The sequence below is a fragment of the Macaca mulatta genome, chromosome 15 (assembly GCF_049350105.2).
Source record: "Macaca mulatta isolate MMU2019108-1 chromosome 15, T2T-MMU8v2.0, whole genome shotgun sequence".
In the NCBI taxonomy this organism is placed as follows: domain Eukaryota; kingdom Metazoa; phylum Chordata; class Mammalia; order Primates; family Cercopithecidae; genus Macaca; species Macaca mulatta.
The window spans coordinates 69564564-69636652 of record NC_133420.1 but is presented as its reverse complement, the minus strand read 5'-3'; the positions used below and the strand labels follow the sequence as shown (position 1 = coordinate 69636652).

The 72089-nt window shown below is 35.2% G+C and overlaps 1 long non-coding RNA gene across 2 annotated transcripts; it reads right to left on the bottom strand.

Moving 5' to 3' along the window:
- Positions 1-16219: 16219 nt before the first annotated feature.
- On the bottom strand, positions 16220-59681 carry LOC144334858 (uncharacterized). Of its 2 annotated transcripts, XR_013405113.1 has the most exons (3): positions 59545-59681; positions 21153-23167; positions 16220-19400 (listed from the first exon to the last, which is right to left on the bottom strand). It is a non-coding gene; the product is annotated as an uncharacterized LOC144334858 (long non-coding RNA). The 2 variants fall into 2 exon arrangements; XR_013405112.1 differs by lacking the exon at positions 59545-59681 and having other exon boundaries at positions 21153-29128.
- Positions 59682-72089: the final 12408 nt, after the last annotated feature.

Sequence of the window (72089 nt, the reverse complement as noted above, 5' to 3'; positions counted from 1 at the left end):
TGTTGTGTTACTTATTCCAAAGTTTTCTTGGTGGCTAATTTTATAGGATTGTTAGAGGTGTTACAGGATTGTTGGTGGAGTGTGTCACTGTACTCTCAAATGCAGGCCTTTTATGCATAAGAACCTAAAACTTTTCCTCCACTACTTTGTATAGTAATATTACATATTTTCCCATAAAAACTTATATGCAGTTATCTTCACAATTAAGATGCAAATATAAATTTCTCTTTGTAAATTGCGATAATAGCAAAGAACCGCTTGTGTCTATACATCTTAATTGCCACAGATAATTGGGTTATTGTTTATTAACAATAAAAACATGTACCATCTAGGTGGGCATGGTGGTTTATACCTGTAATCCCAGCATTTTGGGAGTCCGAAGCAGGATCATTTGAGGCCAGGAATGCGAGACCAGCCTGGCCAACATAGAAAACCCCCATCTCTACTAAAAATAGAAAATAATTAGCTGGACATGGTGGCATGCACCTATAGTCTTAGCTACTTTGGAGGCTGAGTCATGAGAATCATTTGAACCCAGGAGGCAGAGGTTGCAGTGAGGGGAGATTTCACCACTGCACTCCAGCCTGGGTGACAGAGTGAGAATCTGTCTCAAAAAAGCAAAAATAAAAACAAAAATGAACCATCTTATTAAGCTTACTTTTTTCCTAACTATTCAAAAATTTAGCCTAGGATTTATGGCACCTAGGATAATGTTTTTGAAATTTAACTTTATAGGACAGGCACAGTGGCTCATGACTGTAATCCCAGATGTTTAGGAGGCCATGGTGGGAGGATCATTTGAGCTTAGAAGCTCAAGACGAGCCTGGACAACATAGTAAGACCTTGTCTCCACTAAAAATTTTTTAAAAATTAGCTGGATGTTGTGGCACATACCTGCAGTCCCAGCAACATGGGAGGCTGAGAGAGGAGGATTACTTGCGACTGAGAGATCAAGGCTGCAATGAGTTAGTATGGTGCCAGTACACTCCACCCAGGGCAACAGATTGACAGCCTGTCTCAAAACAACAACAAAATTTAACTTTGTGTTAAGGGAATCCATGTTATTTTATTCTTCGAGTACTTTTGCTTTTTCTTAGGACTGAAAATATGCTGGCGAATTTCAGTACCTTACCGTATATTGCTTGGATTTGATAAAGGCAACAAAATGCTGTAATAGCTAGAAATAACTGACATAGCCTCAGCAGTTTTGTATACAGAATCAAGTTGCATTTGGGTTGTATTTTTATTTCCCACATAAACAAGATTTAGTTTAACATACTAAGAAAGAAATGTTAGTGAAAACACCATTCAAGTAATATTAAATAACAAAATACTAATTTTTGATAAATTAGAAATTATTAAATACTTTTGGCTCACTTCACTGTCTTTAGCTGAAGTGCTTCTAGTGTTTTATTTTGTATCTGCAACACTTTGTTTTAGAGTTAGAAAATCCTGCTCTCCCATTTTTACCTGTGTACAGTACATTGGCTTTACAGTATCTACTTATTCTCTTAAAGTCTCAGTCTTTTCATCAATAAAATGATTTCACATATCAATCCAACAAAAATCAGACAATATGTGTAACAGGATCAGTAAAGGTAGAAACTGACCGGCTAATGTATTGCTTTCATTTAGGTGTAGGTATGTAATTAGAATTTCTAAGCAATGAAATATGAGTGTACAGGATGTACACCCCTTCCAGGCTCAGACTATTAAATACCATTTGTAGCACAAACCTTTTCCCCCCTTGTTCTGGTACAGGGAAACATTTGTAACCATGTGTTAAAAAATGACATCTCTTCCGTCATGCTTGGTCCCTGAATGTCAAAGCTAAAATTTGGGACTTTACTAAGAGGAAAAAAACTATTTTTAAACCACGAAGCTTTCAAGTGTATATTTTGTTACTGGCATCACCTTAATCACATGGTTTGAATGTGTCCCCAGAAAACATGTATTGGAAACTGAATCCCCAATGCAACAACGTTGATAGATGGACCTTTTACAAGATGAGTAGGTCATGAGGGCTCTGCCTTCATGAATGGATTAATGTCTTTATCATGGGAGCAGGTTATTGTGAGAGTGGATTTGTTATAAAAGTGAGTTTGGCCCATTTTTGCTGTATCTCTCTTGCTGTTGTGCTCTTGACCTTCTGCGTTTCACCATAGCATGATACAGCAAGAAGACTTTCACTGGGAACACCATAAGAAACAAATTTATCTTATTTATAAATTATCCAGTCTATGGTATTCTATTATAGCAGCACAGAATAAACTACAGAAGAAAATTGGTACTGAGAAGTGAGGTTGTTGCTGTAACAAATAACAAAAATCAGAAGTAGCTTTGAAACTCGGTAACAGGTAGAGGCTAGAATATTTTGGAGGAGAAGACTAGAAAAAGCCTAGATTGCTATAAAACTGAGCATTAAAGGCAAGTCTGGCGAAGGCTCAGAAGAGAAGACATGTAGGGAAAGCCTGGACTTCTTAAAGATTTCATAAGTGGTCATGATCGGAATATGGATAGAAATATGAACAGTTAAGGCTATTCTGATGGGACCTCAAATAGAATGGAGAAACAAGGTGTTGAAAAGCCCAAAGCCTTTATGGAAAAAGGAATTCAAGAGTGATAAACTAGAACACTGGTGAATGGAATTTCTAAGTAAAATATTAAAACTTGTGAGGCTACTTTTAACAGTATACAGTAAGGTTACAGAGGTAAAAATTACCTAAAGAAGGAATTTGTTGTTAAAAGAGGAGCAGAATGGAAAGTTTTCGAAATTTTTGAGGTTGGCCATGTAAAGAATAAAATAATGTTTTCAGGAGAGCAAACCAGGGGTGTGGTCAAGAGATCATTTGCTAAAGAGATTAGCAGGAATAGAAGAGATCATTAAGACAATGGAAGAGTGACCTCAAAGGCACTTCAGGGAGCTTTGAGGCTGCCACTCCCATCACAGACCCAGAGCTCATGGAGGGCAGAATGGTGTCAAGCTGGGAAGCTCTCCACCTGTTCAGTGCCCAGAACTACCTCAACTTTCTGTTCCCTGCATTCCAGCTCAACACTCGTTGGCCACACCAGCAGTGGTTCAAGTGATACCAGGTGTGGCTACACCTGTTGTTCAAGAAGGTATCAGCTGCAAACCTTTATGACACCCCCAGTGTTAATTTTGCATATGCCCAGAATGTAAGAATGGTAGGACATGGTTTCCCTCACCTACATTTCAAATGTTTATGATATCATAGACAGCTGGAGGCTCAGGCAGAGACTTGTCACAAGGGTGGAGTCACTGAAGAGAGGCTTTAATAGGACAAAGCCAAGCAAAAATGTGGAGTTGGAGCTGCTACAGAGAATCCCCACTAGTGAAATGCCTTATGGACCCATGGATGTGGGGCCAACTCCCAGGACCCCAAAAGTGTAGAGCAACTAGCTTTGCAGTTTCAGCCTGGGAGAGCTGCAGGCATGAGATTCCAACCAATGAGAGCTCCTAGAGGTGAACTGAGTCCAATAAAGCCATAGAGGTAGAGCTTTCTGAGGGCTTAGAGGTTCAAACTCTGGCCCATTGTGCCCAGGATTAGGGAAACGGAGTCAAAGGAGATTATTCTCCAGCTTCAAGAGTTAATAGTTTTTCCAATTGGGTTTTGGACTTACTGGAACCAGTTACTCCTTTTTGCCTATTTCTCTCTTTTAGGATGGAAAATTCCATTCTATGCCCATGTCACTATTGTGTTTGGAAGCATGTATCTTGTTATTTTTATAGGCTCACAGTTGAGGAATTTGTCTTGGAATATTGCCTTGGGTCTCCATCCATATCCGATTCAGAAGAGACTCTGGATTTTGGACTTTTGAGTTGATATTAAGTTTAAAACTTTTGGGACTACTGGGATGGAATGAATGTATTTTGCCATGAGAAGAACATGAATTTTAAGGCTGGCCCAAAATGCTATAGTTTGAATGGGTCTTCCAGAAAGCATGTGCTGATAACTTAATCTTCAATACAACAGTGTGGATAGATGGAGCTTTAAGTGATTAATATACTCTAGGTATGTGAACATCTAATACCAAATTACAGACTAGGCATTCTCTGTAGTAGGAAGTTATTCACTGTGTGTATTAAAAAAAATCCAAATTGACCAAAACACAATCCAACAGAAATGATTACCTACTGATTTGTTACTCATACCAGTGGCTCAGAGCCCAAGAGCATTGCATTCATATGACATTTCTGCTGATTATAAGATCAAAATCTTGCTATTAACATTATAACTTCAAAAGACCTTTGGGCATCAAAGACATTGGAGTGTAAGCAGGTATGTCAAACAAAAATGAAATTTAGAATGTTCACTTAGCTGAGATTTTTTTAGTATCTCACATTTTCAGAAATTTATTGGTTCAGCTCCAAAAGTTAATTATAAGAAATGTTAGAAAAAAATAGTTACCAAAGCAAGTATAAAATTGTAACAGGTGGATATGTCTGAATTTTTATGTAAGTATTTTGCTTCCAGTTAGGAGGGAAGATGATGATACACCAACATGTACTCAGCTGTCAGCGGCTCAGGCAGAGTGGGAAGATTCGGGTATTTAAATTTGATATAAAATCTCATAGGAAAAAAAAAGATCAAAATGGGTGGATCAAGAGAGTAGACTGCATTGGGATACTTCCTGTCATTCACAAATTTCTTAAAATAAGTGTTTCTTCATCTTTAATATTTTAATTATAGAGACAACTTCTAAACATCTCAATATTCAAGCAATAACTACTCTTAAATCAGAATATATAGGGGGTGATATGAGTAACTTTTAAAATCCCCATATAATTCAAACTTCCAAAGTTGAGAACACAACTTAAAATGGCAGGGCACACCACAGATGAAAAGTCAAAAGTCAAAAGAAAAAGCAGAAAAAAATCCTTCCAGGAAGATGGAGTAGATGTACTTTTTCCTATTCTACTAAGTAGAGCTGAGGGTCTTGACTTTTTATATAAATTTTATATATATTATATAAACATATTTTATATAATTTTATGTATTATGTATTATACACACACGCACGCAAATAAGATTTCTCTGAAAGGTCAGTAGAAGAAAGAAAACTGCTAGGTACCCCAGAATCCAAAGAATGACATGATAATGAGCTTCCTGGGCTTCATGTAACCTAGAACTTGGGCCTGTATTTGCCGACAACCTGAAAACACCAACAGAGAAATACAAATCCATAAGTAGAGCTGGAGACTAACTTCTCTCTTAACAATTGATTGACCAACCAGACACAGAATCGACATGACAAAATAATCCAATAACATCTGCAGCCCATTAGATTTAATTGGCATTCATACAACATTCCATACAAAAACATCAAAATGCACATTGTTTTCAAATGTCCACAAAACATACTAAAATAGAGTGTATTCTGGACAATAAAACAAATCTAAGCAGATTTAAAATTTAAATTATACAGAATGCTGTTTCCAACCACAATAGAATCAAACTAGAAATCAATAATAAAAGAAAAATCTCCAAATATTTGAAAACGAAACAAGAAACTTCTAAATAATTTATGAATTATAGAGGTGGTCTTAAGGGAAATGAACACAGTGAAATAAATGAAATTTAAAATGCAATATGTCAAAATTTATGTGACACAGGTAAAATACCGTGAAGGAAATTTACAGCAATAAGTAGACATATACATTACAAAAGAAGAAAAGTCTTAAATCAATCTGAGGTCCTACTTATGAAACTTAGAAAAAGAAGAGCAAAATAAACTCAAAGGAAACAGAAGGAAATGAAACATTATACATAGCCAAAATTTATGACATTGGAGAAAAAGCAATAGAGAAGAATCAAAAGAACTGGTTCTTTGGAAAGATCTCAGCAGCTGACAAAGTTGTAGCAAAACCAACATCAATGGGGGTCTTAGGCCCTACAATCAATCATCATAGGCCAGAACATTTCTCCAAGACCAGTTTTTACACAGAAAGGTGGAGGAGTAAGTTTGAGCAATCCTTTTAGGTTTTATGGCTGGCTCTGGTGAAAAGAGGTTCTAGTTTCTATGACTCACCTTGGGAAAGACAGATTCTAGTTTCTATGGCTAGCTTTGAGGAAAAATGAGACCAACAGTCAAAAGTAAGGGACAGCTTTTATTCTGAGGCTGCTTTTGTGGACTTCATTTTGGGGTACTATTTACCAAGTCTCAACACCAAAAAAAAATATATATATATATATCTATAGATGTATCTATCACAAATCAGCAAGATTAGGAATGCAACAAAGAACATGTCTACAGTTCGTAGACATCTAATGGATAATAGGAATCATACAAACATCTCTATGCACAAAAACTAATAACTTACAGAAAATAGACCAATACCTCATAACCCTAGCTACCACACTCATGCAAGTATGAAATACTTTGAATTGTATTTAAAATTCATAATTAAAGAAATATTCAGGCCCATATGGTTTCATTGGAGAATTCTACCAAATATTTTAAACAGAATTAACATCAGTTCTACACACTCTCTTCCAGAAAAATTGACGTAAAAAAAATGATTCCCAATTTTATGAAGTTAATATTCCCGATACCAAAACCAGACAAACATTTGCAAAAAAGAAAACTGTAGAACAATACAAACATTCGTTGTTTGTATTCAGATGCAAACATTCTTAACATTATAGAATTTAGCAATAAATTATATACCTTGAGAATATTTAAAAGTCAAACAATTCAGTACATTAGCATGCTAAAGAATAAAATCACATTATATCAGACGCCGAAAATAAAGCATTTGACAAAATTTAACACCCATTCATAATAAAACTCAGAAAACTAGAATATGAAGGAAATTACCTTAAGTGGATAGAAAGCGTCTATCAAAAACCTACTGCTAACATTATACTTAATGATGAAAGATCAAATACTTTCCCTCCAGTTTGAGAACTAAAGGTTGTCCTTTCTCACCAAACTTATTAAACATACTGTTAAAAATTTATATCCAGTGAAATCAGGCAAAAAAAGAGTAAAGAAGATATAATGTGTTCATGGTTTGTGGTACTCAACTAGTGAGGATACCCATTGTCTCCAAATTGATAAACAGGCTTAACATAGTCCCCAATTCCCAGCATAATTTTTTTTTTAAATAAAAGACACTATTTCAAAATATGTGTAGAAAGGGACAAGAAATAAAGTATTTTTGAAAGGAAGAATAAAGTATAAGGATTGCCTAAACAATTACAAGACGTATACATAGCTCACTCATCAAAAGTGTGCGATATTGGTAGAGGTAAGATTCAGAAGTCAATATTACAGAATAAAGACACCAAATTAAATCCACAAATATATGTTCAACCTTTGTTTCAACATAGTGTTGGAGCAGTTTGACATCTATAGACTAAACATTAAGACTTACCTCTTACCTTATAAAAAATCATAAAACTATAATAAAACTTTTAAAAAAGTGAATAGACGAAAATCTTTTAAAGAGTTCTTAGTTTTGACACCAAAGGCACAATTTATAAAAGGAAAATTTGGTAAATTGCAATACATCAAGAAAAATTTATTAAATGCTCTAGAAGACTCTGCTAAGAGGGGAAAAGGACAAGCTACAAATAAGGAGAAAATATTTGCAAACCAAATTTCTGACAAAGGACTAAATATATTAAAAATTGTTAAAATTTAGTAAAAAGCAGACAGTTACATTCAAAAGTGGGTAAAAAATATTTAGACTTTTACAGAACAAGCAAATGGTATATGAGCACATGGAAACATATTCAGTATTTTTAGCCATTAGCTAAATTAAAACAGTGAACTGTTTCACTGTATACCTATTGATATGGCTAAAATTTAAGTTAGTGAAAACATAATATGCTTGTGAAGATACATGATAAGTAGGAATGAAAAATGGTACAGATATATTGAACAATTCGAAAGTTTCTTTAAAAAAACCCTTAACATGCAACTCCCATATGACCCACTGACCCAACAATTGCACTCAGAGGCGTTTATCTCAGAGAAATGAGGATACATGTTCAGATAAGAATCTGTTCACAAATGTTTATGCTTATTTCCTAATAGCTCAGAACTGGAAACAATCCGAGTATCATTTAATAGGTGAAAGGTTAAACTGTTCTACATCTATATCCTATAATACTACTGAGCAATAATAAAAACTACTGATATACACAAAAGTCCTAGATAAGTCTTCCAAGAATCGTAGTGTCACAAAAATAAATACAAAATAGGAAGATATATACTGTATGATTAATGCATATCATTCTTGAAAGGATGAAATTATAAAACTGGAGAAGGGACTAGCGGTTGCTTCCGTTCAGTTTAAGAAGAGGGTGAAGGCAGGAAGGTAGTGGTTGTGTCTCAAAGTGCTGGAAAGATCTTTCTGGTGATGAAAATGTTATATATCTTAACTGTATCAATATCAATATCCTGGTTCTGATATTATACTGTTCTGTTAGATGTTAATGGGGAAACTGAGTCAAGGGTACTTGAGATTTTAAAATACTGTTCCTTACAACTACATGTGACTCTACAAATTATCTCAAACTAAAAACTTTTATGGGGAAAAGCTTAAACATTGAAACCTTATTAGAACAGAAATTTTGAGCAATTCCAGGAAGACAGCAATTGAGGTCAGCATGATGGAGGAAGATACACAGCATAAACACATCCCAAAACATGTGAGTGAGAAAAAAACTTCTGTTGTAAGGAGGTTCCAGTAATATGGGAGCTCAGATTCAACAAACTTGCAGAGAAAGGCTGAAGTTTAAAACAGCTGGTTTATTACCTCTTTCCACATAATCTCAGATAAAATTTTAGACACAAATGGTTATTCCTCAATCTACTCCTCCACTTACATGTCGGCAAACAAAAAAAAATAGTGAATTTTGTGGAAGTGTTTAAAAAAGGGTGAAATATTACGTTTTTTCAATATATAATTGATAGGTAGAAAAGTGAATGAATGAAATAACTTTCGAAATGTTTATAATTTTATACTATTTTTGCAACAATTATATTTACCTCCAACTATATTATAGCTTTTGTTCCACTTCTTTTAATTAAAATTTCCAGGTGTTTGTTACATTAAAAACCTAGTTTTTAACATATATTTTGAATTTTGCTATATTAGTAAACTTATGCAAAGTTTTAGTTGATTCCTTTTGATTTTATAGGGAGATTACTAAGTGCTGTGGGTGTACTTGTGTTTTTTAAATCATTTTCCACAGTACTTATGTTTTACTTGAGAAGAACAGTTGTTTGTTTTATTTACCAACTTTTACCATATTTCCTTATCTGCTTATGTCTTCATTAATTGCTTCTATTTTCTTTCCACTAATGTTAATTTTTATATTTTCCTCAGATGAATGCTTACTTCATATCTTTTCAATATTTTTAATTGAAACTACATACACTGAAATCTGTATGAATGTCTGTGATTACATTTAAGCTGAAACCATATTGTGACATTTCCTTTTTTTCCCCCACTATCCTGGTATAGAGATTATAACATTTGGTTATTCTTGTATTAAGGCTTCCTTTGTCATTGATCATAAGGTTACTTTTGAAAGAGTGATATTCATGAATGTCAGACTTTATATGAATGGATGCATGTTTGTAATCACATTTGTTGGTAATATCAAATATTACATGGATGCACATTAATTTAATCTCAAATTCTGAGAGACAATTGTCTTAGCAAATATTATAAATTTCTCAAACTGTTATAATTTTAAAAACTTTTTGCTTCACACACTGATGCTGAAGATTTAGGATAAGTCATGTGTTTTATAAGTTATAATTTTTGTTAATATAAAACTTTATTTGCATCATTTGTTGTTTTGAATTCTACATTGCCTTATAGTATTCCTTACTTGCCATTTTTTTCCCAGTTGCTTACTATAACCTTTACCATTGCTGGATTAACTTCTAATCTGAGTTACTTTTCTAATTTACTTTTATAATGACAATTCTATATTTTGTTCACACATGTAATTTCATGTGTCTGATGGTATGCCATTTTTCTTACTGTTTTGTTCAGTTCTGTTTTTTTGTCTGTTTTCTCTAGTTACTAGTAAAATCCAAATCACGTATTTTCAATGAATATCAGTAACAAATTATAACAATACATCTCTCAAACTTCCATATTTGTACTTATCATGGTTTACTTATGTCATTCTTGTAAATTGTGTCCTGAATGTTAATTTTTTCCTGCTATTTTTAAGTTATTACTACTTTTGAATTTCAGGGGCATATGGATATTATATTTGCAGACTGGTGAGTGGCTCTTTTTCAAGAGAGCACAGATAAGTCATTTGATACCAAAGTGATTAATGAGAATTAGATTATCCTGGAAGATACATAAAATGCAGACTAAGAAGGCCAGATGTGGCTTCCTGGCTTTCAGAAGGATTAAATGATTTCTGAATATGAGACAATATTTGCTAGGGGAGACAGAGCTTGAAGGGAATTCTCAGCATATGAAGCAGCTTGTTCAAAGGCCTGGAACCACTGGAGATTATAGCATACCTAATGTGAAGCATTGTAATTTGTCATAATTGGAACAAGGAGGGCATAGCAGAGAGTGGTAGAAAATGTTACTGGCACTTTTCCAACTGACTTATCTTAATTTTTACAATAAACTTTGGAAGTAGTTACTATTATCACCACCATTTTATGTTACAGGAAGCCGAGACATAGAAGACTTTAGTAAATTATCCCAAGTTATATTAGAGTGTGTTTTAGTACAGAATCAAATGTTGTGGAAAGTCTATTTAAGATGGTAATATTATAAATTTAGGAAACTGGGAATCAAAATATAGTTCTTAGTGTATGATTTTATAATTTTGCTATGAAGGATTATTCCCAGCTCTAAATATACAGCACTATTTTCAATGGTTAGTTTTTATCTTTTCACAGGTATTTCATCTGTCTTAATCTGTATTCCAAACATGAGTTTGGGCTTCTCACAATCAAACAGAACTCTATAGATCAAAAGCTCCATAAAACCCTGCTTTGTCAAACTACACATTGCTAGAGAAGATGGATCAAGTGACGTTTCAGTGACCTTGTTTTCCAGGCAAGGCAAAAATGACAAAAGGTAAGTAAAATAAAAGCAAGGAATTTATTCCGAGATGACACTTTCCCGATTCTAATACAGGATATGTTTCTGACTTCTATTGAAAAACACCTACCACATGGACTCTAGGTGATATCTATATGAGTTTAAAGCTGAGACAACTTTTACATTCCTCTTTAAATTCATTTTTAATCCACTCTATTGCTTCTGAGTGTGGAGAGATCATAGTTAACTCTTGGATAATAATGTTTGATGTTGGCCAATATCAAACAATGTTGGCCAAAGGTGTACTCTATCTCTAGTTCTAATAGTGGACTAAGATTATTTATAAATCGGAACACTTCACAGGTAATTCACATTTTTGCTTCGAATGGTTCTAAAACTCTGAAGGAAATAATTTGCTTCTGTAACTCAAGCCACATAGACATGTTCAAGCAATCTAAGAGGTAGAATAGCCCTGATATAAGTCAGATGATGGTTTACCATGTAATCCTCAAAATAATTCTGTGAAATAATTATCCTCCGTTCACTAGTGAGTATAAGTGATGAGTGACAAAATTACACAGAAGCTCCAATAATCAAGATTATACCTTTTTCACTTGAACTTGAGATACTATCCATGCCCTATGAAGGAGTTCCTCTAAAAAGATAATTTCCTGTATAATATTTAAGTAAAATATTATTCTCAAATGGAAAGGCAGTGGATAGGATAAGGATTCCATTCCACTTTCTCATTTAACAACTAAGCATTAAGCATTTGCTATGGGCCAGATGTAGAAAGAAAGATGAGGAAATATTTTTATCTGTTCAATTTCCTGTTTTATGAATGTACCAGCAATTTGAGAAAATTGGAGAGCTATAAACGGGTATAATAGTGTGATGAATGTTACCGGATAGTCTAGGTATTATAGTGGCGTGTAGCTTTTCCCCATTGACTTGTTTTCATGTAACCTGGAAATACTTCTAAAAATGTGATGTTTTAATACACTAAATGTGGATAAGATTAGTTCATAAGTGCTAAGTGTTGTATTTTGAAGTTCAAATTGCATTACATCATGACACACATCTGATTGAACATTTATAATTGATTCTGAATTACATCATATTATGATCATGATATTCTAACTGCTCCATTACAGTTTTGTTTACCAACTTGTAACTAAAAAGTAACTTGCCTAATATTTTGGTATCATATGAATGTCTTCTTTTGACCACAGACCACATACTTTCAACAACAGTTGGTAACCTTTGTCTGGATCAATTTATTCAGTGTTACAGAATAGTAATTTTTAAATGTGGATCATCAAGTTGGACCATTTTTTCCTACTAAAAAAATGGATATATGTTAAAGCTTTCACAATTTTAAGAAGCAGCTATTCGATTGGTTTCCCAAATGCTTACAAGATTTTTCCCCTAACATTGTTTTTAAAATGTATTATTTACTTATAATTTTTAGTCCCTATGTGTCAATTATTATAAAAACGATTCCGCCGGGTGCAGTGGCTCACACTGTAATCCCAGGACTTTGGGACGTTGAGGCAGGCAGATCATGAGGTCAGGAGATCAAGACCATCCTGGCTAACACGGCAAAACCCCATCTCTACTAAAAATACAAAAAATTAGCCGGGTGTGGTGGTGGGCGCCTGTAGTCCCAGCTACTCGAGAAGCTGTGGCAGGAGAATGGAGTGAACTCAGGAGACGGAGCTTGCAGTGAGCCGCGACTGCACCACTGCACTCCAGCCTGGACGACAGAGCAAGGCTCCCTCTCAACAAAAAAACAAAACAAAACGATTCCTTTGCTCATTTTCACAATGATATGAATTCAGGCAGTCTCATATTTTTTGATTTTTCTTAAAGCTTTTGCTATTGTTTTAATGTTTGTGTCTTCTCCAAATTCATGTTGAAATGTCAGTTGTTAATGCAATAATATCAAAAGGTAGGGCCTTTAGGAGTGATTAGACCACAGGAAATAGGCCTATTTGGTAACAGCCTTAGGCCACCAGGCTCCCCCCTCACAAGGGGATTCCCACTTGTGAATGAGATTAAGGATCTTATGAAATAAGCTTTTTTTTTTTCAACCCATTTTCCTTCCATCATCTGAGGACACAGAGTTCATTCCTTCCAGAGGAGGAAGCAACAGGCATCACCCTGGAAGGAAAAAGGATAACCCTTGCCAGAAACTAAATGCTGGCACCATGCTTTTGAACTTTAGACTTCAGAACTGTTAGAAAATAAAATTGTGTTCTTTACAAATTACAGAGTCTGGGATATTTTGTTGGAGCAATACAAACTAAGACAGCGTTCCTCTTTGTTTTCCTGCCTTACCTCAGGATTACTTTCAACTTTTTATGGCCAGGACTTGGAAGAATCTTAGATTTAGTAATTGTTTTACACACTTAACTGTAGTACTAGTGGTTTATAGTTACTGAGAATATGTTTATTGAATAGACTAAATATATCTATTTTCAGTGTAATTTAGTATTTACTTCATTTGATTTTATAGTTGCATTTTTTGTATTGAATAAACTTATTCCTAATGTAATTAACATGATTGCTTAATTTGCTTTATTTTACCTTATATAAAAAGTTCCAAATAAAAATGCTGATATTACAACAAAAATACTACTGATGTATTAATTTTTTTGTATTAAATTCTTAGAATGGATCCAGATCAATGAAATTCCATAAGTGTGGTAAAGATGGCCTGATCTGGGTGTAGGGGTTAAAGGAATACATTTTCTGTTTTTTTTTTTTAAAAAAAAAAGCAATAATTACATTTACTAACTCATGGTCTAACATTTTATTCTCACTATGTGCTCAGTTTTCATATTGACAGCAATAAGTTACCCTTCCAAATCTTTTCTTAGTCTAGTTTTGAAATAAAACTTAATTTCTACACAATGATTGTAATTACACAAACATGCTTCATATTAGCACATTAACATTATGTATCATTAATAGTGTTTTATAATTGAAAGTTATTTTAGAGAACTGTTATACAATTGGGCTGAAAACATGCAGACTCAGCTACACATGTTCCTTGTAAGAGTTTTATGGTTTGGCTGTGTCCCCACACAAATCTTGAACTGTAGTTTCTATTATCCCCACATGTTGTAGGAGGGACCAGGTAGAGATAACTGAATCATGGGGGTGGTTCCCCCATCTTGTTCTCATGATAGTGACTTAGTTTCTCACAAGAGCTGATTGTTTCATAAAGGATTTCCGCTTTCACTGGACACTCATTCTTTGCTGCCAGCATGTGAAGGATGTGTTTACTTCCCCCTTCTGCCATGATTGTAAGTTTCCCGAGACCGCCCCAGCCATGCTGAACTGTGAGTTAATTCTCTTTCCTTTATAAATTACCCAGTCTCAGGTGTCTTTATTAGCAGTGTTAGAACAAACCAATACAAAAAAGTTTGTAATGAACATGGTGGTGGGCACCTGTAATCCCAGCGACTTCAGAGGCTAAGGCGAACCTGGGAGGCGAAGGTTGCAGTGAGCCAAGATCACACCACTGCACTCCATCCTGGGCTACAGAGACTTTGTCTCAAAAAAATAATTAAAATTCCAGCTTTCTTTTGATTCAGTTTTTGTCTCTAATTTCTGTGATACCACATCTCTTTGCCTGTAAAGATAATTCAAATAAATGAATTGTGATGGCACATCTAAAGATACAGAACCTAAATTATATTATTTCTGCTGTTATATGAACATCTCATAGAATATTGGTAGAAAAGTAAAAACTACCCATACAAGCTGGAATGCTGCTCTATTGTCAAGTTGTGTGCACAGAAAAAAAAATTTTGAAAGACTAATCTCAAACATTGAAGTACTGAGCTATCTGGGGGGGAAAAAAAGGATAAGAATATGCTCAGATTTTTCTATTTGTTTTATGTAATTTTGCTATACTGAGTTATTTTTTTCTGGGATAAAGTTTTATAACATTTGCAAGCAGTCTTATGTAAATTACCCTTTGATACAGAAACACCAAGACTTAAAACAACTCCTTGAAAAATAAGATTCTAGTGTAGATTATTAATTGTGCAATGGAAACAATGAACACAGAAGGAAGTGGTATTTCCATAGAAAAAATAAGAATCAAGTTTCAGAGAAGAATACCAAAGAAACAATGAAGCTTAAGTGTTCAGAACTGGATATTCACTCCAAAACAAGTTGACAAATCAATACTGTTTTCTATCATGTAGCCATCTTTGGTTTTTTTTCTTGGTGTGTGTTTCCAAAGAATAATTTCAAAATTTTGCTTAAATTTATTTTTGATATTTCGATGGAATATGGACTGGAGTAAAAGAGAATGAATCCAAAAGAGCAAAGACATGAACAAAGATATTGCCACATTAAAAATTTCATAATACCAGAAATTGCTAAACTGTCAAACTCATTTTTATAACATAAGTCATTTGTGTGTTTGTTGCCTTCTGAGAAAGGAGCAATCCAATTTTTTATATATATATGTGTGTATATATATATAGTCTTTGTTCAAATAAGAAAACATGGACACAGGGAGGGGAATATCACACACCGGGGCCTGTTGAGGGATGAGGGGCTAGGAAAGGAATAGCATTAGGAGAAATACCTAACGTAGATGGGTTGATGGGTGCAGCAAAACACCGTGGCATGTGTACACCTATATGACAAACCTGCATGTTCTGCACATGAACCCCAGAACTTAAACAATTTTATTCAGTTATCTAGAATGAAAAACTAGTTATGATTTTCATATTCATGTTTTATTCAATAATTTATGGAAGTTAAGGCTTGGAAACAGGAACTATGTTAAAAAAAATCAGAAAATAGATGTTTTATGTATCCAGACAAATGCATTCATGTTTTAAAAGTACTAATCCATTTACTTTTGTTTATATTAGTTTTACTGGATTATGCTTCAAACATCAATAAAATGCTTACTGTCTAAATTTTCTGGTCATTACTCATTTCATTATTAAATATACATTTGTCATGTAAATGAGATGTTAACAAATGAGTTGGTTCTAGGCATCTGATCATTTAATCTCTGAATTCCTTTTTCATTTATTTTTCCATAGGTGCATTAGATATATATTAGTATTGATATGTCTATATTATATATATTGAATTAGTATGTTGCTGTTTTCTTGTTTCATATTTTTAATTTTTTCTTGCTGAGAATCTGTAAATGTTAATTTTTAAAATAAATAAGGAGTGACATCATCAAGATGCTGCAGTAGGAAGTTCCTGCCCTTTCCCTCCAACAGAAACACTGATTTAACAGTGATGTACAGACTAAGATACCTATATAAGATGTATTAGAATTGGTTAAGTGGTTACAGTATCAAAATCCAGCACAAAACAGAGCATCCACATTGAATCAGGTCAGAAGAGCAATTTCACTTAATCGACATCAGCTATTTCCCCAAGCCAGCACTAACTGGGTGTTAAGATGGCTTTGGACTGTGACCTGGGGGCAGGGGAAGTGGCCGAGTGGAGCATGCTTCCAACATCAAGATTTTTGGGATGCTGCCTGAGAGGACTTTGTCTGGCCTCACCTGGAGCATTGAGAAAACCAGCTTAGTTTGGAGGTCTGTGGGCAGCAAGGAACAAAGAAAATGCACAGGTAGCTTTTCTTCAGCTGACAAGGCTCTGTGAGATTTGCGAAAGATAAGCAACTCTGACAATTCTCTCCAAGGAGGGAGAGTAGTGGAGCATGCATTCAACATCCTGATCTTTCCGAGAACTTCATTTAGCTACTTTCAATTAGTGTAACGTCATCCAAATCATTTTATGTAGTTGGAAATAGGATGTACTTCTTGAAGGGAAATAGAAAAAATCCAAAAATTCATATGAAATTACAAAAGATCTGAATAGCCAAAACAATCTTGAGCAAGAACAACAAAACTAAAAGCATCACTTTCCATTTCATTAAAAACCTATCATTGTTAGGGGTGGTAAATATCTGAGTTACTGGTGGTGAATCTGTATAGGTCTGCAGCAACCTCAATTCTTGCCACCTCAGAAGAATTTGAGGGGCATAAGGCAGAAAAAGAAACTGAGGCGTGTTTCAGAGCAGGAATGAAGTATATTTTAAAAGGCTTTGGAACACGAAAGAAAGGAAGGTACATTTGGAAAAAACCCAAGTGGGCTTCTGAAGGTCAAGTGTGGTGTTTAACCTTGATCCTAGTGCTTCACACGCGCTGGCCCCTTTCCCATGATTCTTCTCTTGGTGGACTGTCCGCATAGGCTGTGGCCTCCGTACACTTGGGGAGTGAGTAGATGTAGTGTGTTTAGGAAGTATGCATTCCCATCTGAGGCTTCTCTTCCCTTTTCCAGTGGAATGCCCGGGAAGGTCATATTTTGCCATTTTGTCTGTCTCTTAATGCACATGCCTGAGAAGTTGCTTCTCCCTGGTGTCTGCATTCAATTAATGCTTTCGTGCAACAGGTGTGGAACATCAGGAAACGGCCTCTCCCTGGCGCCAGCTGCCAATTTAGCATGCTTAGAGAAGCAATGTGATGATTACCAATCACCCAACATTTGTAGTGGGTTGGGGAGAGCCTTCTCCTGCCTGCTTATGCCTGTCGAGCTACCTGCAACATTATGACGACCGTTATCCTCAAAACAAAAAAGCAAGAATGTGGAGGAATGGGATCCCTTGTACACTGTTGGAATGTAAGATGGTGCAGCCATTATGAAAAACAGTATGTAAATAGTACTATATAGTACAATCATCCTACTTCTGGGTGTATATCCTAAAATATTAAAATCAGGATTTTGAAGAGATACCAGCATTCCCCTATTAATTGCAGCATTATTCCAATAGCCAAGATATGGAAAAAAAAAATTGTCCATGGATGAATATTTTACAGTGTGTATAATTTAATGGATTATTTAGAAGGAAATCCTGCCGTATGCACCAACACAGATGAAATTGGGAGATAATATAGTAAGTGAAATAAGCCAATTACAGAATACTCTACAATTCCACTTGTGTGAGCAATCTAACATAGTCAAACACAGAAGCATTAAGTTGATTGGTGGCTGTCAGGACTTGGAGGGGAACTGGAAACTTTTCAATGGATAAGTTTATGCAAGATAAATATGTTCTAAACATCCAATATACAACATAGGGCTTGTAATTTACAATACTGTATTGCACAATTAAAATTGTGGGTAGATCTCACATTGTTACACAATATAAAACTTCATATCATTATGAATGTTTTTAACATCAGTATTTAAATATTGATATTTCTTTTATTTTCACGAACCAGCTGTCAGTAGGCGGCTTCCTGGGAGGTTGGAACGCACAGGAAAAATTTAGTCAGCTTAACACACACACACACACACACACACACACACACAAACAAATTTGCTAAAGTGATGTGCAGTTTGAGTTCCTCTTAAACTCACCTTCTTTGCACTTCACTTCATCATACTTTTTTCCACTCAGCCACTTACAGCACTACATTGCTACTCTGTTTATTCTCAGAATTGGCCAAATCAGTTTCCACTAGAACAGTGATGTTCTCATCCTGGGAGTGTGTTTTAGGCTTGGTTGCTGGCGTTTCTCTGGGGGCTGCTTTCTTCCAGGTCTCACTTGAGTTTTCCCCATGGTACCCCACACACCATAAACAGCTGTTTGCAGCAATTCTGCTAGATTTGAATGCCCCCTGCTCCTGTTCATTTACATCTTATCGGGAATTTGCCAGAAATCCGTAGGTCCTTTTCACTAATGGTAAAAAACTGGGGGAACTTTTGAAAATGCCCGTTGTTGTCACCTATGTTTGTAAGGTGAAGTCGAGAATCATCAGCACTACGCTGCTCTCCTAGCTCCTAAATGACTACTGAAACATTAAGAATAGTTTAAAATGATTATAAATCAAAAGAGGCAAAAAAATTTAACTCTCAAAATTTTGAAGGTGAAGAAAATCTGATGAGAAACAAAGGTAATTTAACTCATTTGTTATTTAGGAAGAAAACGACAGTACATTTTTTGAGGAAAGCACCAGAAGAGAAAACTGATAAAAGTAGTCGCCTGTGAGAAGCAGGTATTGGCTGGGGAATGGTGGAATAGAGATGTTTTCTTTTCTTTATAGATGATTGTTTACTGCTGATGTTCCAACCATGTGCTGCTATGTTCTCTCTCCTTTTGGTCATTTCTTTTAGAGGTTTGTAGTACCTCTGGATCCTTTGTCTTCTAGTTCAGGAACATTCTGTTCCTGAAATAAGTAGATAGTCTGAACTTACATGTAGTTGATTGGGAGATTTATGGTTGTCATGCCGCCTTGCTGGACACCACAGGAGTCAAGGTAATGGATAAATCATTCTTCTGAAATTAAGTGACAGACTTATTTCAAAGACAAATTTAAAAGATTTCAAAAAGCTTTCTTATATCATTCAAGGTACTGAATATTCTCAATTCAAATAATCTTGTGATCAGCTGACTTCTCTAAACACATTTAATTATCACTTGTACCAAAAATCAATGCATGGTATATGGGTATATGTTGTAAACTTCAAATTTTTAAACTAAACTTAAATTTTCTTAGCAGCCAACAACTCTGAAAGCAGATTCATACTATTTAGTGTAGCTTTGCTATTACTATGCTGGAGAGTTAACTGTTCTCAGACAATGATTGGATTTTGGACATTTGGGGTTTGTGAGTAAACTATTTTGAAAGTTTTCTCCCTTAGTATGAAAATGTTCTCTCTCCCAATGTTAAAAGATTTGATACATTCTGTAGAATTTACCAATAAATTGGAACTTTCAAAATCTATGACACAGTCTGGTAGGTCTTGATATTAAATCCAGTTCAAGACATGACATGTTGGCATTTGTGGGACAAACAGTGAAGTCATTTTTACTGAGTGTTAACATTAGGTTACTTTTAAGTTTTCTATTTTATTGTTTGCTGTATCTGGTTTGCATGCTGCTTTATTATAATAGCCTTATATTTTGAAAAAGTGTGATGCCTTCAATTTTTATCTTTGACCAATATAGCTTTTGCTTTTTTTGTGGTTTTACACAAATTTTAGGACTAATTTATTTCTGTGAAAACATCATATCAATTTTTATAGGAGGTGATTTGAATGTGTAGATCACTGGAGCAGGAATATTTTAACCATATTAATTCTTCAAATTCATAAATGCAAGCTATCTTTCCACATTTGTGTCATTTTCAATTTCTCTCAATGTTTTGAGTTCAGTACATAAGAGTAAACTAAGGAGCTAAAAGACCTAAGTATTTCTTAGATGCTATTGTAAATGGCATTATTTTGGATATTAATGTATACAAACACTATAAATTTATGTTCACTTGGTATCCTGCAACTTCACTAAATTTATAAGTAGTGTTTTCTACATACAACACTCTGCCATCAGCAAACAGATACAATTTCAAAGCAGAATTTTGCTGGCATAAAAAGACACATCAACAAATTAAACATTATATAGAAAGCTCAGAATTAAACCCAGGATTTAAAATCAATTGTTTTTATAACAAAGGTGCCAAGAACACACAGGGTAAAACGGCGGCTTCGATAAACCGGTTTTGGGAAAACTGGATATACAACATGAAGATAAATAAAATTGGTCCCTTATCTAACCCCATCTACAAAAATCAACTCAAAATGGATTAAAAACTTAGTCTTAAGACTGAAAACTGTAAAATTACTAGAATAAAATGGGAGAAAATCTGCAACATTGGTTTGAGCAAAAATTTATTGGATATGACTCCAAATCACAGGTATACAAATAGACAAATGGGATTAAATCAAACTAAAAACCTCCTGCACAGCAAAAGAAACTGAACCAGGAAGACAGTGCGTAAGTTGGGAGAAAATATTTGTAAATCATACATCTGATAACATGCTAATAAGCAAAATATAAGGAACAAACAATAGCAAGAAAACAAGTCAAATGTGCAAAGAACTTGAATAGCCTTTTTTTAAAAAAGACAAATGGTCAACAGATATATAAAAAATGTTCAATGTCGGCCGGGCACGGTGGCTCATGCCTGTAATCCCAGCACTTCAGGAAGCTGAGGTGGGCAGATCACTAGGTCAGAAGACCGAGACCAACCTGGCTAGCACGGTGAAACCCAGTCTCTACTAAAAAAACAAAAAATTAGCCGAGCGTGGTGGTGGGCGCCTGTAGTCCCAGCTACTCCGGAGGCCGAGGCAGGAGAATGGCGTGAACCTGGGAGGCGGAGCTTGCAGTGAGCCGAGATTGTGCCATTGCACTCCAACCTGGGTGACAAAACGATACCGTCTCAAAAAAAAAAAAAAAAAAAAAAAAAAAGTTCAATGTTTTTAATGAAATACAAATTAAAACCACAATGGGATATTAACTCATGTCAGGATGACTACTTTCAAGACTAAAAATCAAGGATGTGGGGAAAAGGGAACCCCTGTATACTGTTATCCAAGCTATTTAAGAAAACAGTGTGGAAGTTCCTCAAAAAAAAAGAAAAAACTGGAAATAGAATTACTATATAATCCAGCAATCCCCCTTCTGGGTATACATACATAGGAATTAGGAATTTAATATGTCAAAGCAATATCTGCACTCCCATGTTTATTTCAGAATTATTCACAATAGCCAAGATATGGAAGCAAACTTGGTGTCCATCAAAGGATGAGTGGATAAAGAAAATGTAATATAGGCCAGGCCTGTTGGCTCATGCCTGTGATCCCTGCACTTTGAGAGGTGGAGGCCAGATCACCTGAGGTCGGAAGTTCGAGACCAGCTTGACCAATATGGAGAAATCCCGTCTCTACTAAAAATACAAAATTAGCCAGGTGTGGTGGCACATGCCTGTAATCCCAGCTACTCGGGAGGCTGAGGCAAGAGAATGGCTTGAACCAGGGAGGCAGAGGTTTTGGTTAGTGGAGATGACACCACTGCACTCCAGCCTGAGCAACAGCTAGACTCCATCTCAAAGAAAAACATTATGCACAACGGAATACTATCATCTTATAGTCTTTAAAAAGAAAAATCCATTTTAACATAGATGAACATACAGGACATTAAGTGAAAGAAGACAAAGAAATACTGCATGATAGCATAAGTGAAATATTGAAAAGTCAAACTCATTGAAAGAGTAGAATGTATATTACCAGCAGCTGGGGGAGGGGCGGGGCGGGGCGAATGGGGAAAGGAGAGATGTTGGTTAAAAGGTAGGAAGTTTTTGTTGGGGTTATCAGACCCAACACCAGGTCGTGGGGGTGACAGTCCAGTGGAGTCAGAGGATTGAGGAGATAGTTTGAGAAAGGTGGCACACCAGAGGGCCATCGCTATCGTGGAGGCTGCGAAGGCCCTGAGCTCTGGGATCCCATAGGTAATCCAACAAAAACAGGGTGGTGAGAATGTGGAGGCCAAAAGGACACGTTGTATTAAACACGATTTACAGCTGTGATGGTTTAGCATTTTTATGGAACATGTTCTGCAACTTGAGATAATGGGAATAGGAGCCTAGGAGGGCTAGAAGCAAGAAGCCACCAAGTCTAGACACATGCCAGAGGACATTAATGTCAGACATGCATGCCCTACCCTCAGTTCCCTCCCAACACGCCCCCCCCACCCCGTTTTTTTGTAAAGAAGGTATCATTACTATTACAGCATAAAAGGTGGCCTTTTAATTGAGCAACGCAATTGCAGGCTGTGCAGCCCTTAATTGCCGGATGGTGATCCAGCTTCATTTTTCTTGGCCCTTATTCAAACTGGAGTCACTCTGGTTTGAATACTTCCCACATACTTCCCCCCCCTCCTTTCAGAAGGGGACCCTTAAAATCCTAGGGGTTGCAGAAGGATGAAGGTCCGTCTTTAACTTCGTGCTGAATGGGTGTTAGGCAGGAGTATCATAACTATTAGGGTCTCTTGTATTGAGGGTAGAGAGGAGCCGAATCAGAAAGCATTGGTCCATTAAGCATTGTTGACTCTGGTTGGTCCTTGTTCCATCTTCGCATTCAGATTCAACAGTCTCATGGCTCATACTGGGGGAACCCGGTCCATGGTTGGGATACATGGATCCCTCCCCATCTCCCAATTCCATGGTCGTACACATCTTGAGGGCATCCACACGGTTCATTCATCTCCTACAAAAACACAAGCATACCCTCACACCCGCAGGTTAGTAAATCTACTGAAACAGAAGCAAAAAACTTATGGCTGTAGCTGGGAGGTCACTGATAATGAGAAGCAGGCCTTTTCTGATTAACAGAAGGCATAGAGAAAGCAAATCGAGGCTTGTCAAACCTTCAATTCACACTGTACAGGTGGGTCCAACTAGATGCTGTGGCTCATGATCTTCAGATGTTTGGTGGGCACCCACCTAGGCACCCGATTGTCACCTGGAGAGACACGAGCAAATCCTCTTTCCCATATAATTATCTTTAGGCAGGGATCAGAGGAAGTAGACTCAGGTAAGGAGAATTTTGGAGTCTAATGGCTTCCTGATGTTTGGTAGGTGTTCCCTCGGAAGTTAGGAATTCCCTTTCCATATTGCTGCGTGGGCATGGAGGACTAGGGAAGCATACTTAGAGTCTATGTATTTACTCTCTTTCCTTCTAATTCTAGTGTATAATGGCCCCTGCTTTTGCTAAAATGTCTCTCCCTAACAAAGGACTGGGGCTTTCGGACATAATTAGAAAGGTATGTGAAAAGAGTAAAGTTCCCCAGTCAACTTAGTGGCAGGGAGAAGTTATCTAGTGACTACCTGTCCTAGGACCCCTCGGATAGTGACATATCTAGAGGACAGTTGTCCAGGACAGGAGTGTAAGACTGAGAAGGCTGCACTAGTGTCCATGAGACAGTTAACCTCCTGGCCCTCAGTGGTCTAAGCATACCCGGGGCCCTGTGAGGGTGATGGCATGGGCTGGCGCTTGGCCCAGGCACCCTCAGTCCTGCTGCTGGATCATCTGGTGGCTTCTGACTCAGAGGACCTTCCTTCCCTGGGGCAGTGGGCCCTTCCAGTGTTCCCTTGACATAAGGGGCATGCACAAGGGGGCAGCTTATTTCTACTTGGACAATCTTTAAAGTGCGCTCGTAGACCACATTGGAAGCAAGGCCTGTTTAGGCATTTGATTTTCCCCGCCTTTCCCTTTCTTCCCAGAGCCTCCAACGTCTGCTTGCCTTACTGACGGTTGTGACTAAAGCGGTGGCTTTTTAAAATCCCGTTTGTCCCATTCCACATGCTCCTCTGATCTCTATTATAAAAAACCGAGGTTGCCAAGTTCCATAGGGTTTCTAAGTTTTGCTCCAGGCCTAAGACGGGACTTAGGAAGATTTTTCTAATGTTTGCAGCTGACTGATAGACTTATCCTTTAAGATTAGTTGGCCTTCAATAGAGTCAGGTGACAGAGGTATAGCTTCCTCAGTGCCTCCCTTCTCCAGACAAGCAGGATTTTCTTCCTTTCTCTGTGTTGTAGTGGACATCACTGAATTTATAACCACCTTCTTAGTTTTCCTTAGTCCTTCTAGCACGCAAGTTAGCAAATGTCTGCGGCACCAGTCTCCATGTTCCAATTCTGTGTCCCAGTGAGTGTATACACTGGGAACTGCCTGCTGGCCTGTGGGGAATCATTCTCTTTCCTCTATTGTCATCCTGTCATTGACCTGAGATACCAGAGATCGCCAAACCCTCGAGCTGCAGTTATGGCGGCACTTTTCTCATTTGGGGTTAGTGTCTGATTTAACAGTAAAAATCTCTCCATGTCAGATCAAAGGGTGGTCCTAACCCTTGTGAAACATCAATATAACCATCAGGGTTATCTGATAATTTACCTAGGTCTATTTTAATTTGCTTTAAGTCTGAGAGGGAAAAAGGTACATACACTCTGGGCTGAATTCTCCAGAATACAACTTAGGGGTGTTCTATGCCGCCTTGGGGGGAATGTTTCTCATCTGAAAAACATAGGGATGCCAGCACCCCTGGTCATTTTTCTGATGAGCATTAGTCCTAGAGCGTCCTCTATGGTTCTAAAATGCTTAATTCCTTTCCAGGGTGTGTAATCACCCATGAACCTCTCCTCTGCTTATCGGATTAGTTATGCTCTCTGGTGTAGCAGTCCTGCACCCGTTTCCCCACCTTCCTTGACCACAAAGGAGGGGGCGTCCGGGCTGCTGGGTTCTAGTGGTTCTTTACCAGCCTGCCCAACATTGCCTTTGCACTCAGAGGCGAATTCTAGAGCTGGGGTCCTTGAGTATTTCCATAACAACCCAGCTGTCCCCACATTAAGATGTACTACCATAAACAGTTCTTAGGCAAATTTGTTTCAGAGGGTGTAGGTAAACCTTTATGAGTCAGGATTGAGATAGTTTGATTCTGTAAGTACTTTAAGGCTTGGCTGAGTGCAAACAGCTTGCACGTTTGAGTAGACCAATTATTGGGCAATTCTTCTAACTGCTTCCACAAGAGTCTCCCTATCAATTACTGAATACCCATTGTGGTTTTTTCCCCCCTCAATCACCTGGGAGGAACCATCTATCATCCTGTCCTGAAGGGAGTTCCTGGGTCTGGTTGGACCTTTTATGGTAATTAAGATTTAAATCTATCATTAGGAAACCTGCTGGGTTAAGGGAATTTTCAGTGGTTAATGTTAAATTCTTTTTCTAACAGAATAGCCCCATACTTTAAGATTGGATAAACTATTTTTTTAAAAAAAAAAAACTTAGGATAGCTCTGAACTGGTGAGATGTGCTCACAACGAGGTTTCTTCTAAGTTATTTTTCCACTTTCTTCTGTTAGCAAAGCAGTTGCCGCCACCGATGGAATGCATTTTGGCCATCCGCAGGTTACTGGGTTAAAGATTTTTGATAGCAAGGCTACTGGTTGTCAGTGGTCTCAGTGCTTTCGGGCTATGCCCTTGTTTACATTTACAAGGTAGTACTGGAGTGTTATAGGGTCACTGAGAAGACCTTCAATGATCAATTATAGGTTTTAAATTTACCTTGGCTTTTAAAGGAATAAGGTACACTTTTTTTTTTTGTAAGTACTTGTATATCTTTCATCCTTTGAAGATGAATTTTGGAAATACAGAAGGATGTTTGTTGTCCTCCCTGCTGGATTATAGTTATGGGAAATTGCCATGCTTCAAGGTCTACCTCGACTCTAGCATTTCGAATTTTGTATAGCACCACCAAGGGCTCCAGGTTTTAATGTTGCAACTACAGGGGCAGTAAGAGAGGTGGCGGCCTTTCACTGAATTCAGCAGGTGGAGCTGACAGGCTAGTAAAATATTTTTCAATTTCCCTTTTCTTTCCTCCAGTTCCCGTTCCTCACATTCAGAATCTGAAGTTTTTTTACATTCATCCTCCTCTTCCTCATCCGAATCTGCATCATCTGTTATGAAATGGCTCAAAAGTTGCTTTTATTAGTGCCTACATTGACCAAACCGAGACTGGAATTTTTGCTTTTAAAAAAACCTCTGCTAATTCTCTCCCATTACATCCAACTCCACAGTCCCTTGGTTCCGGGAACCATAGGCAAAACTGCTTTACTACACTAAAGAGTGATAAGTTCTGAGTACTCACTTTCACCCCCCACTTCGTAATAAATGCCTTCAAAAATTTAAATAAGCAGAACGTCTGCTTTCACTTTGTCCCGTTTTTCACCCTGGTTCTGAGCACTCAGCTTTCCTGCCGAACTTCTAAAAAAGACATCTAAAAGGGGCGCCTGAAAAGACGTTCTCGGGTGTTTTTATACAATGCATCCTTCGCTTTCACCCGCTCTAGCGTTCCTTCACTGGGGTTTTTGTCACCCCACATTGGGTAGCCAGGAATGTGGGGGTGACGAAGTCCGGCGGAGTCAAAGGATTGAGAAAAAGACAGAGGTGAGAGAGAAAGGTGGTACTCTAGCGGGCCATCGCTATCATGGAGGCTGCGAAGGCCCTGCGCGCTGCCAGCCCACGGTATTTATTGGTAATCTAACAAAGAAACAGGTGGTGAGAATATGGAGGTCAAAAGGACACGTTGCATTAAGCACATGATTTACAGCTGTGACGGTTTAGCATTTATATGGAACATGTTCTGCTACTTGAGATAATGGAAGTAGGAGCCTACCAAGGCTAGAAGGAGTCAGCAAGTCTAGACACATTCCCGAGGACGTTATGCAAGCCCTGTCTCAGTTTCCCTCCCAACACTCAGCTTTTTCCCAACAGTTATAGGAAGAACACATTTTTAAGATTTATTGCAGTATGATGACTATACTTGATAACAATGTATCCTACATTTCAAAATTGCCATGTTAGTAGATTTTAAATGTTCTCACTGCAAAAAATGGTAAATAGGTGAGGAAATGAATATGTAAATTAACTTGATTTTATATATCTACAATGTGTGTATGTGTATATAATTTTATATAGCTACATATAATACATCAAATTGTACCTCAAAAATTTATATAATACTTGTCAATTAAAAATGTTTAAGAAGAATTTATCAAAAATTGGATAATTGAAGCAAATTTTCTTTTCCTTAAAATAAGGGAAGATAGAGCTGGCTACCAGAATAAGGTTTTACTTTATTCACAGGCCAGTTGTGTAGGCTACACTGAGATTTCTATATTTGCAAGAATATAGAGGCAATGTGATTTATTACATCATATCCAATCATACTTAAAATTTGGATAAACAAATATACATTTTTCATCAAATCTTTAAGACACTGAGGCATATCACCAATTAAGGTTTTGGCATTGTTGATTCTTATTTTTGTCGTCACCATTTTCAATTGCAATTTTTTTTTGTCCTAGGACAGCAACAAATGATATATTTTCATCCAGCCTCCGGTTTCTCTCATCTATGATAATGATTCCTGAACTCACTCACATGTATACTGATCCAGTGACTTGAATTCTACTACAGATGCCAATAGTTCTCTATGCCCTTCCTCTGGTTTCTATAGTGAATGATGGTTTTTAGTGTTATACTCTTTCTTATATTTTCAGGATTATCATTTCCTTTTTTGTTTTGTAGTATTTTTAAGCATAAACACAACCCTGTGTTCTAAAGACTTGGTGTTTTCTAGTAGACCAATAAATAAAAGCCTTTGGTTTTATTTACAATTTAGTTGAGTGATAGTTGGGTTTAAATAACTAAGAAGGCATTAATAAACATAATTTCCATTCCAATATATTTTACTCCTAGAATTTTTCTTACTATATTTTTCTCAAATCCATCTATGTAAGCCCATCACCATAATGATCCAGCCCATCATTACAAACTCACCTAGACTCAAACTTTTTCTTTCCATAGAAAATCTTGCTTCATTGAGCACATGCTTCTTTATAGCACCAAATAATCCGACTCTTCCTAACTCCCAATTCCTATTACCTACTTTATTCTATCTCCAATACTTCTATCAGTTTTTCAAATATGGTCATGCAGTGTTATTCCTTTGGACCAGGGTATTTCTCTTGTTTAAATATTTTCCCCCCTCCTCTCACTTTTCCTCACAATATACACATTGCCTAGACAACTACTCATATCTTACATAAAAAGATATTACATATTTTTGGAGTTCTGTGCTTTTCTTGCATTGCTAAAAAAAATTAAAATGCTTTCCCTATTTAATTCCATGTAAGTAATTGTGTATAATTTATCCATAATAATGCAAAGAAATAACCATTCCCAGTTGCAGATTGTTTGTCAATGTAAGTTCCTCAAAGGCAGACATTGTCTCTTATTCATTCCTGAATCCATAGTTTCTAGACATTATCTAGCATGTATTAAAAACATTACATATTTGTTCAATTAAAAATATCTTCTTGGCCGGGCGCGGTGGCTCAAGCCTGTAATCCCAGCACTTTGGGAGGCCGAGACGGGTGGATCACGAGGTCAGAAGATCGAGACCATCCTGGCTAACACGGTGAAACCCCCTCTCTACTAAAAAATACAAAAAAAAAACTAGCCAGGCGAGGTGGCGGGCGCCTGTAGTCCCAGCTACTCAGGAGGCTGAGGCAGGAGAATGGCGTAAACCCGGGAGGCGGAGCTTGCAGTGAGCTGAGATCCGGCCACTGCACCCCAGCCTGGGCGGCAGAGCAAGACTCCGTCTCAAAAAAAAAAAAAAAAAAAAAAAAATCTTCTTATAAGTATCTGACTAAAATCTAAGTATTGGCAATTAAAATGACTCAATATGTTTGCTATAGTTTTAAGAAATTTTTCTGCACCAGATATTACAACTAAATTTACATTAAAATATTTTTGAAAGAAGTATTTTGAATATTTCTGTCCATTATATGTTGATTAAAAACATATTAGTAACAATTTTTCTTGTACCAATCTGCTTTTCATAACAGGCACATACATCCACTAAAATCAGACTGATCTAGCATATATTAACCAAACATTTCCATGTAGTTGTTCATTTACTCATCTGTAGTAATATAATGGTTAATATTCAAATGTTAATGCAACACTCTACAAAATTTTGAAGTAACATAATAATCAAAGGCAGGTTTATATTGTTTATGTCAGAGTTCTAATGGCAATAATAATTACTGTACTAATAGCTGCTGTATGTGGTCCACACATCAGAAACATATATGTTCCATTTCAGCATCATCAAGACCCTGATATATAGATATTCATATCCCCCTTCTACAAATTAAGACACCTCTAAGGTCACATAGTTGAGCAGTGACAGGATCAAGAATCAAACCCGGGTTTTTTAAATTACAAAGTCCAGGCTCTTGAGAACTGCTTGCAGTTCACGACCATCAGAATTAGATGAACTAAAGGTATTAAGCTGATTTCTCAGGGTATCTATGCCATATTGGGGTCTAAGACCTGGTTTTTAGCTTTTCAGGATTAGGAAAAATCTTGAGCAAGTCAGTTCCCTGGGGCCCAATTTGATAAAGTAAAACTCATAAGAGACTTGTTTATAGACAAGAATGCCAATTCATTATTTTATCCCGAGAATTGTTACAATAAAGCTGGCTTCAATATTCATGCTTGGTTGTTTCATGCATTTTATGACATATTCCATGTTAGGCTATAAAGTCTGAATCCTCTGAGAGCTGTGACTGCTAACTAGGGGTGACTAGGAGAAACTGGCATACTGATAGTTGTTTTATAATGCCATTTTTGGGTGATTCTGATAATTGATATTTCCTAAGAAATAGTCCTCTAAGCTAGCATTTTTATTTATTTTTTAAAATACACTGAATATAGATTATATTACCTTTCTATTACTCTTTTCCTTCTAACATTGAAATTTAAGAAGAGTTTTTCTCTCTATAATAAAGTGATTATTCCTCACTCTTACAGGTTTGATAATGTAATTTCCTCAAATCCTTGAAAGCAGTTCTACCCTGTAGGATCAGATACTCACTAACCAAACGCATAAACTGATACATACATTCGGAATATCAATTTATCCAGCACTTTAAAACAAGAATATGACACCTACAGAAACAGCATGTTCCTAGTATGCACAACTAGTGCATTCTCTTCCTATAGAGACAATAGCAAAAAAAAAAAAAAAAAAAAAATCAAAATTATAAAACTGATAGATGGACATGTAATAAGAATGAAATGCTCTAGTGTTATGTATTACATAGTAGTGACACCAGTTTATTCTATGTATTTAAGATGACCTTAAAAATGTGGCTAAATTTTGAAGTATTCTGTACATCCCAGATTTAACACTGTCATCATCTCCTTTACAGTGTTCCTTTATCTTTTCTCCTGGATGGACCATAGACTCCTCTCACTTGACTTTTTCATTCTTTTCTTAGCCTGTTAATATTATTTTCCAGTTCAAATAGGAACATTTTACCTCATCAGTTAGTTATTAAACTTTTATTTAACCCACATTGAAATTATCAGGATTAAGAATCAAACCCAGGTTTGATTCTTTAACTCTGAGAATATTATTTTAAAAAAATTTTCAAGCCCTTTTTGAGTAATTCAAAAAAATGGGTGAATAGATGCCATTTGACAACCATCTCTCTGACATTACTGTCTATTTTTGCTACTCTTTGATGAAATTACTAATGTCTAAAATATGAGTCTCTATGCCTCACTTTAAAGAATGCACTTTATAAATTTCTTAGTTGTGTATTTTGACTCAACTTCATTAAGCAAAATAGGGTATAAAGGAGGGTATGTTGAAAATCTATAAGTGGGATATTGAATGTGTGTATAAGAATTTCATATATCTCCTCAAAAAATTCTCTCTCTCACTCTATCTTGGTTACAGGTGTTTTCTTCTGTTCTTTCTGTATGTCAGATTGATTATTTCTCTAAAGATCACTTTTATGTGCCCCACTTGAATGTGCAGATTCCTGCACTTGAGTCATTTTTTTATCCCATTTCTCATAACTTGTCAGAGCCTAGTGTCATGTGGCCCACTACCCATTAGTTAGTGGTCCTAGGAAAAAATTATACAAGAAGAAGGTATGCTAAAGAGGACTTTCTAAATCTAGCATATCTTCTAGCATAGAGAGGAATAGACAGGACAGGAAAGGAAAGGAGAGAAGAGGAGAGGACTCCTATAATAAACAATTTCTCCTACAATAAATCAGTGTAGTTCACTTGCACACCTATTGGCATCTCATCACTAAGTTTTAACAATTTATTAAAGGATCCAGGCACTGATATATCTGACAAGAGTTAAATGGAAGGACTCATCCCAGTGGTATGAACTTATATAATAGAGAGGCCACTGTGGGTTTTCATGGACTTTGATGGCTTTGTACAAGACTGTATGCTACAGTGAGATGAATTGAGATTTGAACAGGTGGAGAAAGGAGAACATATTCAAAGGGAGGGAATAGCACATGTAAAGACACATAGACAGAAGGATTCCTGTGCATTGAGGAAGTAGTTCCTTCTTATCTTGTCTGAGGTGGAGTTGTTCAATTAAATATTTCTAAAATTTCTAGGAAATATGACTATAATTTAGAGAGTGAGATACATTCTAAATGTCCTCTTCATATTAGACAGGTTCTTTGGGTGATGCTAAGCCATTTCCAAATATTAAAAGAGGAGATCATTATTGTATTAATACTGCAAACATGTTTATGAAAATATGACTGATCTATAAAACTGACTAATCAAAAGATAATTTAAAGTATCACTGATGCACTACATAAAAAAATTAAAAACAAAATTCATATAATCTCAATAGATGGAGAAAAGCTTTTGATAAAATTTAACATCCCTTCATGTTAAAAACCCTCAATGAACTAGGCTCCAAAGGAATATATCTCAAAATAATGAGTCATCTATGACAAACCCACAACCAACATTACACTGAATAGGCAAAAGCTAGAAGCATTCCTCTTAAGAACTGGAACAAGACAAGGTTTCCCCCACTCACCACTCCTATTCAGTAGAGTGTTAGAAGTCCTAGCCAGAGCAATTTGTCAAGAGAAAGAAATAAAACACATTCAAATATGAAAAAAGAAAGTCAAATTATTTCTCTTCACTGATGCTATGGTTCTATACTGAGAAAACCCCAAAACCTCTGGTAAAAGACTCCTAGATTTAATACATGACTTCATTAAAGTTTCAGGATATAAAAGCAAAGTACAAACCCCAGTAGCATTTCTATTTGCCAATAATATTCCAACTGAGGGTCAAATCAAGAACACAATCCCATTGACAACAGCTACAAAAAATAAAATGTCTAGGAATATAACTAATGAGATGAAATATCTCTATAGGGAGAACTATGAAACACTGCTGAAAGAAATCATAGATGATGCAAGTGACCACACAGACCAATGGAACAGAATAGAGAACCCAGAAGTAAAGCTGCACACCTGCAATCAACCAATCTTTGACAAAGTCAACAAAAATTAGAAAAAGTAAGCAATGGGAAAAGGACTCCCTGTTCAATAATTGGTGCCGAGAAAACTGGCTAATCATGCACAGAAGACTGAAACTAGACACTTACCTGTTAACTATATACAAAAATTAACTCAAGCTGGATTAAATATTTAAACATAAGACCTCAAACTATAAAAATCCTAGAAGAAAACTTAGGAAATACCCTTCTCAACATTGACCTAGGTAAGGAAATTATGGCTAGGTCTTCAAAAGCAATGGCAACAAAAACAAAAATGGACAAGTGGGACCTAATTAAAAAGCCTCTACACAGCAAGAGAAACTACAAATAAACATACAACTTACAGATTGAGAGTACATATTCATACACTATGCATCCAAATAAAAGGACTAATATCCAGAATCTATAAGGAAGTTAAATAAATCAACAAGAAAACAACAAATAACCCCATTAGAAAAGTGGCCAAATGACATGAACAGATACTTCTCAAAAGAAGACATACAAGTAGCCAACAAACATGAAAAAATAATCAGCATCACTAATCATTTGAAAAATGCAAATCAAAACAATAATGAGATGTTATCTCACACCAGTCAGAATGGCTATTATTAAAAAGTCAAAAAATAACAAATGTTTGCTAAGCTGTGGAGAAAAAGGAATACCTATACACTGTTGGTGGGAAGGTAAATTAGCCACTGTGAAAAGCAGTTTTGAGACTTCTCAAAGACTGAAAATAGAACTGCTGTTCAACACAGCAATCCCATTACTTGGTATATACCCAAAGAAAAATAAATTGTTCTACCAAAAAGACACCTTCACTCATATGTTGATCACAGCACTATTTACATTAACTAAGACAAAAATCAATCCAGGTGCCCATCAACAATAGATTGGATAAAGAAAATGTGGTACATATACACCATCAAATACTAGGAAGCCATTTAAAGAATGAAATCATGTCCTTTGCAGCAACATGGATGCAGCTGGAGGCCATTATCCTAAGCAAATTAACAAAAAAACAGAAACCCAAATATTACATGTTCTCACTTGTAAGTAGGAGCTAAACCTTGGGTATACAAAGACATAAAAATGGGAACAGTAGACACTATGGATTCCAAAAGGAGGTAAAGAAGGAGCGGGAAAGGGCTCAAAAACTTCCTACTGGATACCATGTTCACTAACTGCATGATGGGTTCAATAAAAGTCCAAACCTCAACATCACCCAATATACCCTTGTAACAAACCTGCCCGTGTACCCCCAAATCTAAAATTTAAAATTAAAAAATATTTCACTGTTCCACAAATAAAGTTATTTATTTTTTGAAATAAATAACTTTCTATTTTTAAGTTATTTATTTTTTCAAATTTTCTGTAGCAGTTGAGCTTCTTTTGATAAAGAATTTCTTTAGTCAAGGATTAATATTCCCTTTTAAGGAGTTGACACACTCCAGTCCAGGAGTAATAAACATTTTAAAAATCTACAAGATTTAAATTTCACCAGTGTTTAGAAAAAGTGGAAGGCATTATGTAAACAAACTCAGAATCTTAAAAATGGTATATGTAATGAATCTGCCTCTTTTCTCTTTGAGTTTTTTTTTTATATTGGAAGGATAGTGGTTTCTGAAAAGTAAAATGTTTTTAAAAATTAAAAGGAAAATCCATATTTATAAGAGCATTAAATTGAACTGTGCCCCTCTACCTTGCTTTTAATGGTTTATTAATAAACACTTCAGAGAGAAGATACAACAAAACATGAACTACTCTTTTTATGCATACACTATTTTTATTCTTTAGCATATATTAGGCATACCTAAGTATGCATAGTGCTACATAGAATGAATAAAAGCTAGAGTGATGATTAGGTTATATTCTGCTGCTGAATTTACAATGGGTTCCCAGTAAATATGTGTGACTCAGCCTCCTATTTTTCTTCTAATGTTTAAAGGGAGGTCAATAATTTTTGAGGAAGGACTGTGGAAGAAAATGTTAGGTTTGTTGTGGAGAATGTCCTATGTTATAATTCACAGACTTTATGCCATAACCTTCATTCTAAAAGCATTAAAATTGGCATACCGGCCAGGCACAGTGGCTCATGCCTGTAATTCCAGCACTTTGGAAGGCTGAGGAAGGCGGATCACAAGGTCAGGAGACTGAGACCATCCTGGCTAATACAGTGAAACCCCATCTCTACTAAAAATACAAAAAATTAGCTGGGCGTGGTGGCGGGAGTAGTCCCAGCTACTCAGGAGGCTGAAGCAGGAGAACAGCTTAAAACTGGGAGGTGGAGCTTTCAGTGAGCCTAGATCGCACCACTGCACTCCAGCCTGGGTGACAGAGACTCTATCTGGAAAAAAAAAAAAAGGCATACCAGACTCTAAATTAACAACTCCAAATCACCCCATAAAACTGTATTCTGGTTCTTCTCCTCATAGAAGCAAAGCCCAGTTGGTTTATATGAAGGATCAAGAGCTTCTGCAGTAGTGGAGCACAATGGAACACCACATTTTTTGCAACATTGGATTTCACATGGACTATGTGATAAAATCATTTCTGGTCTTGTGGTCAATCAGTTGCCAAATGTGAACTATGTGTCTTTGAGCATCTTATTTAAATTCTAATAATCATTTGCATATTAAAACTAATTTCCATTTGCATTAAAAAGTGATAAGTCTTAGAATGCAACAATTAGGTCATATAATATATGGGGTAGTATATTGCAGACTAGACATTCTCTGGGTATTTTCTCAGTGTTAGAAAAATATTTCTGTAACAAAGAATGTAGTCCTCAGAGACAGGATAGTTCACCAGGTGAGTGACCTGTTGTGAATTCCCTCACTTCTGACAAAATGAACCATTTTCTGCTCTCACTTCACTTTTTCTTCTCATGTTTTTAATGAAGATATAATTTCCAAACAATGTATTCATTCAGGTGTAATTTTGATGACTTTGGACATAGTATAAGCCCATGAAAGCATCACCATAGTAAATATATCAGTAGATCTAATAGTTTCACCATGCTAAAAAGTTTGCTCAGGGGCCATGTAATAATTTACCCCATCTCTATGTTACACCCGATTTCATGTCTGTCACTATAGTTGATATTTTACTTTTTATGGTTTCATGTAAATGAAATCATATTTTATGCATTTTTTGGCTCAGTATAATTTTGTCAAAAATGTTTCAGTGGTTTTGCATGTATAAGTAGTTTCTTCCTTTTTCTTGCTGAATATTTTTCCATTTTAAGAATAATCATAATTTATTGATTCACCTGTAGATGGAAATTTGTGTAGTTTTTGGTTTTTTGTTCTTACAAATAAAGCTGCTATGAATATTTATGTGTGTCCTTGATAGGATATATGTTTTCATTTCTCTTGAGTGAATACCTAAGGGTGGAATTTCTGTCTTATGGTAAATAAATATTTAACTTCTTAAGAAGCTGCCAAACTATTTTCCTAAGTGGTCCTGACACTATCCATTTTAAACAGCAATTCATGAGAGTTGCTGCACATCCAGTTGCTACACATTCTCACTAACACTCGGTATGGCTCAATGTTTTTAATTTTAGCCAATCTAACTTGTGTGAAGTGGTATCTTGTGGTTTCAATTTGCACGTCCCTGATGATTAATGATGATGTAAATATTTCAGTGTGATTATTGACCTTTTAAACATCTTCATTTGTGAACATTCTGTCCTTTTTCAATGGAGCATTTATCTTCTTATATATGTTTTTATTTTTCTTGAGTGGCTATCTGGAATTGGCATTGCTAACTTGTAAGTTACTTCTATGTTTAACTTTTTGAGAAACTGCCAAACTTTTTTCCAAAGTAGCTGCATTTTTCTTCATTCCCAATAGCAAAGTATGAAGTTTTCTGTTTCTCCACATCTTCACCGAAATTTGTCATTCTCTATCTTATTTATTATAGCTATCTTGGTGGGTGTAAAATAGCATCTCATTAAGGTTTTAATTGTAATTTCCATACTGACAATATGTTCTGCATCTTTCTATGTGCTTATTGGCCATTGTTATATATTTATTAGTAGGATGTCTTTTGATTTGGGGCTCTTTATTGTGTTGTTTCCTTATGGAGTTGCAATTGTGCTTGTAGATTTGCAAATTCTGAGTACAAGCCTTTTATTAGATATGAGTTTTAATTATCTTTTCATTTTCTTTATGGTATCTTGGCAGTACAAAACACATCTGAAGTTTGATGAGGCCCATTTTTTCAGTTTTTTTCTTTTATGGATCATGCTTTTGGTGTCTGAGTTAATATTAAAATGTCTTTGTGTAGCCCTAGCTCTCAAAAATTTTCTTCTGTGTTTTCTTTTAAATGCTCTATTGTTTAGCAATTACATTTCAGGCTAAGATCTACTTTAAGTTGTGTGTGTGTGGTGTAAAGTGAGAGTCTAATCTTTCTGCGTGTGTATATTGAATGTCCTCTGCACCATCTGCTGAACACACTGTGTTTCCCATAATAAATTGTCCTGGCAGATTTGCCAATAATTAATTGAGTACGCAAATAAAACTTAGTTTTATACTTTTCGTATTTCTCTGTTATTTACATACTACCCTTACGCTGGTATTACACTGTTTTGATAACTAGCTTTATGGTATGTATTGAAGTTAGAAAGTAGAAGTATTTGTACATTGTTCATATTTTAAAAAATTGTTTTGGCATATTGATATGCTTTGTACTTCCATACACATTTTTGAATCTGCCTGTCAGTAACTACAAAAAAACAAAATACAAAACACCCTGGAATTTACTGAAATTTCGATAAGGTTGCTCTGAATTAGTAGATTAAGATGATGGTTTTTCCTAAATCAATCAAATTGAGTCTCTCAACCTATTAAAGTAAAATTTGTTTTCATTTATTTAGAATTTATTGAATTTACCTCATCAAGTGTTATTATCACAGCCCAAGTCTTATGCTTTTTGTTAAATTTAGTCCTAAGTATGTTTATTCTTGTTGGTGATGTTTTGATTGTGTTCTTCATTTCAGTTTTGAATTGCCATTGGTCATAAAGAGAAGCACATTGATCTTGTGTCTTGCTATCTTGCTGTTTTATTTATTCTAATATTTTCTTTTGTGTGTGTGCATGTATTATTTACTCTTTTCTATATATAGTATTATGTTGTCTGTGAATATAAAAATGTTTTGCAATGTGGGTGCCTTTTTTCTTGCCTGATTGCTCTGGCTCGAACCTTCAGTACTATGTTGAATAGAACAGATGATAGTGGACATTCTCGCCATGTTCCTGATCTTAGTGGGGAAATATTCAATCTTTTATCATTATGTATAATACTCACTATAGATTTTTCATAGATGCTCCCATTCAGATTTAGAAAAGTTCTTTCTGTTCGAAGTTTGTTAAGAAGTTTGATCACAAACCGGGTACAGGCGTGCAGTGGTGCATACCTATAATTCCAGCCACTCAGGAGGTTGAAGTGGGAAGATTTCATGTGGGAGGATTGCTTGAGCCCAGGAGTTGAAGACCAGCCTGCTCAACACAATGAGCCTTTTTCTCAGAAAAAAAAGTTAGATCATTATGGGTGTTGGATTTTGTTAAATATGTTATCTATTAAGGTGTTTGCATAATTTATATTTATAGTTGTATAATTGGTGATTTATATGATTCATTACATTAACTTTGGGATGTTAAACCTTGCACCCCTGGAATAAATTCCACCTGTATTTGTTATTAGTAAATAGTCCTTTTAATGTATTGCTGAATTTGGTTTGCAAATATAAACCAAATTTCGTTGATGATTTTGCGTTTATATTCACGAGGGGTGTTGATCTGTAGTTTGCTTTTCTTATGATGTTTTCATCTAGCTTTGGTACAGGGTATATACTACTAGTCTCATAGAATGCGTTGGAAAATATAATTTCCTTTTACATTTTATGGAGTATTAATATTTTTCTTCTTTAAATATTTAATAAAATTTATAGTTGAAATCATCTGGATCTGGGCTTTACTTCGTGGGAAAATTTTTAATTACAAATTCAATTTACTTACTATAGATTTACTCAGATGTTATATTTCTTCTTGGGTCAGTTTTAGTAATATATGGCTTATTAGGAATTTGACCATTTCATCTAAGTTACTGATTTTTTGACAGAATATTTTGCTTTTTTATTGTAATGCATATAAATGCTACTTATAATCATTAGCACTGAGTGGGCTCACTAATTTTTGCTACTGTTTTCTATCAAATTAAATTCCATTCTAATATTTATTATTCCCTTCATTCTGTTTGCCTTAGCTTGTTTGCTCTTATTTTTCTACATTTTAAAAGTGAATTCTTAAACTATCTGAGATTTTTCTTCTTTTCAAATATAGGCATTTAAATTTATAAATTTTCTCTGAGAACCAATTTAGTGGCATCCCATAAATTTTGGTATGTTATGTTTCTGATATCATAAAAACTTTTTATTTTTGTTTTTTTAAACTTTTAAGTTCAGTGGTACATTCACAGGATGTGCAGTTTTGTTATATAGGTAAACATGTGTCACGGGGGTTTGTTGTAAATATTATATCATCCAGGTATTACATCTAGTATCCATTAGTTATTTTTCCTGCTTCCCTCCCTCCTTCCACCTTCCACCCTCGAATAGATCCCAGTGTGTATTGTTCTCTAAGCTCTATGTGTTTTCATCATTTGGCTCCCATGTGTAAGTGAGAACATGGAGCATTTGATTTACTGTTCCTGTGTTAATTTGCTGAATATGATGGCCTCCAGCTCCATCTATGTCCGTACAAAGGACATGATCTCATTCTTTTTTTATGGCTACATGGTATTCCATGGTGTATATGTACCACATTTTCTTTATCCAGTCTATCATTGATGAGCATTTGAGTTGACTGTCTTTGATATTATGAATAGTGCTGCAATGAGCATACACGTGCGTGTGTTTTTATAATACAATGACTTATATTCCTTTGGGCATATACTCAGTAAGGGGATTGCTGGGTCAAATGGTAGTTCTGCATTTATCCAGCATCTGTAAGGAACTTAAATTTACAAGAGAAAAAAAAAGTAAAAAGTGGGCAAAAAACATGAAGAGACACTTCTCAAAAGAAGAGATACTTGTGGCCAATGATCTTTGAAAAAAAGCTCAACATCTCATCATTAGAGAAATGGAAATCAAAACCACTGTGGGATACCAACTCACACCTGTCAGAATGACTATTATTAAAAAATCAAAAAATAGCAGTTGCTGGTGAGGCTGTGGAGGAAAAAACTTTTACACTGTTGGTGGGAGTGTAAATTAGTTCTGCTATTGTGGAAGACAGTGTGGTGATTCCTCAGAGACCTAAAACATTTTTTTGTAATTTTTAAAATAACTTTTTCTTTGACCTGTGGATATTTAGGCATGTTTAAATTTCTAAATGTTAAAATATTAATATAAAGTTTAAAATATTTAATTTTAATATTTATCCATTTTCCAGATTTCCTTCCATTGGTGATTTCCAATTTGACTCCATCATGGTTGGAAAACATGTATCCCATGCTTTCAGTCTTGTTAAATTTGTGTGTACTAGTTTTATGGCTTAATATATGGTCTATTTTGTACAATATTCTGTGTGAAAAGGAAATAATTCTTTACATACTGATCTCTGGGGCCACAGAAATTCCCTAAAGATTATTCATTAAGCTTATTTTTCTCTGTAAGTCCAGAATGTTTATGGAGATTATGAAGACTATTAAAGATTCCTTTACAAAGCTCATGGTCAGAGTTTAATTTTATGAAATTTATAAATGGAATCAACAGTACAGTTATGACATTCCTGCCATGGTGCCATATCTCAGCACCATGGTATCTGCTTCAACCATAATATTAGAGGGATTTCCTAGTTAGAAGGATTTTGAATTTTCATGTAAGTTGAATTTCAACGATACCTAACGATGTCACATCCAGAGTGAGCAATTTGTATTTATTCAAGGGGCTAAAAGAAATTCTTAGGGAATAACACTTTTATCACTAAGTGGCTGTGAATCAAAACAGCATTTTGACTATATAGGTTGTCTTATCAATACACAGGTGAAGACTATGGCCCTGGCCAAAAGAAAAGGAAATGAATCCCTTGCCCAGAAAAGAAATTTAAATAATTTTAGGAAATATTGCATGGAAGTGAAATATTAAGCTAAGCATTAATATCCTGAGTTCAGGCCAGGCATTGTGGCTCATGCCTGTAATACCAGCACTTTGGGAGGCCAAGGTGGGTGCATCACCTGAGGTCAGGAGTTTGAGACCAGCCTGGCCAACATGGTGAAACCCAGTCTCTACTAAAAATACAAAAGTTAGCCTGGCGTGATGGTGGGCACCTGTTATCCCAGCTATTCAGGAAGCTGAGGCAGGAGAATCATTTGACCCGGGGGCTGTAGGTTGCGGTGAACCGAGATTGCCCACTGCAATCCAGGCTGGGTGACAGAGGGAAACTCTGTCTCAAAAAAAAAAAAAAAAATTCTGAGTTCAAAATTAATCTTTACCTCTAACATATCACTTGACAGTAATCAAGATAAGAAACTTACTTACAAATATCTTGTTTTCATCTTAATGGAATGGAAATTGTAATAGTAACTACCACATAAGGCTTTTGGGAGAATGAACATAAATATTCTAAACAGTAAAAAAATCTGGCATCACAGTTAATTTCAGTGTGAATATATCTTCTTTATTATAATTGTGACATATTTGAAGAACACTTTTCTGTGACCATTAGTATAGATAAAATTTAATTCCGGTTGTAGGACCTCCACAACAAGTAGACAATAAAACAATCTTCTTTCCCAATTTCTTCAACTCTTTGAAATCATTTGATGTCTTTCAAGATTAGTGTAATAAGTCAGTTAAAAACTTTGAAGATGAACTCTCGAAAACCCAGTAATAGCACTGAGAGATACAACAGCCCCTCTGGATTGATTTTATTTAACTATTGATTTTAGTCCAACACATTCATTTTATTTTGAATATAATTTTTAAAGAAGAAAATGAGGTAAATCTGTAGATTTCTTTGGGTAGTGTGGACAATTTAATAATATTGATTCTTCCAATCCATGAACATGGGACATACTTTCATTAAGTTAAGGATCTTAGAATGAAGAAGTTATTCTAAATTATCCAAATGCCCAATGTAATCACAAAGGACCTTACAAGACTCAGGCAGAGGACGACAAGTACAGAAAAAGAGGGCAATGTGATTGCTGAAGCAAAATACCACACTGCTGGCTCTGAATGTGGAAGAAGGGTTTTTGGGCAAATAAATTTAAGGGCTGGGTGTGGTGGCCTGTGTCTGCAACCCTAGCTACTAAGGAGGCAGATCTGAGAGTCTGAGGATCTCTGAGACAGAGAGTTTGAGACCAACCTGGGCAATAAAGTGAGACCCTTTCTCATACACATGCACACACAGAAGGAATGCTGTTTTAAAAGCTGAAAACACAAGAAAAAGCATTTTGCCCTCTGAACCTCCAGAAAAAGCAAGGCCATGCTGATACCTTGATTTGATTTTTACCCAGTGACATTGATTTTGAAATTTTGACCTCTAGAAATGTAAGGAAATAAATGTATGTTTTAAGCCATCAATTTTGGAGTAATTGATTATAGCAGCCATCAAAAGCTAACACAGGATTAGAACATTTTTCAGTGGAATATTTTAAAATCTCTACTCCAATGCTTTAACAGGCTACCTCTAGTCTACTTTTAGATAGGAGTAGAAAAGTAAGTGTGTTGGACATCCGGATTACTGAGAACTGTAACTATGGCTTAACAAAGTGCTGACAAAGATTTTGGCTCAGGTGACCCTCAGAAAAACAAGGAAACAGCATAATGTGGCGGGAAGATAATTTGGAACTGGAAATATCTGTTTCCAAACATAGGCTCTTATATAGAATAACCATGCTATCTTGGGTGGTCTCTTTGACACATTTGTAAAATGGAATAATACCTATAGTGTCAGATGTTTTATTCTCAGAATTAAAGTAGCTATTATATTATGTGTACAGTGATGGGCAAATGTTATATTTTCAATGATCTATAGCTATATAAGAAGAAAATGGGAAATTTGTTGTTATGTATATTTAATGATTTGGGAACCTAGGGTTCAGAGACTAATTGTTTTATGGATATGGATAGAAGGGCTTGGGCTGGAACCTGATTCCTGGTGAGAATTTCATAAAGTTATCTGCCACTAATTTATGAATCTAAATTTTAACTAAACTTAAGAGGTACATATAAAATTTTCAAAAATATAAATATAAATTTCTTATATTTCAAAAAAGTCTCAAACTTAGAAATCAGTATTAATAAGTAAAAGAGACTCCAATTGCCAAGGCAAAGGGTTCTTCTCTTCTAGATGAAGAACTGCATGCTAGATCTCAAAGATGGAACCCATAGAGAGAGTAGCCACAGAAACAGTCAGGTTTAAATTCTGATTTAATTATTTTTATGGCAGGTCACACCCATACGGCTTTCCTTAATGAAGTATTACGAAATTCTAAGGTGCATCCTAGTTGTTTAAAGTGATTTTTAATTATTCCTTTTTGATTAAAATATACAAGCAAAAAGGTGAGAGTTTTATGAATTTGAGGAGAACAATTTCTGGGGAACTTGCTTATGTTCAAGTTGTTAAGTTGAGCTTTATATAGATTTACAATTCTCTTCGACAGGTTTGGAGGAAAGTAATTCATGCTGTGAACTGTATGGATAAAATTCTGTGCAATGCCAGCTCAGTCTTTTCTTGTGTGCCATCAACCTTCAATATAGAAATACCAATATTTCTTCTGAAAAGGCTTTCAGTTATCGTCTCTTACCATGCAAAATTATATATATGTATGCTTTTCATAAGGTTAAAGTAAAATACAAATATTGTAGTTAATTCCAATGCATTCAGCTTGGGAATGTTTTATTTAGGGAACTTTTCAGTGAATCTAATTTAGTATTATTTAATTTTTATTTTAATTCCTAAAAAGTACATTTTAAAATACAGTATATGCACATTGACATTAAGAAACACAATCTCTGTGTTAATGTTACCACTTTACATAATACTGAGTGCTTAGTGATTGTTGAATTAAAATATAATTATATTTTAACACTTTAACGCATGTTTTCTACAATAGGCAATAGACAAGAAATTCTTTGCTAGTCAAACTATTCACATAGTCAAACTATATGTATTATGCTTTTGTTTACCACTATATCTGAATGCTGAATGATTTGTAACATTATTCACAAAGGGAAATTAAACACATGGTTGTTAAATAGTGAGACATGAACCACCTTCAAATCATCTCACACTTCTATATTTTTTCATGTAGTTTCATGCAATTGTCGAAAACATTTAAATTATTTTGTTACAGTATTAGAATAATATGTATAATTATTTAAAGGAAACAGTTCTATTTTGATTTCCTATTTGTTGTAAATTGAAATTAAAGGATTTTATCCTTTTTACAAAGTAGTTTTAAACATTAGGTTTTGCAGGTAACCCAGCAGTAATTTTCTTTTCAATGCTGGTTATAAATGGGGCCACAGTGAATGCAGTAGTTAAGAGAACTGATTCTGGAATCAGACTCTTGGGGTGCAAATCCATGCTCACACAATTTGTAAGTCTAAGTGAGCCTTCCATCTTGGAGAAGTGTGGACATTTTTTTAATAGGATTTAACAGGACATGGTCATCAGAGTTTAGCTCATTTTAGAAATAGTTGGTCAAGGACAGTTCTCAGGAAAAAAAAATTTTAATGATATAATAGCCATTGCTTGCAAAGTTTAGATTTGATCACAGGGAATCAGAAGAGTTAGTGACTGAAATAATGTGCATGCATTGGTGGAGAGACAAAGGCAACAACAACAAAATAAATAAATTGGGCTATGTAAAAATTAAAAACTGCATCAAAGGGTTTAGTCAATAGGGTAAAAAGGCAAACTATGGAATGAAAGAAAATATTTGTAAATCATATACCCAATACAAAGTTAATATGTAGAATATATAAAGAACTACAGCACAGCAACAACAAAAGCCATACACTCTAATTCCAAAAAAGATAAATGTGCACGAAGCATGTAAGAAGATGCCTGACATTACTAATCATTAGGGAAATCTACGTTGAACGCACAGTGAGATACCACCTCATACCCATTAACATGGCCACTATAAAAAAGAGATAAAATATTTTAGTGACAATGTGAGAAATTAGACAATTGGTAGAAATGTAAAATGGTACAGCATCTGTGGAAAACAGTATGATAGTTCTTCAAAAAATTAAAAGTAGATTTGCCATATGATCCAGCAATTCTACTTCTGGGTATATACCCTAAAGAATTGAAAGAAGAGTAATGAAGAGATATTTGTACACCCCTGTTAATGCTCATAGCATTATTCATAATAGCCAAAAGGTGGAAGCCACCTAAGTGTCCATTTATAAGTAAAAGGATAAATAAAATGTGGTATAGACATACAATGGAGTATTAGACTTAAAAATGAATTCAATTCTAACACTTGCTACAACATGGTTGAACCTTGAGAATATTATATTCAATGAATTTAGTCACAAAAAGACTTATAGAAAGATATGACAAATTGTCAAATTCATGGGGACAAAAGTAGAATGGTAATTGATAGGGGCTGGTAGAAAGGAAAACAAAGAGAACTGTTTAATGGGATTAGAGTTTTAGTTTCGCAAGATGAAAGGAGTTCTGGTGATTGGTTGCAAAACAACATAAATGTACTCAACACTACTGTGATGTACTTAAAAATTGTTGAGATGGCAAATTTTGTTTTATCTGTCTTTCATCATCATTATTATAAAGAGAGAATATTGGAAATATGGTCTTGCAAAAGTCACAGTGAAAATTCCTTGGAGCATTATGTTTCTCACAGTAATATCAGGCAAGTTATTTAGCTCTCTCTGCTTCCGTTTTCTTATATTTAAAATAGTAACACCGTCTTTGTTGGGAAGATTAATGAGTTTATACATTTAAGATCCTTCAAACAATTCTTGGAACATAATAGCACTATAAAACTGTTCACAATTACTATTTTAATTCAAACTGAATTCCTCTTACCAGTAGATGATAGCAGAAGGGAGCATTGCCCATAGTTGCAAGTACAGTGAAAACCATTAAAAGCTGTATCATCATCTCAGTAGTATCAAAAAGTTATATCTTGAAGTAGCCTTTATCAATTGATAGCTTTTTCAAAAATATAATATGCCTTAGCTTTCAAAATACTTGTCAAAATATACTGAGTAGCACTTTAATTCAACCCCAAAGTTTGTGTTAAACTTTACTCTTTATTTTAAAAGAACTTCTAGGTAATACCATTCAGGACATAGGCATGGGCAAGAACTTCATGTCTAAAACACCAAAAGCAATGGCAACAAAAGCCAAAATTGACAAATGGGATCTAATTAAACTAAAGAGCTTCTACACAGCAAAAGAAACTACCATCAGAGTGAACACGCAACCTACAGAATGGGAGAACATTTTTGCAATCTACTCATCTGACAAAGGGCTAATATCCAGAACCTATAAAGAACTCAATCAAATTTACAAGAAAAAAACAACCCCATCAAAAAGTGGGCAAAGGATATGAACAGACACTTCTCAAAAGAAAACATTCATACAGCCAGCAGACACATGAAAAAATGCTCATCATCACTCGCCATCAGAGAAATGCAAATCAAAACCACAATGAGATACCATCTCACACCAGTTAGAATGGCAATCATTAAAAAGTCAGGAAACAACAGGTGCTGGAGAGGATGTGGAGAAATAGGAACACTTTTACACTGTTGGTGGGACTGTAAACTAGTTCAACCATTGTGGAAAACTGTGTGGCGATTCCTCCAGGATCTAGAACTAGAAATACCATTTGACCCAGTCATCCCACTACTGGGGATACACCCAAAGGATTATAAGTAATGCTGCTATAAAGACACATGCACACGTATGTTTATTGTGGCACTATTCACAATAGCAAAGACTTAGAATCAACCCAAATGTCCATCAGTGACAGACTGGATTAAGAATATGTGGCACATATACACCATGGAATACTATGCAGCCATAAAAAAGGATGAGTTTGTGTCCTTTGTAGGGACATGGATGCAGCTGGAAACCATCATTCTCAGCAAACTAACACAAGAACAGAAAACCAAATACTGCATGTTCTTACTCATAGATGAGAATTGAACAATGAGATCACTTGGACACAGGAAGGTGAACATCATACACCGGGTCCTATTGTGGGGAGGCAGGGGGAGGGATAGCATTAGGATATATACCTAATATAAATGACAAGTTAATGGGTGCAGCACACCAACATTGCACACGTATACATATGTAACAAACCTGCACATTGTGCACATGTACCCTAGAACTTAAAAAAAAAAAAAAAAGAACTTCACAACACAATTTGATTTCTGTTAAATTCACTTAGAAGTCTCTGTGAATATGTTTTGTAAGTTACTTTACCATCTTCAGAGAAACAGATAATGCCAATAATATTTTCAGAGAATCCTAGTTTTGAAAATTACTACTTGATGTCATAGAAATTCAGTATATTGTAATCAGCTGCAGAATAATGGGATTATCCAGAGAAAAATCTGTAGCAAACACACGTTAGTAATGGTGGACCTAATTTGTGGGAGGATACTTCTTTGGGCCTTGACATGGCCAAGACTTCTTAAAATGTTGAAAATAGCAACTGTAAATGACATAAACACATAACAGGCAAAAAATAGCTTTGTACCATTTACAACACATTAAGAAATGCACATTAATCTATTTTTAATTCTGTTTTACATTTAGAAGTAATATTACTACTACTACTACTACTACTTTATGTATCTTCAGAAACTGTAATTAATACTATTGCTTTTGTATCATAGTGGGGGTTAACATATTTTTCATAAATTTTTTTATCCAATCTTATTTATAAAAATAAGTTACTTGTTATAATTTTTAAAGAAATTATTTTTGAAAAATAAACACTTTTATCCATCCTATAAAATTCAACATCTTCTCTCATTAAATTTTTTATGGGTCCCTGAGGAGGACTGAATTGGACTGTTTCATCTTCTTTTATTTCCTGTATTTACCCTTTGACAGAGGTGCTAATGAGCAAAAAATTAGTGCTAAACATGAGCCTTAGGAGGGAGGAAGCAGAAATAAGACTGGCAAAGAAAAATGTATCAACAGAGTAATCTGTTTCTAAACAAAGGATGCTGTTTGCTCCAATGCAATGTCAGAAATTTTGTAATCCAGGTGGAATTATACATACTTAAGATTAGGTAGCCAGAGTCTTACATTTTCCAAGAATGTTGTTAGAGATCGGCCATAATTGAATTTATCTCTCAAGAGAAAACAGGCTATATCACATTAATAATAGTGATATTATTTGGCATGGAGCATTTTCAAGGAGAGAGACTATCACAGTATTTGCTGTTTAGATATTTAAAAATGTCTCAGATAGCTTTGAACTATTTTCTTTTTGCTGTATTACAATTAGAATATGTAATAAGCATGTACATTTAGGGAAATTTTGCCATTAAGTTATATTTAGTGCTCTAACATCCCATTTCTATGTCTTTATCCTCAATTTTGCATATTGCATGGCACCCTTTTCCATTTCTTCAAAGGATTTAGAATGCTTGTGTTTTTTATTATTCTTCTAATTTGTCCCTTTTCCTGTACAAATTATCAAATCCTATCCAGTAGCATCTCTAACTAGTCACACATTGTTTTTATTTATATATATGTGTGTGTATATACATGTATATATGTATGTATATATGTAGGTAGATATATGTGTATATATGTAAGTGTATATATATGCCAATATATTATCACACATTGGTGTGTGTGTGTGTATATAGATATATATATATGTGTGTGTGTGTCAATGTATTAAGTTTTCCAGTGGTTTTTACCATATTTCGAATTCTAACATAAAATGTTTAAGAAATTTACATTCATAAATGTGCACATAACGGACTTTTTGGACTGGTGCCATTATAGTCTGAATTTTACACCTCTGCCATTCATATGTCAAAGTCCTAATTCCTGGTACCTGAGAATGTGATTGTATTTGGAGGTAGGGTCTTTACAAAGATTATTAAGTTAATATGAGGTAATTAGGGTGTTCCCTAGCCCAATATGACTGTATCCTTATAAGAAGAGGACATTTTATAGACAAATGAGAAAATGGAAGATAATTTGAAGACACAGGGAAAAGACAGCCATCTATAAGCCAAGGAGAAAGGATCTGAAATAGATCCTTCTCTCATAACTAGAAGAAACCAATCCTGCTAACATCTTGATTTCAGACTTCTAGCCTCCAAAACTGTGAGAATAAGTTTGTTTTCTAAAACACTCGTTTTGTGGTACTCTTTTATTGCAGCCTAGCAAACTTATGCAGGTGTCTACTTTAATATTCCTCAAAACATCACATAGTCACTGCCTATTTATCAATACAACCAAATGTATTCAAGGGAGCATACATTGTAGTCTTCTCTTTTTGAAGTAAATAAAATGAAAAGGAATTCAATACATATATTTATTCAGTGTTTACTACTTTAAAACTTTGAACAATACCATAGAAGATACCAAGGCCCTGGTCTCAAGAAACTTAAACCCAATGAGGAAGACAAACTGATATGGTTTGGATATTTGTCCCTTCCAAATTTCATGTTGAAATGTGGTTTCTAATTTTGGAACTGGGGCCTGGTGGGAGGTGACTGTATCATGTGGAAGGATCCCTTGTGAATGTTTTAGTACCTTCCCCTTGGTAATATTTGAGTTCTCATTTAGTTACTTCACATGAAATCGTATTGTTCAAAAGAGTTTGGGACCTCCCTCTTTTCTCTCTTGTTTCATATCTTCCCATGTGGCACTGCCTGCTTTCCCTTCACTTTCCACCAAGATTCCAGAGGCCCTCACCAGAAGCAGATGCTGAAGCCTTGTTTGCATAGCCTGCAGAACTGTGAGACAATTACATTTCTTTACAAATTACTCTTTCTCAGATATTTCCTTACAGTGATGCAAAAATAGACTACACAGAAAGTTGGTACCAGCAGTGGGGTGTTACGATAAAGACACATGAAGATGTGGATGTGGTTTTGGAACTGGGTAACAGGTAGAGGCTGAAGATTTTGGAGAGATCAAAAGAGGATAGAAAGATAAATGAAAGCCTGGAACTTCTTAATTACTGGTTAAATGGCTGTGACCACATTGCTGATAGAGATATGGATAGTGAAGGCCAGGCTGATGGGGTCTCAGATAGAATTGAATTTATTGGGAACTGGAGTATAGGACAAGTGTGTTATGCCCTAGTGAAGAGCTTAGTTTCATTGTGTCCATTTTCTAGGGCTCTGTGGAAGTTTGAACTTAAGAGTGATAACCTAGAATATCTTATGAAAGAAAATTCTAAGCAGCAAAATATTCAAGAAGTGGTACGGTTGCATCTAACCCATGATCAAGAGAAAATAAATGGCTTAAAGTTTGAAATTGCATTTAAAATGGAAGCAGAGCATAAAACTTTAGAAAATTTTCAGCCTGGCCCTGTAACAGAGAAAGAATCCCAGCAGGCTGTGAAGAAAACACTTACTAGAGAGATTAGCATGACTAGAAGGGAATCAAGTGCTAATATCTAAAACAGTGTGGAAAAGGCCTTGGAGATAATTCAAGGCAGCCCGTCCCATCACTGTCCAAGGGCCTGGGAGGAAAAATAGTTTTAGGGGCTAGGCACAGGGTACTACTGACATGCACAGACTCGGGACACTGCTCCCCACATCCTGACCACTCTGGCTGCAGTTGGGGCTCACAGACCCCAGGTACAGCTCAGGCTGCCACTGTGAAAAACAAAAGCTGCCAAACGCCTTTACAGTTTCCATGTAGTGTTAAACCTGCAAGTTCACAGGATGCAAGAGTAAAGGCGGCTTGGTAGCTCCCACCTAGATTCCAGATGGTGTATGGGAAAGCCTGGTAGCCCAGACAGAAGCCTGCAGAGGAGTGAAGCCCCCATATAGAAATTCTACTCAGGTGATGCTGAGGGGAAATGTAGAGTTGGATCTCCAACACAGAGGCCCCACCAGAGTACTACTTAGTGGAGCTGTGAGAAGGGTGCTGCCACTCTCCAGACCCAAGAATGGCAGAACATTCAGCAACTTAAAACATCAGCATGGAAAAGTCACAGGCACTACATTACAACCCATGAGAGCAACCACAGGAAGAACATCCTGCAAAGTCACAGAGGTGAAGTTGCTCGAGGCCGTGGAAGCCCACCTCTTGCAATAATGTGCCCTGGATGTGTGACATGGAGTCAAAGGAAATTGTTTTGGAGCTTTAGTATTTAATCATTGTCCTATGGTATTTCAGACTTATGTGGAAGCAATTGTCCCTTTCTTTTGCATGCTTTTTCTCTTTTGGAATGGGAATACATACCCAAATGCCTGTACTATCATATCTTGGCAGTAAATAACTTGTTTTTGATCTCACAGGCTTAGAAGTGGAAGGAACTTACCTACAGATGAGAATTTGGACTTGGGTCTTGAAACCTGGGACTTTTGAGTTAATTCTGGAACAAGTTAAGATCTTTGGGAACTATTGCAAAGGCAATGTTGTATATTGAAATGTGAGAAAGGCAAGATATTTGGGGAGTCAAGAATAGCATAATATTGTTTGGATATTTATCTAGTCCAAATCTCATGTTAAAATATAGTTTCCAGTGTTAGAAGTGGGGTCTGGTGGGAGGTGATTGGATTATTGGAGCAGATTCCTCATGAATGGTTTAACACCATCCCCTTGGTGATAACTGAGTTCTCAGTTCATGTGAGACATGGTTGTTTAAAAGAGTCTGCTACCTCACCCTTCTCTCTTTTGCTCCCTCTCTCACCATGTGACATCGCCTGCTCTCCTTTTACCTTCTGCCATGGCTGTAAGATTTCTGAGGACCTGAACAGAAACAGATGTTGAAGCCATGCTGTTACAGCCTGCAGCACCATAAGCCAATCAAACCTTTATTAATTACTGCATCACAGTTATTCCTTTATAGTGATGCAGAAATTGACTAACACAGAGACATACAAATCATTTTACTAAATATGTGCTCATTTACAGCTACGTAAATGGCTATCAATTTATTGCAAAGCACAATGAAGCTATCTTAGAAGTCCAGTTGGGGTACAAGGATAGGAGAGAAATAAATTACAATGAAATATATTGATACATTTTTTTCTAGAAGGAGCATTTACGGTGAAACTTGGAACCATATTTCTACCAGCCAAACTGAGTGAAAGGATGTGATAAATGAAAATAAATGGCCTGTGATAAATTGTAAATGTTAGACTATACAGGGTATGTTCAAGAAACAAAATAGGGATAGTCACATGGGGAAAATAATGAGAAAGGATTAAAAATTATAATCAATTTAGAAAAATAATATTAAGGTTAATTTAGAAATAAAGCAGTATGCAGAACAGTGAAGAAAATGCTAAAGAAATAAAGTACTAAACAATAATATTTTATACACAATGAATATTTTCTTAACCTCATTTTAATTGCTTATAAAATCAACTTTATGAAACCTCTCACACATAAAATAAAATTCAAGTAAAAATCATCTACTTCCTTTTTAATGCAGTTACAAGACAAGTCTGGACATTTCCTATATAGAAATTCTGATTCTGCCATAGAATGAAACCAAAAAGAATTTGGGGTAAAATTAGCAGGTTTACGTAACGATAATACTGTTTGCAGAAAATTTTTCTTTTCTTTGTTATTTTTCTGTATATTCTTTCATTGCAGTTTTGGTAGTTATAGTACAGTCTTTTAATTATATTCATCCTAAAATTCACATAATAGAGATACGCATAATTTTGGTAGAGGCTTTCATTTTTGTTGCCTAAATATCAGTATTGTCTCTGGAGGTCTTGATAGTAAAGAAACATATTTAGTTATGGCAAGGCTTTGGCTAAGAATAGTTTTGTCACCTTATGTTTGACATACTATTATGCTGAGCATTATGCAAAGCAATGTTATATAGAATCTATTTGTTCAGATAGGTAGTTACTAAATCACGAGGTCAAGAAAATTATGGCATTTCAGCCAGACTATAATACAGACTTCTTACACCTCTGTTTAGAAAATAGACTTGACTTATTCCTGACCTAATGAATCAGATTTTTAATGTCTCTTTTTTCATTATGGAATTATTTCTTGAATAAATGAGGGCAAATGGAGTGACTTATTTCCTATTTCATTCAAAAAATGGTACAAGTTCAAGTGGTTTATGTGATTGGAAAAAGAAAAACCTCACTAAATTTAATTAGAGTCACTCCCATACTTTCTCATTTTCTTTTAATACAAGTATTTATCTTACTAAAGAGCTTAATAGGAATATAAATGTCAATAAGTAAATGAAACTACAGCCAAATAGATAATGGAGAAATGTGTCTCCAGGCAGAAAAATAAGCCCTGGGTCAAAAATTGTAACTTTTTTCAATAAGAAGATGTAGTTTCAAGGTTTTCTTTGAAAAATTGACTCATATTGTTTAAGTGAGGCATGTAGCTTTTGAATGCTAAGATTGTTTCAAAAATGAAAATTTAAAACTTTACACTTGATAAATTCATAGTATAATAGCATGAGGAGCCCTTCAGACCAGCTCCCCAGTGAAATGGTAAAAACAGTGTGTTTCTTTTTTAACAAATACAACAATTTCAAAGCTCTGGAGATTATTCTAATGGGAAGATAACAAATTTTTTAAAATTATTCAAGAAAGTTTGTGAAAATTAGGTAACAAATGGGAAAATGTGTAGTATTCAAACCAAGAATGTGTTCTTCCTTTACCTCTCCAGTCTAAGACAAAACCTCCAGGCTAATGCAGCCAAGAACATACAGTTTCATCTCCTGCCAGCTCCAAGTCAAAAGAATTTCCTCCCCGGAGGAACAATACATCAGCATTTCTCAACTTGTCCTCTGCTACTTATTGCCATGGCTAAGTTCTGGGTAAATGTGGTTGAGACATGAGACTTCTTCCTTTCGCCCAGATTTCACTTATGAAACGGAGACTTTATACATGGCACCATGAAAATAAGTGATTCCCAAGTACCCTTGCCCTGGCTTATAAGTTAGTGGTTTCTTGCCAGGAGAGACAAACCAAGAAGACCCCAGGCTACTTTCCATCTGCTCCCTTAATTCTTAGCATCAAAAGTGACAGCATCACTCAAAGAAAAGTATGTTCTTGTTTCCATGTCTAGGTCTACAGCCAATGCACTGAGATATTTTCTGAAATGGAAACATAACATAAGTAGTTTCATATTTCTTTGCAATAGGACCTGGAGAAGTCCAAGCCTAAGGGTGCTCCCTAGAACAGTGGAGGTTGAGCCGAAAGGCAATTAAGAGATTTCCACATTTTATGCCTAATGAAGATTCAGGATAAATTGTAGGGTGGCCAATTTGCAAGAGAGAGCCAAAAAATAAAAATAAAAATGAAAAGAAGCAGCAGGAGAGGAGGAGGAGGGGATGGGGAGAGGGAAGGGATGTGGAGGTGGAGGGGGGTGGAGCAGAGAGGGTGGGGAGGGGAGAGGGAGGGGAGGGGGGAGAGGAAAAGAGAGGGGAGAGGGAGAGGAAGAGGGAGGGGGAGGGGATGGGAGAGGGAGGGGAGAGGGAGGGAGAGAGGGAGGGAGAGGGAGTAGTAACAATTGCTATAATATATAATATAAAATGTCCACTTTCAGCAAAATAAAAAAAAAGACAAGAAATAAAGTATAACACAAGCACTGCACTGGGGAAAAAAGAACACAGGTCATATACACTGCTTTTGAAAGAGAACAGAAGTAAGATTTGACAGATACATAAGTAAAATAACAATTTTATGAGGAAAATAAAATAAAAATACTTATAAGTAACTATTATGAATATTTTCAAAGAATTCAAAGAAAGCATGAGAGAAGCAAAGGAAGGTATGGTGTTGATGTTACATAAAATAGAGAATATTACTAGTAAGATATAAATTAGAAGGAAAAATAAATGAAAATTTTGTAGTTAAAAATCACAATAACTAAAATGAGAAATTTACAGGAGAGATGCTATGATAGATTTTAATTGATAGAAAACAGATTTAACAAACTTGAATATAGACCTATAGATATGCAATCTGAAAAACAGAGAGAAAGGAAGAAAAATAGAGTTTCAGAGAAATCTTTGACAATATTAATGCACCAATATATGTGTAATAGGAGTACTAGGAGAAAGTAGGAAAAAAAGCAGAAAAAAAAAATTTTAAGAAATAACTACTCATGACTTTCCAAATTTAATTGAAAAGTGATATTGTATGTATCCAGAAAGCTTAATGAGCTCCAAAAAGGAAAAAATATCAAATGGATCCACCGACACACAGCATAGTAAATATGCCAAGAGTCAAAGACAAGCAGGAACTCTTGAAAGCACCTAGAAATAAATCACTTGTCATGAAAACCTCAGTAAGAACAACAGCTAACTTATCAACAGAAACAATGGAAGTCAGAAGGCAGAGGACTAATCTATTCAACTGATAAAATAAAAATTGTCAACTGGCGAGTCTTTATTTAAAAAATGAAGGTAAAACTAAGACATTTTCAGATAAACAAAAACTAGTGATTTTTTTTTGGAGGGAGGGGCATACCCACCTTATAAGTAATATTAAAGGAAGCTGTTTAGATGAAAAGTGACCCCACATGCTAATTCAATTCCACACAAAAATATAAAGAGGAACAGTAATGTTAATTATGTAATTATAAAATAAAATATAAATGAAAATACTTCTTTAACTGATTTTAAAAGAAATTACATAAAATTATATGTCTATAATATATTGTCAGGCTTATAACATATCAAGCTGCAACTTTTACTAATATTTGCCACTAGCAACACAAACAAAAGAGGTCAGTGGGAGAAAAGCTGTATCAGACTGAGAAAATGTTTAGAGAGAAATATATATAGCAATAATACCATAAACGGAAGACAAATGAATAGAAATATATAGGAATAATATTTGTATATATCGCTGAGATTAAGCTAGTATAAACTTGAAGGTGATTTTGGAACATATACATAAGCATATATATAAAACCAAAAGCTTATTCTTTGAGAAGATCAACAAATGGACACACTTTTAGCTAGATTGACCAATCTCGCTTATAAATAAATAAATATATGTATATGTGTACACACACACACACACACCCCGTTCTGGAACAACTAAAAAAACCCTCAAACCTTTACATAAAGTAAAATATATTAAAGTAAAATGCCTCATAAAATAATATTTGCCTGGGCACGGTGGCTCATGCCTATCATACTAGCACTTTGGGAGGCTGAGGCGGGTGGATTGCCTGGGGTCAGGCAATCATCCTGGCCAACATAGCAAAACCCCATCTCTACTAAAAATACCAAAAATTAGCTGGGTGTGGTGGCAGGCACTTGTAATCCCAGCTACTAGGGAGGCTGATACAGGAGAATCACTTGAACCCAGGAGGTGGAGGTTGCAGTGAGCCATCAGATCATGCTACTGCACTCTAGCCTGGGCAACAAGAGGGAAACTCCACCTCAAATAATAACAATAATGATATTCACCCAATTAAGAATATTTTTAGAGAAAAGAAAATATAGGCCAGGTGTGGTGGCTCACACCTGTAATCCCAGCACTTTGGGAGGCTGAGGTGGGTGAATCATGAGGTCAAGAGTTGAAGATCAGCCTGGCTAAGATGGTGAAATCCCATCTCTACTAAAAAGGCAAAAATTAGATGGGTGTGGTGGTGCACACCTGTAATCCCAGCTACTCAGGAGGCTGAGGCAGAAGAATTGCTTGAATCTGGGAAGCGGACGGAGGTTTCAGTGAGCCGAGATCATACCACTGCACTCCAGCCTGGGTAACAGAGCAAGACTCTGTCTTAAAAAAAAAAAGAAAAAAAAAGTATAAAGAAAAAAATACATGAGACACATAAGCAAAATTAAATTAAAAGACACAAATCCAACATTATTTATACTCACATTAAACATAAATGAATAAAAAATGTAATCAAAAGGCAGCTATTGTAAGACTGGATTTAAAATTCTGACTGCATACTATATACAGCTCCTTGATTTAAAATATAAATTTATTGAAAATAAAAAGATGATTAAAGATATATTATACAAGCAGCAACCACAGAATTAGTGGCTATAATAATTCTAGGCAGATAATGAAACAAAATATGTTATTGAGTTAATAACTTTTTTTTTTTTTTGAGACAGAGTTTTTTTTTTTTGAGACAGTCTTGTTGCCCAGGCTGGAGTGCCATGGCACCATTTCAGCTCACTGAAACCTCCGCCTTCCAGGTTCAAGTGATTCTCCTGTCTCAGCCTCCTAAGGAACTGGGATTACAGTGCCTGCCACAATGCCCAGCTAATTTTCTGGGGTTTCACCTTGTTGGCCAGGCTAGTCTTGAACTGCTGACCTCTCAGGTGATCCACCCACCTTGGCCTCTCAAAGTGATGGGATTACAGCTGTGAGCCACCACGCCTGGCCCATATTTTTTATTATTATAAAATGATATATAATTTTATCATTATACAATTTTATCATTCTATAATTTTATATTAAGAGAAACACTTTATAATGATAAAAACATGTAATGATAAAATGTGAGTTCATCAAGAAGATACAATAGTTATAAATATATATGTATCAATAGTAACAGAGCACCAATTTACATGAAAAAAATCTGATGAAAGTAGAAAAAGACAAGCTGAAAAAATGGTTGCATACATCACTGCACCACTTTCTGTAATGGATAGAACAATTAAACAAAAAATAAAGGAAATAAATGATTTAGCACTATAAGCCAACTAGACCTGGAAGACATCTACAAAACACATCACAATAATAGAAGGTACACTTTCCTCAAGTGCACATAGAACACCTCCATGATAGACCATAGCTTAGACCATATCCTGGCCATAAAGCAAATGTTAATAAATGTAAAAAGAGAGAAATAATGTGAAATATCTTTTGTGATTGCAATGGAATAAATTTAGAAATCAATCAAGCAAAAAATTAGGAAATTCACAAATGTGGATATTGAAAAATATTTAGAAATGTTTAACTACTGGGTCAAAGAAATCAAAAGAGAAATCAGAAAATACTTTGAAATGAATGAAAATGAAGAAAAAGCATAACAATATTTAATGGGGGTACAGACAGAGCAGTCCTTATTGGGGGACTTATAGCTGTACATGGATATATCAAGAAGAGAAATTTCTAATCCATAACCCAGCTTTCCACTCTGAGACACTGAACAAAAGAGCAGAGTAAGCCTAAATCAAGCATGCTAAAGGAAGTAATAACAATTAGAGCTAAGATTCATGAGAGAATAGAAAAATAATACACAAAATCAATGGGTCCAAAATCTTATTTTTTGAGAAGATGAACAAATGGACAAACTTTTAGTTAGACTGTTCAAGAAAAAAAGTGAATAGAAACAGAAATAAAAGAGGTTTTTCTATTCATCATGCAGAAATAAAATATCAGGAAGGAATACTATAAACAATTGTATGCCAATTATATAACATAGATGAAATTGACAATTTTTAAAGAAAGATACTGATTACTAAAACTGACTCAACAGAAATAAAAAATTAAATAGGACATACAACAAGTTAATTAATATTAGTAACAATAATAATAAATCTATTCATAAAGAAAAAGCCCAACCCAGGAGCCTTCATTACTATATTCTCCCAGAAATTATAAAAAGTCATTTTACCAACTCTTGACAAACTCTTTCAATAAGTAAAAGAGAAAATACTATTTCTCAACTCAATTAGGTCATTGTTAATCTGAAACCAAAACCAGACAAAGACATCACAATAAATGAAAACTACAGACCAATATCTTTTACAAATATGTATTCAAACTCTTACCAAAATAGTAACCAAATTTATAAGGCAGCCCTTCATAAAAAGCAGGCTGGAACACTCAGGCATAATCTAGGCAACAGTCTTTAGTTATTAAATCAAACACTATTCTATGTCTTGCTGTAAAGACATTTTATAGATATAGTTTAAGTCCATAATCTGCTGACTTTAAGTAGGTAAAATCATCTCAGATAGATAATCTGGGTGTTCTTGAATCAAAGAGCTGAGAAGCTTTAAGAACAGAACTGAGGCTTCCCTTAAAAAGAAGAAATTCTGCCCGTGAAATACAGATTCAACCTGCACATGAAAGATTTGACCTGCTCTTCCTGGCAACCTGCCCCATGGACTTCAGACCTTCTTAGCCAGCTCCCACAATTGCACACATTAATGCCTTGCAATAACTCTGTAAACAAATGTCTTCTACTGGCTCTGTTTCTCTGGTTGTACCTTAACAGATAGAATTAGATTTAGATTATTTTTGTTTTCACAAACTACCATGAATCAAATTAGATGACATCTGTTTCCAGTAACCAGCATCATACCTGAATTTGAATAATAGTTTAGTTTTTAAGACAAGAAATACGTATCTATAAAAAGTCAGTTCAGAGAGACCTGGAGTAAAGTGGCAGAGTGAGACTCTCCAAAATCATCCACTGACAGAATCATCAATTTGAACAACTATCCATGCATGAGAAAACCTTCACAAGAGCTAAGGAAACAAGATGTGAGTTCACAGTACCTGGTTTAAACATAATAATGAGTGAAGATTCATTGAAGAAGTTCTACATTATCCATGTCACCCTTGCCTCAACCCCAGGCAGCACAGCACAGATAGACACCAGCTGATTGTGGAGAAGGAAATAAAATAAACCAGGACTTTGCCTTGGAATCAGTAGAGGCCCCACTGCTGTAAAACCGAGTGCTGGGCAGATCCCCAGGCCAGCACCAGTGGGCAGAGCCTCTGGACAAGTGCCAGTGCCAGATAGGAACCTGTGGCCATGTCAAGAGAGAATCAAGATCTAATCCACATCATCACTGGCTGACTACAGTGGCCTTGAACACTGAACAAACCTCAGTGGCAGGCAGGCCACAGTGGTCATGGCCTTAGGTATACTCCAATGCTATGATGGTCTCAGAGATCATGGACTTTAAATGAGACCCAGCACTATGTCAGCCTCAGCAGTTACAGTATTCCTGCTACAGAGGTCCTAGGCTTAGGGGACTCCCTAGTGCTTCAACAACTTAAAGACCTCGCAGTCACCTAACTTCACTTGCCTTGAATCTATGGAGAGCACTGCTGCTAAAGGAGCCTCCCAAAGAAAGCCAGGCTGTGAAAACTTGATTAGATACCGATATCAATGCACAGACTTTGATACACAGCCACAAGGATTAAGATCAAGTAGGGAAATAAGACATCACAAATGGACAAAATAATGTGACAGTGACTGATCCTAAAGAGATGGTGATGTAGGCACCACCTGAAAAAAAATTCAAAAGAACTGTTTTATGGAAACTATGCAAACATGAACAAAATAAAAAATTAATAAATTTATCAAAGAAATTTTACAGAGATTAAAATATTTTTTTAAAAAATAACAAATTTTAAAGCTAAAGAATTCATGAACAAAATAAAAAAATGAATGGAAAGCATCAACAGCACAATTGATCAAGCAGAGAAAATAATTTGTGAACTTGAAGACAGGTTAATTGAAAATATACATTCAGAGAAGAAAAAATAAAAAGGAATAAAGAAAGCTTATGGCATTTATGTAATAACACTAACAAGGGCAAATGTATGGGTTATTGATGATCAAGAGGAAGAAGATATCAAAGCATAGGAAGGTTATTTAAAGAAAAAACAAAAACCTTTCAAACCCGGCCAAAGATGTAAATTCCAGGTACAAGAAGGTCAAAGGTTTTCAAGCAGATTCAATCCAAATAAAAATTTCCCCTTAATGTGTAATAATCAAAATGTCAAAGATTGAAGACAAAGAATCCTGAAAACAGTAAGAGAAAGGAAGCAAATATGCCTAACAGCAGACTTCTCAGCAGAAACCTTATTGGCCAGGAAAGAGTGAGATAGTATATTCAAAATGCTGGAAAAAAAAACAAAAAAAAAAACAAAAAAAAAACAGCTAGTCAGGAATACTATGCCCAGCAAGCTGCCCTTCAGAAATGAAGGAGAGATAAAGACTTTCCTGGATAATCAAAAGCCAAGGGAGTTAATCATCACTAGTCATATCTTACAATAAATGCTGAAGAAAGTTATTCAAGATTAAAGGTAAAGACTACCAAGAAACACAGAAACATCTGAGGGAATATAATTCACTGGTACTCTAGACAAAATGGGCCTTACAGGCAATCCAGCAGCTACCAAGTACAAATTCTTCTCAATTCCACATGGACCGTTGTGCAGGATAGATTATATGTTAGGACTCAAATTAAGTCTCAGCAAATTTAAGACGATTGAAATCATATCATGTATCTCTTCTGACCACAATGATATAAAATAGGAAATCAATAACAAGAGGAACTCGGAAACATTACATTACATGGAAAACAAACATGCTCCTAAACAACCCATTTGTGAATGAAGAAATCAAAAGGGAAATTTAAAAATTATGGCAAGTGATCATAAAACTACAACATACCAAAAATAACAAATAACCTGATTTTAAAAATTGGCTCAAGACCTGAATAGACCATTCTCAAAAGAAGACATACAAATGGCAAACAGGTAAACAAAAAGCTAAACATCACTAATAAGGAAATACAAACTGAGACCCCAGTTAGGTATCACCTCATTCAAGTTAGAATGGCCATTATTAAAAGACAAAAGATAGCAAGTATTGTCATGGATATGGGAAAAATAGAATCCTTGTACACTGTTTTGGGAATGTAAATTAGTACCCCCATTATTGAAAACAGCATGGAGCTTCCTCAAAAAAATTAAAAATAGAATGACCATATGATTCAGCAATCTCACTACGGGATATATAGCCAAAGGAAAGGAATTGATATATCAAAGAGATATCTGCACTCTAATGTTTATTGAAGCATTATTCACACTAGTCAATGTGTGAAATCAACCTCAGTGTCCATCAATGGAGGAATCAATAAAGAAAATATGGGATATATACACAATCGAAACTTTTTCAGCTATAAAAATTAATTAAGTCCTGCTATTTGCAGCAATTTGGATCAACCTGAAGGACATTATGTTAAGTGAAATAAGCCAAGCATAGAAAGACAAATATTGTATTATCTCAGTGATATGTGTAATCTAAAAAGTTGATCACATAAAAACAGAGGAGGCCGGGCGCGGTGGCTCAAGCCTGTAATCCCAGCACTTTGGGAGGCCGAGACGGGCGGATCACGAGGTCAGGAGATCGAGACCATCCTGGCTAACACGGTGAAACCCCGTCTCTACTAAAAAATACAAAAAAACTAGCCGGGCGAGGTGGCGGGCGCCTGTAGTCCCAGCTACTCGGGAGGCTGAGGCAGGAGAATGGCGTGAACCCAGGAGGCGGAGCTTGCAGTGAGCCGAGATCGGGCCACAGCACTCCAGTATGGGCAAGAGTGCCAGACTCCGCCTCAAAAAAAAAAAAAAAAAAAAAAAAACAGAGGAACGGAGGTTACTAGAGGCTTGCATGGTTAGGTGGAGGAAGATAAATGAAAGATGTTGGTCAAAGGATACATAATTACAGTTAGGAATAATTTCAAGAGATCTATTATACAGCAAGGTAACTATAGTTAATGATTATAGATTGTATTCGTGAAAAATATAAAAAGCATAGATGTTATGTGCTTTTAAAACAAAAGTGATAATTGTATGAGATAATGCATTTGTTATTTAGCTAGATTTAAGCATTTGATAATGTATGTCTTTCAAAACATTACATCATAAATGACCAAAACATACAATGCTGTCAATTTTAAAAACAGTCAGCCAGGTGAGGTGGCTCATACCCATAATCCCAGCACTTTGGGAGGCCAAGACGGGCAGATCATGAGGTCAGGAGTTCAAGACCAGCCTGGCCAAGATGGTGAAACCCCATCTCTACTAAAAATACAAAAATTAGCCAGGTGTGGTGGCACGTGCCTGTAGCCACAGCTCCTCGGGAGGCAGTGACAGGAGGATCACTTGAACCCAGGAGGCAGAGGTAGTAGTGAACCGAGACTGTGCCATTGCACTCCAGCCAGGGTGATAGAGCAAGACTCTGTCTCAAAAAAATAAAATAAACCAGTAAATATCTAATTAGTATTAGCTATAAAGTGACAAACCAGCATCTGAATGGTTTTGTTTGGTCATGAAAAGTATTCATTTAAAACCCTGTGTTTTAAATGTAGCAAAGTGTCTATATTTTTAACTTATATAGATTTATTTCAAGTGAGAGAATTAGTCACACAATAAGATCAATCGTAATAATTCAACATAAGGGATCTAGAGGTTCTTTAAGGTGATCTTTATAAGACAATTTTAGATTGATCATTTTTAAGTGAGGAAACATTTAGATCCAATTTGATTTCATAGTCTTAATGAAGAAAACTAAATCACCTTTCCAACTATTAACTTAATTCAATGCCTGGGGCAGTCAATACTTCTCGATGGACTATGACTGAAACAGAACAGCAAAAAATATGCCCATTTTGTTTTTAGTAGGATAAATTTTATTTTGTTTGTAATGAGCTAAATTTAGAGAAATACCATTAGGTCCGCAACTTTAAATGGTAAAATTATGATTCTTGTCCTTTAAGCTCTATTTTTTATATGCAGCTAGATTAAAAATACAATTTTGACAAAGTTTGGAAAACAGCAGTAATGAGAAATAATGTTTAGTTAGTTTAATCAAAAAACATACTTCTAAGATGGTACAGACTGTAGTTATTTGTTGGAGAATTCTGATGATGCCAAGTGAGTTTCACTTAGCAAAGATATACAAAATGTTCGAATTTTATATAATGAAAATTATGCCAATACATAATTTTAGATAAAAAAATTAACAGTCAGAAGCCTTCTAGTTCCATCCATGGCACAGTAACTGGTACTAACTTGCTTTCCCAGGAAAAAAACTATAATACTAACCAAAATATATGCAGAAACTGTTTTCAGGCAATGAGCAATGGATAGAATAGGACTATAATTATTGCAAAAAGGAAAACACAGAAGTTAAGCCCCATGCAAATTACCTTACACTTCTTTATGGGAATGCTTGTATAATATGAGTTAAGGAGAACCATAGCTGAGCTTCAGAGGCAGAAATTAAGAGTTCCTTCTCACGAAAATGAAAAGGTTCCAGAGATAAGAGTGCATGATGGTATATAGAATTTGCATGGAAATTTATAAAGGTTACTAGAGTGAAGGCTGTTTTACTCAAGTGTAGGCAAAAACTTCATGACATGTAATATATATCATCTGCTTCTGGGCTGTGAACTAACTGGTGACACCAGAAATTACGCCTTATGGGGAAATACTCAAGTTCTAGCCCAGTGGTAGTGGAGAGCCCTCGCTGAGCACCCAGTGCATTCAAACGAAACCCCAAAATAAAGACATTTCTAATAGAATGGAGCACACCCTACAGCAAGAATAAGGAAATCTGAAGATTCTCAGTGACTTGTGTGTTAGTATCACGTTTAATACATGTACAATTTGATTCCAAGATGACTATGATAGAGAATAGGGCAAAGTAATGATTGAGAAAATACATCCACAATGAGATAAAAAGTTTTAGTTTATTCAACATTTAGCTGTTTTTCACTGCATGGGCTGTTCAGAATGTCTCATCTGTCATACTGCCACAAGTAGAAATTCAATAGATTAATTTTTGAACTGATGTTAATTTGTTTCAACATTGTATACCTGTTCACTCCTACCCTTCAGATTATGACACACAGTATTGAAATTTAAAAGAATTAGGGCACTTTCTTTATATGTCAACAGAGGACATAGTAGATGCTTGATGAATCAAATTTCTTTGGGCAGTAAGTGGTATTGCTTAGTATTTTTTCCAGTGGTATAATGGCGGGACTAATTAGTGTTATATGACTTGCTATGGATGACCCATCCACAATAATGATATTTATGATGCAAAGGAAATCTATTTGAATTGCTTTTCCAGTAGAAATCAAAGGCAGTTTAGTGTTATGACAAACAAATTACTATACAGGTTGAAAGTACTGTTATCTTGCTGTTTCCATTCACATAATATTGGCTGTAATGCAGTGTAACTCTAGACAATTTCCCCTATTTTTAATGCAATAATATTAGTAAAATATACACTATGTATAATTGAATTTAGTTTTACCTGTCACAGTATCACTTGCAAAGAATTAACAAAATCAGCAGACCTGAAGTATATTTTGGCTCTAGTCATTTTCAACAATATATTTTTTTTCTCCCTGCCTTCTTTACTGAATGTCTAAGACAGTTGTTAGTTTCAGACTATGTTCTGATCATAGTTTCCTGAAGACATGCTAAGAGTATTTAATACTAAAAGAATGACTATGCAGAGGATGTGGAGAAATAGGAACATTTTTACACTGTTGATTGGATTGTAAACTAGTTCAACCATTGTGGAAAACAGTATGGCGATTCCTCCAGGATCTAGAACTAGAAATACCATATGACCCAGCCATCCCATTACTGGTTATATACCCAAAGGATTATAAATCATGCTGCTAGAAAGACATATGCACACGTATGTTTATTGCGGCACTATTCACAATAGCAAAGATGTGGAATCAACCCAAATGTCCATCAGTGACAGACTGGATCAAGAAAATGTGGCACATATACACCATGGAATACTATGCAGCCATAAAAAAGGATGAGTTCGGGTCCTTTGTAGGGACATGGATGCAGCTGGAAACCATCATTCTCAGCAAACTATCACAAGAACAGAAAACCAAACACTGCATGTTCTCATTCATAGGTGGGAATTGAACAATGAGATCACTTGGGCTTGGGAAGGGGAACATCACACACCGGGACCTATTATGGGGAGGGGGGAGGGGGGAGGGATTGCATTGGGAGTTATACCTGATGTAAATGACGAGTTGATGGGTGCTGACGAGTTGATGGGTGCAGCACACCAACATGGCACAAGTATACATATGTAACAAACCTGCACATTGTGCACATGTACCCTAGAACTTAAAGTATATATTAAAAAGAAAAACCCCACAACACACCAATATTATATAAACTCTTGCAGAGAATGGAAAGGGAGAGACCAGTGTAACTTTGACATCAAGACCTGACAAGGACATGAACTAACTTGCAGATTAGTCTCCTTCCTGAACAAACACACAAAAACTGTAAATACAATATTAGCAAAGAGAATTCAACAATCTTAAAAGGGTAAATACATCACATAAAAGTGGAATACATTTCAAGCATACCAGAGTGGTTTATGATTTGCAAAACAGAAAATCTAATTCATCACGTTAACACAAAAAGTAAGAAAAATTGAATGATTATATTGATAAATTTAGTAACAGCACTTGATACATTCAGAAAGCATTCATAATAAAAACCACAACTCTTGGCAAAGTACATATGGAAGAAAAGTTTCTTGATATAACAAAGAATTATCAGAGGCATCATATTTTATAGTAAAATGTTGAGATTTTGTGCTGAGTTGTGCTGGGTATTCAGCACAATGCAAAATGGCAAATAAAAGAAGACAAAGGAATAAGGATTAGAAATAAAGAATCTAAGCTGTCATTATTCTCAGAAAATAGAATTGTGAAATAAAAAATGTTGAAGACTCTAAAAAATAAAAGAATGATTATGCACGTTGACTCATCCACTTTGAGAAGATAAAACAACTGAAACATTAATTTTATGCTAATAATAAAAGACACCTGATATGGCATGGAATGAAATGCAATCTGCCTGTATTTTCTAAAATAAGACACAGTGTTCAAAAATATTCTTTACCAACAGCAGAAACTTCAAACTACACCTTTAAATGGTCAGAACATGCATTCACTTAGCTTTTACAGGCATTTCAGTAAAAACATTTTAAAAGCACAAAATTAATGGGTTATATTTCAATTTGTTATTGATTTTATAACTACTTTAAACATTGAGGTGGCATATGGCAACATATTGTACAATATGACTCTAAATGTAGATTTAGAAATTTTTAAAATAGAGATTAAGTTAAAAATAAACAAGGCAAAAGCCCAGATTAATATGTTCATTAAAATTTGAAATTATAATCAACTCTGAGTTTGATAGGTTCCAAGAAAAAGGAAGGTAAGGAGAGAGATTCTAAACTGGCATGACTTCTAAATATAAACATGACTGTTATTTGGTGGAGGAACATGTTACTAGATTTTAATTTGAAAATGAATTTTCAAGTACCAAACACCTAGGTGATTCCCGATAAAAATCTAAGGGAATCATAATAAAATATCATTCAATGAAGGCAATTCTCTAAGGAAAAACAAAGTACATTTTGTTAAAGCCTATCTAATGGACATGCCTGTAAAATTTTCAACCTTGAACACTCCTGTAAAATTTTGGAGATTATCTGAGTTGCTGATTGAAGGAAAATTATTCTGGACATCAGATGTCAAGGGAACAAGATGAAGATTTTGTTAGGATAATTTAAGCCTTTGATTTGTAGTCTCATCTTGGAGCTCTGGGCCAGAGGCAAGCCTGGACATTTTCTTAAGACACCGGGGCCTATCATGGGGACGGGGGAGGGGGGAGGGGGGAGGGGGGAGGGATTGCTTTGGGAGTTATACCTGATGTAAATGACGAGTTGATGGGTGCAGCACACCAACAAGGCACAAGTATACATATGTAACAAACCTGCACGTTATGCACATGTACCCTACAACTTAAAGTATAATAATAATAAATAAATTAAAAAAAAAAAAAAAAAAAAAGAATACAATCTAGGTTTGTCCAAGGGTCCAAATAAGCATTAAATCTGAACAAAATCATAGCTTCCTGTGTCATAGTACATGAATGAGCATTATTTTAATTTGGGGAAAAATAAAGTGGAAGTAGCTTATTTTACTATAAGTGAAGTACAAAATAATTACTGAGGAATATCTAATTTGAGTAGGGCCTGAATCCTCAGCTTTTCCGATAAACTGAACTATTCCATTTAGGATACTTGTTATTTTCATCATTTTTTTTACATTTTATTGTATTTATATTTTCTGTATTATTATTATCTAAAAACAGTTACTTCCTTAGACTATCACCATTTTGTAATAAGATAATAATTTTTATTTGATGGGTCCATAGGTTTTATATTAACTATGCCTAAAGTATAATTAACTTATTAAAATAAAATTTGAAGTGATGAGAGCATAGGCTATAGATTAGTTTCACATGAATTAAGATTAGTGTTTGTTTTTCAAAAATTCTGTAGTTGCCCACACTGGTTTTTTTAGTAGCTTTTTAGTTTTTGAATGTCAAAGTAGCTAAATGTCAAACTAAAACCCGTCCGCTATACATAAAAGAATAACTTTGGAAAAATTCAGTTTTTGAAAATTCTTACATTAGTCTTGCCAATTTTTAAAATTAATTAGTAATAAACCATTTGTTTCTAGTTATGTCACCAAAACTAAAATGTTATATTGAAAAAAATTAAATGAGAATAAAAGTAAATGTAGGAGTATAGTTTTAAAAATATAGATTATATTTTCAGTCTATCTTAAATCTTGGAAACAATTACTGAGGTATTTCAAAAAAATATTGACACACATTTTAAGAGAGGATTTAAAGGACATGGAGATAGTGGGTTTTTACTTTATGGTAATAATTTAGATAAATTATATTAAATTTGCAAACCAGATCTTAAGCCAGAGACTTTTCTAAAATTTTAAAACACATGAAAAAATTTTCTAGGATAATAATATAAATGAGAAAGCTTTTGCAATAATCAATAGGAAAACATGCCTTCATAATTTCCCTTATGTAGAATGTTGTTTGCTGATCGGTCTTTATAGTCGTCACTGATGGCTTATCTCAGGGCCTCTTATAAAGATATGGATTGAATTTTACATTTTCATGGTACAGGGAAAGATGTTGTGTTTCTAAAATAATTTAAACTCAAATCACTTAATCCATATTTTCCTTAGAGTATTTTTTGAGCAACCACTACTTTCCAGGCTATATTCTAGGCATAATGGATAGATAAATAAGTAACTTAAACATTGTCCATTCTCATAGATTCTGTATTTTTGTGGGTCAGATAGTAAACAGATAAACCAGCAGGTAAATATTTACACCTTAGTGAAAAAATAAGGCAAGGTAAAGGACCAGAGAGTAAGAGGAATGTTTGTTAGGTTGGGAAAATTATGTATGTTAGTTTTCCAACTTTTTAAAAGTCTTATTTATTAATTTATATATATATATATATACACTTTTTGTTTTTGTTATTGTTTTATCTTTATGCACTTTCATTCTTCAAGATTCTAGCCAGGTTAGAGTGATTCTGGCCTCCAATGTTTGAACAACCTAGTGAGAAAGATCTCTGGAAAAATAAAAGCAATTTCTTCCAGAATACAGCTAAACTCATATTCATCATAGCTTTATTCACAATAGCAAAGACATAGAATCAACCCGGGAGCTCATAAAAAGTGGATTGAATAAAGAAAATATGGTAAGTGGATTGAATAAAGAAAACCTGGTACATATACACCATGGGATATTATGCACCCATGAAAAAATGAAATCATGTTTTGCAGCAATATAGATGCAGCCGGAGGCCCTTATCCTAAGTGAATTAATGCAGGAACAGTTAAAAAAAATTACTGCAGGTTTTTACTTATAAGGGGAAACTAAGCATTGGGTACCTGCAGATATAAAGATGGCAACCATAGACACTGGGGACTACTGGAGTGATGGGAGGAATAGAGGCAAGTGTTGAAAAAACTGTTGGGTACCGTGCTCACTGCCTGGGTGATGGGATCAATCATACTCCAAACTTCAGCATCATGTAATATACCCATGTAACAACCCTGCACCTGTACCCCTTGAATCTAAAATAAAATTTGAAAATATTTTCTTAAAAATCAGAATACAGCTAATGTGGACATAATAACCTCTGCTAATCTGGAAAGAAACTGAAGGCAGACCCAGTCACAGTTATATTGAGGTTCAAAATAAATTGAGGACCAGATTCTAGATCTGCATCTTAAGGATAAAGAACCACTAATAAGATTAACTATTGAAAATACAGTAGTTCTGATTTCTTGACAGAAGAATATGTAAAATTTTTATAAACTTTTCCCTCAAGCTGCCATTTAAATAAATTATGTTGTACTTAGAGAACATTGGCCAGTTTTCCCATTTTATATGGATCTTTTTTGCTATAATAGACCATTCAGAAGTAAATTTAGCCATTTCATAAGTGCTGTGGTTAAAACTTATGAGTTTATTTAAAGGAATTATTTAATATTATTTAAGTTATTTTATATTTTTACAATTACTCAAATAGTTGTATTGGACAATAAAGTTCAATTTCATTGCAAAAATATTTTTGTACAAATAAATGAGATATAGTTATCAAAAGTTAGATGATTTGTCACTGGCCTTTAGGGAAATTTGTCATATGTTTTCAAAAGCAGAAATTTAATCATTAGACATGCCAGTGCAGACATAACATAATTTGGTTTAAAATTGAGAAAAATGTGTTCCGGTTATGTATTGTGAACATTTAATTATTATCTCACATAAATATTCGTTTACTGAAAAAATTATTTGGTGAGTAAAATGTGCTGGATGTGCTTTATCCACCTGCTCAGAATACAGGAAGGATCAGAGCAAACAAAATTCCTTCACCCATGGAACACATTTTCTGGAATTTACCAGAGATCAACATAAGCGGTTCAGCTTCACTACACAAAGTTCCCCCATTTGATGGCTAAAAACAAATGATCCAAACTCTTAAGCATAGGAAGAAATAATTTCCTAAAGTCAAAATATCATGCAGACCAAAAGGAAAGTCAGCAGGTCAAGCCTTTTTCTTTATGGTCATAATCTGCTGATGGTTAGTTGTTGGAATGAACTTTTTAGGTATTGTATAATGTCACAGAAAATTTGTGTAATTGGAAATATAGATTATATAAGAGGTGTTAGCTTGAAAATAGCAGAACCTGGCCATTTTGGCAAAATTCAAAATTATTAGAAAGATCAGAGGTTTATACAATGGATAAGACTTGAAATATTGAGCCGATAAGCTTTTTCATATCAGTGGATTATTAGATGTTTAAAGAAGAATGAATAAAACAATAGTTTTATAGAAAGAGTGATCTTGTCTGAATGTCAGCTTGCTGTGAATGATGTCCAGATTTATCTTCTTCCCCCAAATCAAAATTCAATTTTAAAACAAAGCATCTAATTGACTGAACTTGATCAGGTTTTACTCTGGCTTCCGAGATCGAGAAAACCAAAATCTATTTTCTATAATTTCTGTGTTGGAAGATAGGCAATTTGATTTGTCCTTCCATCAAAACTTCATACAATAGGTGGTGATTTCTCAAAAGGAAATAGAGATGATAGAAGGACAGTCACATGAGAGCCGATCTGCCTAAACAAATAGAGAAACAAAACATACATAGAGCAGGCTTGTATCTGATGGAAGTTTGCTACTTGATTTCTGCTATCAGGATTAGTCAGACACCAGTTCATCTAATTTAAAGAACGATATAGCCAAAAAAAGAGAACATATTTCTTTCCAGAGAGGGACTTTTCAAGAGCATCTGTTTGTCTTGGATCATAGAAATTTGCTCCAACCACCCTCACCCAGAAGCAAATTTGGTTGTCTTTTTCTTTTTCCCCTGGATATAATCTTTCTGTTGATGTAACTCCTTTTAGAGAAATTAAATGTCAACATTATAGAAAATTCAGCGAGGGAAAAATAAGTGTCCTTGGATTACTTATATACCAGTTATCCCATTTCAAGGAGAACTAATCTGCATGATAAAAGAAAAAGGATCTGAATGATATTGCATGTCTTTGCACGGTTGGTTGATTTTTTTTTTTTTTTTTTTTTTTTGAGACGAAGTCTTGCTCTGTCGCCCAGGCTGGAGTGCAGTGGCCGGATCTCAGCTCACTGCAAGCTCCGCCTCCCGGGTTTACGCCATGCTCCTGCCTCAGCCTCCCGAGTAGCTGGGACTACAGGCGCCCGCCACCTCGCCCGGCTAGTTTTTTGTATTTTTTAGTAGAGACGGGGTTTCACCGTGTTAGCCAGGATGGTCTCTATCTCCTGACCTCGTGATCCGCCCGTCTTGGCCTCCCAAAGTGCTGGGATT